This window comes from Pieris rapae, chromosome Z (genome assembly GCF_905147795.1).
Source record: "Pieris rapae chromosome Z, ilPieRapa1.1, whole genome shotgun sequence".
NCBI classification, from domain to species: domain Eukaryota; kingdom Metazoa; phylum Arthropoda; class Insecta; order Lepidoptera; family Pieridae; genus Pieris; species Pieris rapae.
The window spans coordinates 1,805,953-1,878,041 of NC_059534.1; the positions used below are offsets into that span (position 1 = coordinate 1,805,953).

Below are 72,089 nucleotides of genomic sequence, written 5' to 3' on the forward strand. Positions count from 1 at the left end.
TAAGTACGGAGACTGAGTCCACACCTTTAACCTTTTCTTCTTTAAACTTGATTAAGAACTGTAGATTGTACTCAATGTTCTTAGGCATTGGAATCTGGTGAAGATTTCCCTAATTACCTTTTTGAACAATAACTTAACTAACTTAATAACTTAATTGTTTAAGTTTATACTTTAAGTATCTAAGTTGAACTAACTGAAATCCCCACAAGCTTTTTCATTGTTTGCCTAAAGGGTTTTTACGTATCAGCTCTGCCTGAAATCATCCATAATAATTTGCAAACACAATTCAGTTTATATGGCATCGTTCTGTCGCTACAAAAGCTTGCCTACCATTTTCTATTCGTTGCACATAACTGTCACGGAGTCATAATAACACGCGTCTATAGTCTATACGTTGGTAGGTCTACGGTCCATGTCTTTCATCTCTAGGGGCGCGCTAGGCACACACTCCTAGTTGAATTAGACCGCACGAAGGATTAATGCATAGGAACACTGTTTTTAATAACTTCGATAATTAAAAAAAATATGCGTACTTGTAATCTGTGGTGGATTTTCATAATTCATGTCGCGTCATGTAATATGTTTAGTCACTCATAAATCAATCAGTTTCTTATTGTATATTAATAAATGAAAATGTTTTAGAGTAAGGACGAATGGAGGAATAAATATATTGGATATAGTGTTTATAGTTAAATCCGATTTTTAAACATTTTAATAGTATGTCTTACGTACGTGGAAACATGATAGAAGGAGCACAGATATTGCAAGAGGTTTATTTAAAGCAATGGGTAGCAACATTATGTGGAACCAGCCGCCCACTGTATTTCCGAAAAAATACGACTTTGGGTCTTTCAAAGAGCGCATCAATCAAAAGGCCGGCAACGCACTCGCCCGGCAACCCTCTGACATTGAGAGTGTCCAGTGGCTGTAGGTATTTTCAAAACAATTCGACTCACGGTCCATCAAGATAAGAGCGTACCATATGCTAAAAGGCCGGCAACGCACTCGCACGGCAACCCTCTGACATTGAGAGTGTCCAGTGGCTGTAGGTATTTTCAAAACAATTCGACTCACGGTCCATCAAGATAAGAGCGTACCATATGCTAAAAGGCCGGCAACGCACTCGCACGGCAACCCTCTGACATTGAGAGTGTCCAGTGGCTGTAGGTATTTTCAAAACAATTCGACTCACGGTCCATCAAGATAAGAGCGTACCATATGCTAAAAGGCCGGCAACGCACTTGCGAGTCCTCCATCGGGTCAGCCTGTTTGCGTAAAAAAAGCAACGGCCCAATATCTGTGTTATTCCTTCTAAATGTTGATTCGGTCTTTTTAATATTTAATTTTCAATTTATCAATTTTTTTTAATTACTATGTAGGTTAAGAATAATATTACATATATTTGTGTGATATTAAAATAAGTTAAATTGTCAAACATCTCATTAAAACCTCGCTTGAAGCCCCATGACATCATGCCTTGCCATGCATGGGCTTGAACCAGCATTGTCAGATATATTGCCAAGTCGGATTTGGAACTTACGTTAAGAATAAATTTCATAAGATATGAAACATCTTTGTTTTGATTTTAGTTCGAATTACGTGACAATTGATAGCAAAAGTACCTAACCATATATTTTTTTAATAAAATGTATATTTGTTGATTTACCTATCTACCTACCTATCGTCGGTTGACTTTAACTGTCTTCTTAATAAAATAAAATAAAAAAGAAAACAACATAAAAAAAAATTGGCGCTGCAACCCTTTTTAGGCTGCAGATCTCCGTAGCTGTTTCATGATTGATCAATCCAATAGGCAATAGGCACATGGGCCTGACACACGTGGTCGACATGGGTCAAAGGCAAGCCGGTTCTGTTATGATGTTTCCTTCATACGAGCGATTGTAACGACTATTGGTGCACGGGGCTCGAACCAACAATCTCAGGGATTAGAGTTGCATTATGTTTAATGTTGGCAATTAAAATAAATAAAATGTAACACATATAGAACCTCATTGAAAGGGATATAATGATACTTCAAAAGCGAGGGGTTGAAATTGTCATGCCTTAGTAAATTTAAACTTATTTTACTCCTTTGAGCAGTGTTAGCCATGAGTGTCGCGCATTCAAACCCTGGCTTTGCAATTCAAGTACGCATTTAACTCCTCCGAAACGACGACGTGTGTCACAGGCTGATCACCCACTTGCCGATTGGACGGACAAATCATGAAACAGCTTGTATATCTGAGGTTTAGACCTAAAAAGGTTGTACCGCTAGGTCTCAGGACGTTAGAAACAAGACAGCAGGTGTTAAAACGCTCCATAATTGATACTTAGTATATTAATATCTCAGCTCTGGAATCACCCGGTAGTACCAGGCGGCAAATAAAATCTCTAACGTGCTGTGCACATGAACCCCACGGCTCAAGAGACTCCAAAGGGACAAAATCAAAGTTTCAGGAAATACTCATATAACTGTGCCTGTCTGAGTAAGACCGGGCTAACGTATCCAAACAAGCAGCATCCTATACCAAAACCCATCCCATTTTCCACAGGATGAACAACATCCCAGCCTGCTGCCTGCCTGCTCTAGCTATGCCTGTTGACTCCAAAATGGCTTGAACATTGTTGGAGGAAAGCGAGCGGCGTAAATTAAATACAGAAAAAATAATTACATTATAAAGAACTAAAGAAAAACGCGGAGAAATTTTGAAGGGTTCTCCTGCAAGTGCCATAAGTGTACTTAATATAACTGAGGGGATGACTCATTTCTGATGTGTATGATGATGCTATGTATTAATGGCTTTATAACGCTAAAACAGTTTGCCTATCGGCTTCAGTGCGACTCTCTTCTCTGAGGTCGTAGAACTACGTGGACCATTGGACTTTTTATCGCATTTAACACTCCCTCGTATTAAGGAAAACATCGTGAGGAAACCAGGCTTGCCTTAGACCCAACACGATGGCTTGTGGCGCAGGAGGCTGATCACCTACTTGCCTTTTAGATTGGCAAATAATATTTAATCCGCCTTAATATTTATAAAATATATATATTAAGGCGCCTTAATATTTATAAAATATATATATTAAGGCGAAGCGTTCGCGAAGGCAGCTAGTAAATTATATCATTCTAAATATGCTACTAGGCATATACAAAAAGACGGCAACTTAATTTAGATATATAAAACTATTTACAATATCTATATCTATATAGTGATAATACATAAGACGGAGTACTATTTTAGGGATTGGGGATTTAGGAGTTATACTTGATTGTAATTTATCGTTCATACCTCATTATAGTCAATAAAATAAAGCTTCATTATTTCATATGGCGGTCGACTAAGTGTTTTAAAAATGTAAAGCCTGAAATCATACAGAAATATGGTAGTATTGTTTACAATCCTCAATATTCTGTCCATGTTTACAGAATCGAAAGAAATAACCGCCACGTCTCCAAACATCTATGCCGATTAAATAATAACATTAGCTATCAATGCGAGTATGAAAAAAGACTAGCTCTCTTTCACTTGTAATACCGCGGGGTAGACGCCGCCTGATCCAAATTATATTTGTTTATGTGATATTAAATAACTTGGTAGATTTACCTAATGTTTTAAGTCAAGTGAATTTCCTCTTAAAGAGGAACACAAGAAAAATATCAATCCTTTTTTACGTTCGGGCAGTGAGGACCAACGTCGGTTCTCATGTTTCTCTACACAGATCTATATCGGAATTGAACAACGCTTGGCGAGGGGAAGCAAATCCATTTAATGACAGTCCCATGTCTTCAGGCGTAAGATGCTGCAGTGACCAACAGTGTCAATTACAAAGAAGAAACGTATTAGTTATTATTATTATTTTTATCAATTGCACATTTGTATTTTTTAATTTAGTTCGTCTTTTACTTTTAATGTTTAAGTTATTTTCTCTTAATCTTCTATCTTATATGTTTTTTGTATTGTTTACCTTTAATTGTTGTGAACGCTTGTCATTGATGCACATGCATGTATCTTGTTTTTGTATGTCATGTGTTCTCTGTAAATGTATGTTTCGTTACAAATAAAATAAAAATAATAATATAGTCATATACTAAATTCTATCCGTATTGCCTCGACGCCCACAACGGGCATAAGACGAATGTTAAATGTGTTAGAACGCATGGTAAAGCCTACTAGGCTAACAATGCTCTACTATGACACTATATGATTTAATTACCCTACCTTTTTAGAACAAATCTTATGGAACATTTTGCTATGCTACCTCGTGCACGCTTTTCCCGAACATTTTTTTTTTATAGAGCCCCCTGCAAACGGGCAAGAGGCTCACCTGATGTTAAGTGATACTGCCCATGGACACTCTCATTGCCAGTTTATAGTATTTCAAATTTTTCGTAAAAGCTTTCCTCAGAGTTCAAGGAAAAAAATAACACGAATTGGTGCAGTTCAAGTTTCCATCAACATATTACAGTTTTTCATTTATATAGAAGTAACATAGATAAATATGTTTTTGCTTGAAAATTAAACTAATTGTAAATAATGTATATTATTTAAACATGATTAAAATAGACATAGACATATTATTTATTACAAACAAAATACACATAAATACACAACATTTATAAATGTAATCAAAGAGAAAAAATTAAATAAAAGATATAATGAGAGGTATATTATTATTTTTCCTTTTCCCATTCGGTTCGTCGCAAGCATGTATTGCGTGTGTGCTGTGGTTGTAATTGGCCCTGGATCAGCATTATGCTGAGGAGCAGAGTGTTCCACAGCGCTGGTCATTCTGCCGGAGACCACATCAGCTAGTTTGCGCCTCAGTCGCAAAAAAATAATATATTAACACTAAGTAGGAAATGATAATAATATTAGTGAAAGTTAGCAATATCGGTAATTTGAATTTGAATGTTTAAATAACTAGTTATGTTATCTGCATCAAGAAAGATTTGTATATATTTGAAATAAGGAGATGCAGTCTTACCAGAGGGTTCAGATCAGTACGTTGAACAAAGAACAAATTCTCTGCTGAATTTTTATATAGCTTTAAGATGATAGACAGATAGATTCCAGAGAAAGGTTTCGGTATATAATAGGTATATATGAAATGGCGTTTTTCGTACTGGCCTTAATCACGATTTTCTCCTCTTTGGTAAGGAATTACAAATTCAAATTTGTACATCTATTTACTCATGTATTTGTATTCATGCACATGCTTCGATGCCGTGATTCATTTGTTTTTTTCTGTTTGCGTCAGTCATTTTACAAAATGGTAAACTTAAAGTACATCATTTTTTACGAGTACGAGTTCCGCCGTGGCACTAGTGCTGCGGAAACGACTGGAAGGGTGAATGATGTGTACGGCGGTCATGTTGCAAAAGAAAACACTGTTCATTTTTGGTTCCAACGTTTTCGTTCTGGAACTTTCGACATGCAGAACAAGGCCCGTGGACGGCCTGACACCCAAGTTGATAATGAAGTATTGAAGGCTACTGTGGAAGCGGATCCATCGCAAACCACGTCCGAGTTAGCTGCAGGCTGCGGTGTTAGTGATAAAACTGTTTTAATTCACTTGAAGCAAATTGGGAAGATTAAAAAGCTTGAAAGATGGGTACCTCACGAATTGACTGAAGCAAACCGGCAAACGCGCATCGACTGCTGCGTTACATTACTGAACCGGTACAATAATGTAGGTATTTTAAACCGAATCATTACCTGTGATGAAAAATGGTTTCTTTACGATAATCGAAAGCGCTCAGCGCAATGGTTGGATCCTGGCCAGCCAACCAAATCCTGCCCCAAGCGAAAATTAACCCCAAAAAAGTTTCATGTAAGCGTTTGGTGGACTAGTGCCGGTATTGTTCATTGCAGTTTTCTCAAATCTGGCTAGACTATTACGGCTATGGTCAGCAATTGCAAACCATGATGGAAAAGCTAGCGGCTAAACAACCTAGGCTGGTCAATCGCTTCACGCTACTGCTACTTCACGAAAACGCTAGACCACACACTGCACAACAGATGGCTACCAAATTAGAAGAGCTTCAATTGGAATGTCTAAGACATCCTCCGTACTCCCCGGACCTTGCTCCAACAGATTACCATTTTTTTCGAAATTTGAACTTCTTGCAAGGGAAAAAATTTAACTCTGATGGGGCAGTCCAAATCGCCTTCACAGATTTTATTGATTCCTGTGCGACTGGTTTTTTTAGGATGGATCAATGAACTACCTATGAGATGGGAAAAGTGCATAGAAAACAATGGTTCATACTTTAATTAAATATATTATATTTAAAAATTATCGACTTTTTGTTCCTCCCATACAAAACGCCAATTTCATATGTAAGGACCTAATAGTTTTATATAAATTGACTGAGATAAAACGGTTATTGAAGCTAAAATCTCGTCATAATACACGAAATGCAAAAAATACAAAAACTAATAAGGTCTCTAATCATTAGTGTTTATAGTTAAAACAATAGTCTAGACTTGTCTATGCCTGGTCACCTATTGTTTATGGTATACCCTAGGTAATTCAGAAGCAGCTGCGGCCACTGAGTTTCGAGTACTCTTTTAATTTGAATAGGCCTTATTTGTTACCAAGGGTTAACGTCCAGCGAATATGTCCATAGTGAATTTATGCAGAGCAAAATTTTTAATGACTTCAAAACATGACCTCTGTTACGTATCACGGATTTACGGCGGCCTATTTATACAATGCTTTATCTAACGAACATAACTTAGGCTTTAGGAAATCCAGTATTTTTAATCGGAGACGATCAAATTTATAATATTATTGTAACAGCTCACGCTTTCATTATTTTTTGTATAGAAATACCTATTTCACCATTAGATTTATTTATTATTTATAGCCTTATATCAGAATCAATATATACATTATAGCTATTGTTTTTGTTGTCTATGATAACTGGATTCTGTGTGCCCACTGGCAAAGGCCTGCCCCATTTTTTTAGTGTTAAAATTTAAATTTTAAAGGACATGACAATCTTCGAATCATATGGCACTGTTGGTAAGTATACAGTCGATCTCATTTTTAAAGCGCCAGTCAGGAGATGACCATGTCCATCTTTTTTTTTCATGTATAGTGAATTTAAGATGACTAAGTGTTGTTGGAAAGCTAAATCTATTAGTTTCTGTCCATTTCTTGATCAAGAAATCACCATTAGAATAATGCTGTCAACTTTCAGGATAGACTTTATTTTTCTTTTTACTTTTCTTCTGTTTTTCTATTATTTTCTTTAAGTTCTAAAAGTTTTATCGATTGTGACGTGTTTAATAACTTTAGTTATTTACTTTGTTATGTTAACTTAAGCCGGCAACTCACTCGCGAGCCCTATTTAAATGTCCATTGGTCATTTAATGTAAGCTGTTTTCTATACGTCAAATGTAAAAATTCATATTAAGGTATTTACGAATAAATTCGGGATCCTTGAGGAGCGAAATGGTTCTTTAAAGGTCGGTCACGCACTCGTGAGCCCTCTAGTTTTTAGAGTGCCCATGTGTTTCCGAACCAATTCGAGTATCCCTATGGTTGGTATCACTTAACAGTGAGCCTCGCCCATTTGTTCCTAGAAAAATACCAATAAAAAAATTATCAAAATAAATGGCTCACCTTAAATTTACTTAGAGGTCTTTACTATTGACCAAGTAGATAAATTTCGGACCTAATATTTTATTATATTATGCTATTAATATAGCATAGCATATTAAAGTACACTTAATTTTTTTAAATAGAACAAGGGGGCAAACGGGCAGGAGGCTCACCTGATGTTAAGTGATACCGCCACCCATGGACACTCTGAATGCCAGAGGCTCGCGAGTGCGTTGCCGGTCTTAAGAATTGGTATACATACATAAACAAGCATATTATTAATAAGAGGATTTTCAAGAATGCTCGGAAACATGCTGGTAGGACCAGCATGTTTCATAGGATAATCATCGAGCATTGACAAAATCAAATTGCTTGCTGATCAAATTTTACGTATTTTTTGATTTATAATACTACAAACTGTAATTATTTTATTATTTCACACCTTGTTTCATTGATTTTTATATTCCTCTTTAATGTATAACATTCTACAGTTTCGATATTTGTAAATATGTGATAATGTATACTAACAATAAAATAATAGACCTGTATAGTAGTTTGATTCTAGGAGTACATTGTCTTCACATATGTCATAACTAATATTTACAAATTGTATTGTAAATTATATTTTAAAAGAGTAAGTGTGGAGTTTCTTGCCGTTTCTTCTCCACCTTTAGGAAGGGGCAAATAGAATCATCTTTATATTTTATTTATTGTTCAAAAGTACCAGTTTAGGGGTTGTAATTGGAATAAATGTTACAGTTCATACCGACAGTTCGGAATGACCTGTAATGTAATTTGTGCAATGTTATTATGAAAAGGCCTTTCACCAAGGTCCAGAATCTGTTACACAGCGTCAACAAAGATGTTGCTACTGAATGCTGTCCCGAATCAATAAATTAATTAATAAAAGTTAAGTCTTACAAAAAATCCCCTTTAATATTTTTTTTGACATATAGGAGAAAGTTCTCTATTGTTTTCGCATTTGATTCAACTGGATAGGTTAATATCCCTTTGTGCAGTCGGTTAATGGGGTTGAGCTGTTGTTGGGAAACTGGTTCACACCTCTTTTGATAGATTTTTATTGAGTGTGTTTGTATAGAGATGTCACGACGCGTTAATTGACTTGATTTTTGCATTCAAAACTGTTCAATGATTGTCTCTATTGCAAAATTAAAGTAAACTTAATTCTATTATAATAAAAATAATTACACAAATTTTTATCAGTACAAAATTATATATTTATAAGTATTCTAACGTACAAATCGTATGGTTTAAACATTGCAATACCGGCATTAGAGCCAGTTAGCAGGAACATCAGGCTACCTGCTTGACAAAAAAAAGATAGAAATTTGAGAAAGGTTGCCAGTGATATTGTTCTTCATAGGCAAGTAGGGAAGTTGGCGATCAGCCTTCATCTGGGTCTAATGTTTTACGATGTTCACGCTACAATCTCTTAGGTCTGGCCTATGTTTCTGCTTCATGAGGCAAGTAGGTGATCAGCCTTTGGCTGATTGTGTCTAATGTTTTACGATCTTTTCTTGTACGAGCCAGTGTTAAATGCGTTCGAACTGTAACGCTGGTTTCCATCACCAATCATTGGTTATGACAGAGTTACCCTAGAGAAGTTAGAAGAGAAGAAGTAGGCGTACTCACCGATTAATCTCTGTAATAAATTAATCTGTAAAACCTTTTCACACCTATCTCTGTTCATCTGACACCTGTGAGAATTAATTAAATTTAAAAAAGCTATTCATCGCCATCTTTTGTTTAGAGGAATGTTTAAAGGAAGTGATCGTGTGTTTTAATTTCATTAACATACATTTATTTTAAAAGTATATATGCCTTAATATTTATTTATATACTGTTTCCACCGCTCGGTACATTGCTAAATAGATTTCAATGAGCTATGGATATTCAGACTTAGCTCGTGTATAAGAAAGATATCTGAATCTGTATCGGATAATCTGGATATCAGAGAGTTTTGGCTAAAACGCGTTTTTCAGGACTCATGGGATTATGGGAAGCTTAGGTAAACGGTATTGGGGCAATCAACCTGATTCTTAAATATCTTAAACGCAAACCATATATCAATTAATTTTTTACGATTCACCGATGACAACATCTTCGTGTGCTAGCCTGTTTTTGGATATTAGCAACAATTTTTTTATAGCAGGGTAACCTACGGAACGCCAACGGAAGTCATCGCAGCTCTCAAACACTCATTTTAGTGGGTGTGTTGGACCTTCAGGAGTCGAATGCACAGTTCACTAGTTCACAAAAGATCTCAAGAAGTCTGCAAGTAGACAGCGGAAGACTTCCAGACAACGTGATACGGTTTAAATTTGAAGTTAATATCGCTTATACGGTCTTAAGACCTGGTTTAAACCAGGACTGGAGGGTTCAACCCAAACTCTTCATAACACCACCACTTAGCACTTAAGAGTAACGAATACTGGGTACTCGTGGTCTTCATGTGTTGGTAGAGACTTTGCTACAGTACTTACTAATACTTTTGATACATTAATTGGTTTATTTTTAGATTTAAAAATTAGAACGGCAAATCCTCAAGAAGACGTCAACTTCGCTGAAAAGAAAACATGAGTTTTCGGCGCCCATAAAGAAAGCTCGTTTCTCTGTTTCGCAGTTTGGCACGGGAATATATTGCAAAGGACAGGGCAAATATAAAAGCCTGCCGCCAGCAAAACTTTCAAGTCTAGGTAAAAAATGCAGACTTTTTAAGAATTAATTTTCTAGTGGACAGATTTGTGTTTGCGCCATCTGCTGAGGCGAATTGGTATTAATATTTTTCTGGTGTTTTTAAATTCTTGAGCGTATTAAAAATATTTAATATGTAAAATTGTTTAAACTTAATTCAATTATATGTTTAATATTTTGTATGGTTTTGAAATAAATTTTCACAATTATACGCCCCGCTCTTTCTTAGCGCACAAGACAAAATGGCGTCCACTTGACACATTTATGTGCAAGGGAGCGACCCTCCTAGATCCAGGCGTTAGGGTCTATGTATATAACCTAGGTCTAGGATTTGGGTTCCGCGTTCTATAACGTTATATTTTTTATAGATTTTAAAAACATAAAGATTTTAAACAAAATTAAAATGAAGACATCGAAATCGTTTCACTGGCATTGATTTATGTACCTATTATATAATATAACTTTTCTGTAAGTTTATTATTATTAAATTAATTTTAAGAAGCCAAAAGGCATTACTAGAGCCGATGGCAAGTGGCCAGATGGGATGTCTTTGATCCCTTGAAGGATGGGATGGGCTCTTCTTCCTTGGAGAAGCACAAATAAAACAGTCTTGCCTCTAACTTTAATGTTGTTCCCTTTGCAGTAGAGAACTTGAGCCACGGGGTTCAAGTGCACAGCTGGAGACCCCAGATCTGGTGCTTCCCTCAACGAATAAGTTATAATAATATTATTATACGTTTTTACTTTGTATTTTTTATTTTCTAGTAGGTACTATGTGTTTACTATTTTTAAACCCAAACTTGTCATAAGTTTTTAAAGGAAATTAAGATAATTAGTATTATAACACAACAAACACCCGTTTGTTGTAATTCCATAATAATTAAAGTGCCTTTATTTATACAAATAAAAGATTTATAACTTAATAAGGCCTGGTCTGACTGAACCCACTAAATGATAGACAAAAAATCCCGCACGTTTCCGATGACAAGGGGACGCCATGTTAAATTTGTCGCCTCCCCTCGCATAGATCAAAATGCGTTTATTAATCTGCAATTTTTTTTCCTATTTATTTGAAAAACCCTTACAAAACTTAAGTTCTACTATTAGTTGCTTTAATAGTTATGAATTTTTGTTTGTGTGTATTTAGATTTATATATGTCTGGAGTATCTATCTGTATAGTGTATATATTAGTAAGCTGCACTAGATAACTAAATATATGAGAGGGGTGAGATATAGGAACATTACGACGACCCTAACACAAACAGTGAATATATAAATAAGTACGGGATGTCTGCACGAAGAGATCTAAGGTAACAAATGGAGTCCTGGTAGGATCAAAAGTTAAAGGTGTTATTTTTTTTTATAGAACAGGGGGCAAACGGGCAGGAAGCTCACCTGATGTTAAGGGATACCGCCGCCCATGGACCCTCTCAATGCCAGAGGGCTCGCGAGTGCGTTGCCGGCCTTTTAAGTATTGGTACGCTCTTTTCTTGAAAAGGACCCTAAGTCGAATTGGTTCGGAAATACTTAAATTACGATAACAAGGACTTGTTAATTGTTTGTTAATGTTTTTATGTAGAATACTAATTGGTGTGTATTATTTTTTATTATTTATATTTTATATTATTCTATCGAATTAGTAGTAACTGTTAAGGTACAATTGTGTAGTGGAAATAAATAAATAAGTATCGTCACTATGACAGGATGAGTGTCCATGGGCGGCGTTCTATAAAAAAAAAGAAATAAAAAGAAAAAGATGAATAACGCAGAGCAATCAAATTTAAAAAAAAAATCTACTCTCATTAGCTGTTGGTGTTCAGCTATTATTGGAACTACGTGAGCCGTGTCAGCAGTTGCCAATGATTAAGGGAAATCTAAACACTGAAATTAAAGTGCCTAAGATCGTAATTAACATATCAGTTAAGAACTTCGATCACTAATTGTGAGTTTAGAGTTTATTGCCAGTTCTTCTCTTCCGTTCTACGCCCTTGATTTCAGAACTGGCAGTAAATGTAAAATTAGAAGCATTTAATGTAATCTTATTTCTTTTTTTGACGTTCATAAGTGTCCATTATATTACCTTTGAATAAATGATTTTTGAAGTTTGAATTTAAACTTTCCTTAGTCCTCGTATGTAATTGTGATAATAGTTACAACATTAGACAACATTCACGGATATTAAATAATGCCATTTTAATTCCAAACTGTTATTAAGAATATCAAATGGATCTTGTGTTGTTATTATACTAATAGGTGTCTCAAAAGAAAGTTTACTTTTGTTTAGCTTACCATATGTGCAAAAGGGTAGACGACTACTAGTTTAGATGACTAACATGGTGTCTGGTTTCTTTTCATGGTTAAAAACCAAAGAACATGGTTCCGCAGGACTGAGCAACGTCACACACGTCCAATACATATTTGCTACGAGAAATTTTCTCAGTCAAATTGATCTCCAGGATAAGTGACACAAATTGGCCTCCATGAGTCCTGATTTAACCCCTATGGATTGTTTCTCATGTTATCTTAAATCGAAAGTCAATAAGTCGACTTCTATGGCGCAATTGAAAGAAAATATCCGAAATGGCAGCTACAACTGAGTCCACAAGCCGTCATATTTATTGTTTGATTACTGAGTGCCGCAAACGGGAGGACATTTGGACGGTATTTTTTTTCGTCCTGATGTGTTGACTCCGATTTTCGTGGATCTTTTTTGTTTTTAGACTGCTTACAACACTCGTTCACAAATATAAATACTTTCTTAAGTAAGTAAATATAATAAATAAAATGCTAATTAAAAAAAAAATTGTTTACAATCTTCACAAAGGTTTCATATTTCATATTTCTGTCATTCATCTATCAATCGAAATTCTTTTAGAACCAAAAAAATCATTAAAAATGCCGTAGTAAAACCAAGTTCCAAGAACAAAATTCCAGTTTAAGCCATAACAAAATCCGTATAAGCCATGAAGGACGACGACGGTAAGTGCCTCTGCTCTTGCCACTGCTCCTAAGCGCCCTAAGAACTTCTGATAATCCTCCTGAATATTACAGAGGAGGAGGAAAACACCTTCGGTGTCACCAGATACCCCTGCATGCCGTCTCTGGTGGCCCTTCAGCAGATGCGAAATCGTCTCCATTTGGCCTTCCTCGGACGGAAGCTTATGAAATGGACCATGACAGCCACCGGACGGGAGATGAGGCGAATTGCTGGAGAGATCGACGCGTTAGTTCTTATTTTCGAATAAAGTCTTATTTATTTAATACTTTATACATTTGTATACCAAAAACTATTTTGCTAAACATATTACCAAAACATATACGAAACGACGAAAAATATATTCAACTATGTATTCCATTATTCGGCTGTGTTATGTAGTATTAGTATTAGATAATTTAAATTAATTAATTAATTTTAATTATTTATAATTAATTTAATTAATTAATAATTATTAATCTTTATGTAATGTTGATCTATACGTGGTGTGCTCATGATGCAGTTTTAGCAATGGATATTTTTAATGCTTCTTTTTGAGTCTTCCTTTTAAGTATTTTGCAAAGTTGGTGTTAATGTGAAGAACGTGGAAAGTATAACGAGTCTATTAGGTTGCACATGAAATGGCAATTCTTCTAGAAGTCAGCTGATACGATGTTATATAAGCATCGCTTTCTTTGAGCCTTTATAGGTATTATAGTGGCATTTTTTTAGTTTGTGTACTGATGTTGACCAGGTAGAAATTATAATGAAAGTAGTAGTATTATAATGAAACTTCTTATTTAAGAATCTAGTAATTATTTAACGAGAAAAGCTTCATATTTTTTTAGAAAATCAGTTTCATAAAAAAAAAATTTGATGTCACCGCCCATGGGTATTGAAAAGCATTGTTTGAAAATTGACATTTCGTTTACAGAATATACAAAGGGTTTGACGCAGATTTACGTAACGCTTACATACTTTTGGCAAGAAGTCGCTATTTCCATCCGAGCCTCAATCAGATGGTTTTGGAGAACATACCCAATAAGGCAAGTGTTTGTTTGGATAATACCTCAGCTGAGTTTCGGAAGAGTCGACGCAGAATACGGAACCCGTATCAAATCGAGATAGGTCCACCGAAGTAGTTTTTGGGCAGCATTACTATGAGGAACCAGCTGCCCACTGCATTTCCGAACCAATTAGACTTTGGGTCCTTCGAAGGGCGTACCAATTCTTAAAGGGCCGGTAACGCACTCGCGAGCCCTAGAGCATTTAATGTATGCAATAGGTACTTCTGAATCAATTGAACTTGGAGTCCACTAATTTTGAGAACCCTGTGGTTTTTAAAGGGATACGTATTCCCGTACCAATTTGACTAATTTTGAGAAGGTCGGTAACCCACCCGCGAGCCCTCTAGCATTTAGAGCGTCCATGTGTCTCTTTACCCTCATATTTGATAATCACTATAAACCAAATAAAGTGAATAAAACTGTACAAATAATATTAGAATACACATATCTATGTTTAAAACATATCAAATAGCTTTTTAGTTATTTTAAAAACTAGTCTAAGTTAAAATCTTAAGATATTAGGATATTTTTTATATGTTACTTAGGATATTGGCACAGTTGAACTGTTATTTTCATACAAAGGTCTATCCACGTACACCGATCCGACCTACCATGGATAGCTTGTATCGACAGATAGCTATTACAATCCGTCGATTGGTTATTGGCACTCCTTTGTCAATTTTTTATTAAAATGTATATCTCGGGTGGTAAAAAATGGATTGAGATAGGTTATTTTGTTTGGGCGTGAATCAATCTTTACAATTAAAGACAGTTTATTTACCATATTAATAGTAAAAACATTTCCTGATAATAAGTAAATTTCTTCAAGCGTTGTTTACCGCTTTTATGTCATAAAACACAATTTCGACCAAGCTGACATCGCCTCCGTGGCGCAATTGGCTAGCGCGTTCGGCTGTTAACCGAAAGGTTGGTGGTTCGAGCCCACCCGGGGGCGCTTCTTTTTTTTAGTTTTTTTTACGTAACTATTTTCGTACTTTATAGATGGCAAGTATAAAATGAATATTTATTTATAATATATACTCCAAAATATATTAAAAGTATAAAATTTCCAACTCTCCAAGTGCGTATTAGAGATAAACCCAAAAACTAACTCAAAAGTTAGTTATAATCAGTAGTAGTAATCAGGTATTTACCAAGTTAGGTAACAGTCCAAATTCTTTCTGGACAATTTTTTTAAATATATATTTATATATTTTTTTATATAAGTGTCAGTGGGCGACTCGTATTAGAGAAAACACAGCTTTTCTCTGATACGAGTCGCGCAAAAAGGCTTACTATAAAGTTAGCGATTCTCTAGTTGATAAAAGGGCCTGGGACTAGTGCTGGACAGGCTACTTCTAATTAATTTGCTATATTTGTTTTAAAATAAGTGATAATAATTAATAAATAAATAAATAAGAGACTTTTTTACGGCGGCTTTTTCTCTCGGCCTACACCCTCTGGATTCTTTGCCGATGAGTAGAGTTGCCTACAGGTTCAAATTTAATGACGTGGAATAAGTGCTACCTGTCTATCTTATGTTCCATAATAAACGTATTTTATTTTTTATTTTGAAATAGTAGCATTCAAATAGTGAAATAATTTTTTAAAATCGGTACTGTAGTTTTTGAGACATCCGGCCCTTGGTACGACAACTATCCTTGGCCGTCGCACATATCCTCTGAAACAAATCTACCAAACATAAACTCACTCTGCAAACATATTTGTACGCCAGATGTATGAGGTCCTAACAGGGCTCTGTGATTCCTCAAACAACCGTGGCCTCGCGTATCCCCTATTTGTGGGATATAGGCGCCGAGAAACCTTCTTGAAGATCCTCGGGTTGCTAATTTTGTTTTATTTATCAAATTACTTTGTTCTTTAGGCTGCTGTCTTGGTAGTGCCATCTGCGAAGGCCGTCTCGGGTGTGAAGCTTATGAACTATAGTATTATAGAGGTAAGCCCTTGTTATATTTTAGATTAACACCCGCAGCTGAGTGTTATCGTCGGACGTCCGTCGTTTTAGAACTGAGCGTTTCATAAACCTGTTTTTGGTTTTGTGGAAAACCTGCCCACTGAAGTATTTCCGACCCATTCCACTTAGGCTTCTTCGAAGAGCGTACCAATTTTTGAAAGGTACTTGCGAGCCTAGTAGATTGTAATCCATGGATGGTATCACTGAACATCGTACGTTTGCCCCCTGTTATAATAAAAAATACATATAAGTATTGATTTCATACGGGATTTTTAGACAATTCCGTAATAGATTTTTTTATATAGAACGGCAAACGGGCAGGAGGCCCATCTATATATATATTATAAATATTGAAGATCATTTTGGTTACATGAAAATTAACTGAATTATTATCATTGTTATCATTATCATTGGCTGTATTTTTTAGACAAGCGCACAAAACTATGTTCATCTGGGCTTAGAAAAGGGTGGGCAGACTATATTAGAGACGAAAAAGGCGTGGCTGGAACTTCTCAAACGGCTCATTTTAATGCTGCAATTACGTACAAGTTTCCTAACAGTGGAGATTTCAAACAGAGCAGCTACCAAGTTAGTAATAAATTATTTGACCGTAGTATTTTTTTCATTTTGATTGGATTTTACAAGCCTGTATATTATAGCTGTTGACTTGGGCGATAGGGTAACGCGCTAGTGTGGTAAAAAATGACTCCTAAACAATGATAAAAAACAAATGAAGTAAATATTCGTTAGAAAAATTATATAATATAAATGTCAATTCAAAAGTAGGTTTTATCTGGGGTCCTCAGCCTTTGGTCTAACTTCCAATAGATAGAAGTGTCATAGATGTCTCTCTTCGACCACTTGACATAGTAGTAACGCATAACACCAACAATTGTAAATTTTATAATTAATTGTTATATGACATATTGGGTCGTTGCTGTGAATGTGTAAAGTTTAGTTTAAGAAAGTGATTAAATTTGAAAGAGTGGTCCCCATCTTAATGTCCCGAGATTCTAGAAAATATTAAGAGTCACAAATCCTTTTAATTAAAGTATACAGCTGTCTCTTTCTATCACAACGTTAACACCAGACAGAGTACTCCGTACCTTTAACTAAAGCTCTTTCATACGTAGTTGAAAAGGTCCAGTTAAGAAAGAAAGAAAGTGCCCTAGCCCCCCACAATAGGTTTCCCTGTGTCTACTGCCAGTCTCTGCCATTTGACATATTAATATAATTAAACGATTGTCGCACAGAAAGAATACATCTGAAAATTATTATAATAATTAAAACTAAACAAACAATTAACATAATTTTACATTATTTAAAAAAATGCGTGAGTACATTGTACACATGTCCGAAGTCATATATTCCTTTCCATAGGACAGAGTGTAAAATAGTCGAGAGCAACTTTTCACCTCAAACCAAGCTGTTCGCGTTCATCCTTGCCTCTGCTATCGACATTACCAAGGCAAAATTATTACTCGCTTAGCAAAGGAGAACATCGTAATACCAGCATAAAACCTAATTAAAAGGCCACACATGAGTCGTAGACCTAACAGCTTGCAGTTAAAACGTAACACCGATATGTCTTATGCAATAATCAGGCAAAGCTGATCTACTTGTCTCATGGAACGATACATAAGAGGCCGACCTAAGATAAACCTATTGGGTTGTCCTGAAACTTTGGAGTATTTTTTAAGTGATTTTTCTACCGTTGATTAGTATGCGCTTTACCACGATTGTAAACCCAAGTTCAACGTTATACAGACTATAAAAATAGTTTTTACAATAAATAACATCACTTATACTACATCTATTTAGACCATGAGGCAGAAGGAACATAGACAACTATATGAAAATATTTTATTAACGTGATTTTTTGTCTCATATCAGGCTTGTGTTATCATAGAATCTAAATTTAATTGCACCCTTCTAACAATAGTACTACTCTCGTCTCTTTCTAATAAGTTACGTTAACGATAAAATGAAGAAAGATAAGTGCTTTATTTAAAACGGTGAAATTAAATTGACTTATTGCGTAGTTGATTGATAGGATAACGAAAAACTAAATTTTACTATTAATTATACAAGAGTGATTCCAACCTTGGCTGATTAAAGGCATATTACACCAGGTTGGAATAATTATTATTTATACATACGCACATATTAAATGTAGCCAGCCTAGCCTTGTAGTTGTCGTAGTGTAGTTTGGTCTAAGACTGCCTCACCCTTCCGTCACTCTAAGGACTGGACCTGTCTCTTCGGCTCTTTTAATCATTATGCCTTGTAACCGGAAAAAATATATGTATATGTTTAAGCCGGGTATAAATTTTAAAACCCGTTAGTACTGACAACGTTCCGTTAGCATCATCTATAACTATTATCGTGTGTAGTAACTAATGTTGACACTATATTTAAGTGTCCCGAAATATCTTTATTACATATTTTCAGCGCGTATTTGAACTGTAAACCCGTTAGTAGGTACTAACAACGTCCCGTTGACAACGTTTATAACATTGTTGTCAACATATTAATACATGTTGAATCTGTATTGAATACCCTTTATTTTACATTAAATTAACAATACTTTTGTTTATTTAATTTTGCAGCGGGTAATTAAACTGTAAACCCAACCAAAGTACCAACAACGTTCCGTTAGCACTGTTTATAACTATTGTTGTTTGTATTAAGAAATGTTGAAACTGGTGATGTATAATGTATAAATGAAACTTGTAATTAAAAATTAATTTTTTATGGTATTTCGTGATCCCTTAGTGCGTTTGACATTGAAGTTTTAATTCCTCATTATCGATATTATTTATTTTTAATTAAATAAACTTGTGCCCATGTTTCTTTAGAAAATTTAATTGTTTCTAAGAGGCCAAAATCACTCATTTGATCTAAGGATGTGGTGCTTTAATTAAAAACAAAAAATATGTATTGATGTAATATCAATGGTTAATTCTAACTGAAAACACGATACAATATAAATTCCTCGATACAAAAAATACAAAGTCACCTCGTAATGTATTACCTAATTTAGTGTTTATTTAATTATGGAGTCCAAAATTAATTTAATTTCAGCACAATAGTTTAGCCAAGAGCTGCTATAAGTTTGACTAAATGTTGTGCATTTTAGAAGGTTTTTAAATATAAATCATCTGGTGTTTACCGGTGTAGTCGTTAGAGCGGGCGGAGGTGAAGTCACGAATTTTGCTAGCTTATTCGCTATAGCACACTCGTATTGTACCCTTAGATGTTTCTTGACCGTCAAAGTAATAATAATACATCCCGTTTATTTTAGATTTTTTTAACTTCCAAACACCGATCGGAATGCTTCACAAAATACAAAATTCCATCCGTATTACGTTCCGTCCGTCGGGCCAACACTGTTACGCGACATTCATTAACTGCGGTTCACCGGGTCAGTCAGTACACAATTAAAAAAAATATTACACTATATATATTAATTAAATAAAATATAATTACTATTTGAACAAATAATTATAGGTAACCTCTGTTGCGAGCACGGAAGAAATAAGAAATAATTTTTTTAATGGAATCTCTGTTTTGGTTGGAATTGGTATTTGCCCGCGACTAGCGCAAGGGCGTCTCCAGCTCCGGGGTGGTCAATCGCCTGAAGGACAGGACGAATGCTTACCGGAGTGAGCGAAGTAAAAATTTTGCTTCGACTTTAGGTCCAAAGGCCCAAAGGGCCTTCCCCGTTGAAGCCGGTTTTTGTTATCATTTTCTGTTGATTTTGACTCGGCCGCGCGGGGTTGCTTTGAATTTGACCTTAGAATGATCACACTACGCGCCCATTTTTAGCTGACCTCCAAATCCTACAGCTTACATAAATTATATATGACAATTAACAATTATAATAAAGATATAACCAAAGATGAGGAAAGAAACACATAAAAGGTTCAAACATTCAGGAAAGGAAAAAAATCAGTAAAAATTATTAAATACATTTATCTAAGTAATACCTAATTCGGCTGTGTTGTGTCATGGTATGTGATGATGATGATATGTGATGGTGTGTATGTGGGGAGTGTTCATGATGGAGGTTTAGCGCTACTCTTTTAAAGCTAAACAGCTAAATCACGTAAAGGCTAAAATAGTGGTCATTGTATGTCTAGGCGGTACGATACAAAATTGCTCCACTCAATACTCAATCAGTACTGTCTTGCGATCCCTGAACGCACTGTCCAATGTCACGATGGCGCCTCAACCCCACTCGGGGCATTTTTCTGATTAGTCGTTACAATACTTTTTGTGTAATGATTCCAAATTATGATTTTAAAAGTCATTGAAGGAATCTCAATTATTCCACCAACTAAAAACCAAAGAATCTCAATTATTTGCCAAAGCAACAATGAAAATAAACGGTTCAATCTGCATTCAGATAAACGCTGACATTTATATCACCACCTTGATAATAGTTCTCTTATGATAATAGTTTTGTATGTAATCTATTTTTTAACCACTTGTTAATTTTTTTTAAATATATAATAATTGATATTTATAGACTTATAAACGTGAGCGTGTTGTCCACAAATGATTATGACATGCCGATTCTTTTACTGTTCTTGTGTGTTAACAAAAAAGTTAACAAAAAGGTCTGGGTCTTAGATTAGGTTGTATCTTTACTTTTTTCTAATACTCAGCTACTTTGTGATCAATATTCTCATACACGACGTCGAATTTTTGCCAAGGCATGCCTATTCCCTAACGAAGTTTTCCTTCACCTTACAAGCGACTATTAATCTGCAGGCGTGGTTCTTTTTGAGGTTTAAAGTATCACCAGATCAATGCCAAGTTTATTTTTGGCTTACCTAATACATACCTTTACGTATCTGTATGAAGTTCAATATTAGTAATGCGAAAATTCTGATAAGGGTGTACCTCGAAGAAACATAACAACTTGACGACAGATGCTTATAAAATTTAAAGCCAAGGTTATTTGTACCTTTAAATTGTATAATATATCAATTGATTTCAAAAAGGAGGTTTTATTAACTGGACCACTATAGTTTATCGTCAGAAAGGCTTTAGAAGAATATATTATATAGACATGAAGAATACGTTCAGTCCTTACAGAGAGCAGTCACCGGTAGCATATATATGCAAAAATAAAAGAAAGTAATTTTCAACAGGAAAATGAACGTCCTGGGCAAAATTGTAATACCCAAGACAAATGTCACAATGGGTTATATCAATAATGAGTTGGAGGAGCTGGCGAGAGAGGAGTTTTTTAGACTGAAGAAAGTGTTAGATATAAAAAGAAAGTTGAAAGAGGCCAAGGAGGATAAGGTGGAAAAGAAGACGGTAGAGGATAAGCCAAGAAAGCGAAAACCCAAGGTAACACCACCAGAAGAAATAGAAAAAGGGATATGTATTATCTGTGGAGGTATAATACAAGAATTAACAGTAGAAGAGAAGGAAGGACAAGTGGAGAAACTAGAAGAGCTAAAGGCACAGATTAAGGAAATCATGGACATGACAAAGGGTTTGAATCAAGAAGGAATTTTGCGTATTAATGTAAACGAATTTCTACGAACCGCTGAAGAGTTGAAAGAGAATATTGACGAAGAAGATAGTTTAGATTTTGAACAAATATCACTAGATTTAAACCTAGATGAGATGTGTGAGGTGTGTCGAACTAAATATTTAGAACAACATAAGAAAGTTAAAATACAGGAAGAACTTATTGAAGATGCTTTATCGGAACAAACAGAAATGCCGAGTCGTGATGTAAGTCGACTTACGGGTATTATAATGAAAGATTCTTCTAAAGAGACTGTAAAGTCAATAAAACCTCTTGAGGTCAAAACACCGAGAGAGCCATCTAGAGAAACTGTCAAGTCCTCACCTCAGCCCGACACTCCAGGATTTTCGGGCGTTCAGTCAGATATAGCGTTAGGTACATTTGAAACTGAAGAAAAAGAAATCATCAAGATAAAACGAATAAGAAATGAAGATGGTACTTACTCGGAAGAAAAGAAGGTTATTAAAATTAAAAGAGAAGTTAAAATACCCGTTAAAACGAAGTCTACATCGTCTAATGGGGCACAACCTTCGGAAAGTTCCGGAAAGCCGCCACCATATTCTGGTTCTAAAACTATAGGTATGGTTCAAGTACATACCAGGGCCTTTAATGCTTTTGATAAGGCAGAGAGCGCCCTACCCGTTATTTACACACAATCTGCAGGGTCTTTAAAACGCATTTCTACGTCTTGCGTAACTTTCTTAAGTTTACATAGTGACCAATTTATAGCAAAAATTAACAATTCACATAAAATATACAAAAAAATCTATGTTACACCAACGTTATCAAATTCAGAAGAAGAACTCTTGCTGCAGATCAATGACAGGCCCTGTAATGTAGGGTCAAGCTTAGAAAATATAAAGCCACATTGTAAAATTAACAAAAGCATTTCTTATTACTATTAGTTACTTCTATATTTATTTGTACTTGATACCATTTTGAATATGATTGAAAAGTCCTTAGAAGAGACTGAAGGGTGAATATAAATCGACATCAAACATTGAAATTACCTATTTGTCTACAGGCGCATGAACGTATTGAAAAAAATTGTAATACCAAGATCAAATGTGACTGTTGGGTATATTCTGTCTGAGTTAGAAGAAATGGCTCGAGAGGAATTTCATAGATTAAAAAAAGTAAAGGAAAAGAAGGCAAAAGGGAAATACAAAGGCAAGACTGCAAAACCAGATCACGAAGGCCTATGTCCAGTCTGTATAGAAGATTTAAATAGAGAAGAGTTTAATACTAAAGTTAAGCCTAAGCTAATGCCAACACCAGCTCAAGAGGTTAAAAAATCAAGTACCCCTGTAGAGTTAAGCGCAGCTAGTTCATGGGAAACTGGTGCTGTGCATGTCGAACAACTACCAGAAGGTAATTTAAAGCTCGAATATATAAAAAACCACATAAATGGACTAATAACATTAGGAAAAAGTTTTTTGGATTCTGGCGTAGATTACATTAATGTAGAAGAATTTTTATGTATTTGTGAAGGTGCTAAAGCTAAATTAGAAGAGGTATTATTTGTTAATGATGAAAGTACGAGTCAATATAAAGGAGATTATGATACAAGACTCGAAGACTTTAAAGGTCATTTGCGAGGTGTAATAGAAATGGCGAAGGGCTTAGAATCTGTTGTTGAACCAAGCTTTTGTGATTTTTTACAAGCATGTGAGAATATTGACGAAAAGCTTAACACACATGATAAAGAAAATAAATCTCGATTGCAAAAATTAGACAGCCATATTGATGATGTAGTCAAAATTACCGGTCAATATAAAAAACAAGGTATGCTATCACCCAGCGTTGAAGAATTTATGAAATCTTGTAAACAAATAAAGTTGAAAATAAAGGAATATTCCGAACAAGAAACTAGACTGGATAAGATTAATCACCTTAAACAACATGTTGGTGACTTGGAGGTTTTAACAGGTGAGATGAAAAAGAAAGGATTACAATCGAGAAGTATTGATAACTTCTCGAAATCGTGTAAAAAGTTTAAAGACAAATTAGATAGTTATGCAAGACCAGATAGAAACGCGGAGCTAAACAGTTTGATCGAACAAATTGATAAAACTATTGGCTTGAGTATGGAAGCAAAAGATATAGGTATTGTAGGTGATAGCATTGAAGACTTGGTGAAATCATCAGAGAAGCTTAAGAAAAAGATTACACCTGTTCAGGATACGAAGTCAAAAATCTTACACAGTTTAAAAATCAATATTGACGACGTTATGAAATTGGTAGATTCGTATAAAGACGAAGGGTTAGTGACAGACAGCGTAGAAGACTTTTTAAGAACATGTGAAGTGGCGAGAAAGAGAATCGAAGGATATGAAGTTCTGCCCCCACAAACTAAAACAGAAGACAAACCGCCATGCTTAGGAAAGTGTGACAGTTGTAGCGAATCCTTCCAGACCGAAGTTATTATGCCAGAAGGAGCTGACGTTTGCAAGTCATGTCATAAAATATACCAAAAAGATATACCAATACCATGCGAGTCATGCGCTGCTGAAATGAAGGAATTCAAACTACCTTCTGATTTAAGTATTTGCGAAACCTGTTCTAAAGTAAATGAACCACTAGAAATATCTGAAAGCATCTCAGACACCTCTGAACACTTGGAGGTTTATTGCGATATTTGTAAGAAAGCGATGAAAGAAGACCACGAACATGAACCTATTCCAGTAGACAGTAAGGCACGGTATTACGAAAGGAAAATACGTAAAATAACTAAAGTCAAAAGATCTCAGAACCCCGATGGAACGATTCGAGAAGAAACAGAAACAATTTCAATTCGGAAAATTAAAAGAGAACCAACTAAAACGTCTCTAGAAGATGATGATGATGTCGATGAAGATTCTTCCGATGATGAAGCATGTGTTGCTCTATGTATTTTACATGATCATAACCAACGTGGTTTTCACGCACGGTTGATAAAGTCGGAATCGTTGTTGAAAACTAATCTATCACAAAATTCAGTCTTACGGATTTTTAATTCTAACAGTACTTTGTAAAAAGATTATTCCTACTTTACAATTTGAAAGATTTTGAAGAATAATTAATTAATAATTAATCTTGATTAAATATCTCTTAGATATCAAAACATTCAATAACATGTCTCTTTCTTTATAAGATATTCGATCGGATATTGTTTTAGTAATATTATAATCGAAATTTGGTTCAAGTAAATGACTTGAACTAAATACAATCCAGAAATATATTACATATACATACATAAAGGATTTAAAATTGCCTAATGAAGATTGAACGAATTCGTTATTTCTTTTAATGAACCAAATTAACAGAAGACGGAAGGTGGGTGGCTATAAAGTAGTTTGTGTTACAAGAAAATTAAATTTATAATTTCACCCACAGGAAATATAACGTTCTATCGAAAATGGTTGTACCACGTGTCAAACTGAGTGAGAAATATATCGTATCGGAAATGGAAGAAATGGAACGAGAAGACAACTTTCGTTTAAAACGATTCAAAGAACTTAAGACGAAGAAGAATCAAACAAGTAAAGAACAAAAGTGTACCTGTGAAAAGCCTTTAGAAGTACAAAGCATAGTAAATCTATCCTGTGATGATCATACTGAACCTAAAGATCAAGAATGTGTTTGTGTTCATAAAGAAGAAGAACAAATTATACAACCAGTCTCTAAAGCTAGCTCTACATTATACAAAAATGTATGTACGTTTGATGAATCTGTGGGTGACGTTTTGAGGGAAGTATGTTCATGTCCCGTAATCACAAAAGAAGATAAGCAACCAGTCCAAATAATAAAAGAGGCTACAGTTACACCAGAAAAATCTTGTACTTGTATCGACAATTCAGTAGACTGGAATAACCTTTGCAAAATTATTGGTACAGAGAAGTTAAAAGAATTAAAGGATATATATACAGCAAAAAGTAGACAAAGTCAGAATGAATGCCCGTGTGAACCGATAGATTCTAAAAGTTTGACAAAAACTTCAGAAAAGTCGTGTATGTGCATGCCTAAGCCTGTAAACTTAGAAGACCTTTGTAAAAAAGTTGATGTAGAAGAATCGCAACGCATTAAAGAGGTCTACATGCAAAAAGCAGTTAATCCTGATCAAAGCCGATACGAATGTAGCTGCGAACCAATTAAAGACAAATCAAATTTAAGCGCAGGTAAAAGTAACACGAAATCAGTACAAGTACCATCAAACACACATAAATGTTTGGAATGCCAAAAGATCAAAAGTATAGAATCTAAACCAATTTCTGTAAACATTAATGAAAACAAAGACAAAGACAAAACTACAACTGTCAAACCCCAACAGGACAAAGATATTGTAGGTGATTCTCAAGAGCTCGGCATAACTGTTACTGAGTTTAAGGAAGTTGTAACGATTAAAAGATTTAAAAAAGAAGATGGTACGATTGGTGAGGAGAGACAAGTTATAACTGTAAAGAGTGAAGCCAAACATCCGCCGAATACTGACACACAGACCTGTTTATCCTGTAAAAGTTTGAAACAGAAAAACTCGTCATCTACACCAACAAAAGTTAAAATAACATTACCGGTTGAAAAGAAATCCAGCCAGACATCTAACGTTTCAGTCAAGTCCTGTACAACTTGTAAATTAAAAGCAAGTGGAAGTAACATTTCTGTGGATTCAAGAGTACCTTTTAAAGAGATAGAGTGTGCTAGTAAAGGAGCCCAGACTGGTGATAAATCTAAAGGGACATGCTGTAAGCTGAGTAAAGAAGACAAATCAACTTCAGTTACTAGCTCTATGGACGGTAAATCATCTCCTACGTGTTTGAAGCATTCGTCCAGTAGCAATACTAATCGCGCCAAAAGTTGCTGTAAAATCAAAATTGTCTCCAAACCTAAGGAACACCAAAATAAAAATGATAAACTCATAGCTGACAACTGTTTCGAATTAATAAAACGTCTCTTGCTAGAATCGAATAAATCTAATGCGTCTAAACCTAGCGTTTGTTCGTGCCAATCAAAAAAAGAAGTGAACTGGTCAACAAGTCAAACATCTCAAAAAACATGTGACTTTACAAAATCTTCACAATCATTGAAATCTGAGAAATCGTCTCAACGTTCGTCTGAATCTTTTGTTTCCTGTAAAGATTCGACATTTAAAAAGATGGAGTCAGAATCATCTTGCAAGTGTAAATCAGAAACGAAGAAGGATACCTGCCCTACGTGTGGTATTAAAGTTGCACCAACAGAACTTGTTAATAAACCGAGCAAATGTTCTTGTGGTAAACCTGCCAAATTTGAATCCAACCCATCTATATCGTCCTATGGTTCATTTCATAAGTCTACAGGCACTGAAACTGACTGTCCCAAATGTGTCAAGGCGCAATGTGCAGCACAGAACAAGGCTTGCCAACAAGCAAAGCCTGAATGTTCACTTTGTTCCAAAAACTCAGAAAGCTTCAGATCAAAGTCAGAATCAAGTATACAACAAACAAAATGCTGTATAAAACCGAAAATAGAACCTATACAATCAAAATGTCTAACTTGCGCGCAAAAGAATGCTTGCTCTTGCAACTCTGCAAAACAGAACAGCCAATGTTCCCAAGACTCCAATAAAACTTCAGTACATTCCAAATCTAGTGAACAGTCTATGGATTGTAAAATTTGTTGCAAGAGAGAGAAAAAAGAGGTTCAACAAAAAAAATGCTGTGTACAACCGAAAATAGAATCTAAACAATCGAAATGTCCGATTTGCGCGCAAAAGAATACTTGCTCCTGCAATTCTGCGAAACCCAACAGACAATGTTCCCAAGACTCCAAAAAATCTTCAGAACATTCCAAATCTAGTGAACAGTTTGCGGAATGTGAAATTTGCAGCGAACCAAAGTTTAAAGAGGTTGGCACCAACACGAAAAGGGCTGATAGATACGACGTAAGAAATATAGACATGCTTAAGGCCACTAAACAGTTGACTTGCAACTGCTCGTCTGCCAGTTATGTAGCTGTCGATAAATGGTGTAAGCCACCCCCAAAATCAAGCTCATATCATGGTAGATGCTTTCATTAAAAGATGAATGTTTTGATAACTTTGATTCCTAATTGACATGACAGTATAAATTTAAATTATATTTTAATACTTACGTTTGAAACTAAAAAATTTCATAGTCCGACAAATTTTGTATTGCACAATTCGACAAATTTTAAAAACTATACGTCTTCGCAAATCACTTACCCCGAGGTGGAAAATCGTAATGCACTATTCCGATTGTTTTAATGTTTTCCCCTTTTTAACTTCATTGTGTAATGAATAACTGTTTTTTTTAGAATTTATTCAATACATTATTATGAAACAAAACACTAGGATGTCTATATTCTGTTTACCTAATTTTACTTTCCTGAAATAGATATAATCATAAAAGTTGCGACAGTTTAAAAACAAGTAAAGATTGGTGATTATATATAGAGTTTCACCAAGGCCCGCGAAGAGAGTGGTAATAAATGATTACGTAATAGACGTTAGTCAAAATTCCATAGGTAATATATTTAAACAATCATAAAACGCTTTTGCTCTTTAGTCTAATTAGATAAATTACTGTTTAGTTATTTTTAACCATTTACACTAAATACATAACCATGATCAAATCGTAGAATAGGAAAAGGAATCAGCTATCATTTGATATATATCTCAGTATTCTAGTAAGAATAGCATTATTATATTTGCATTTACCCGGGGCAAACGATATGAATATTTACGCACGTATTTTACGAATCTCAAGCGCCGCCGACTATTTGTCACTGACACAAATGCCATGAAGACCTATGCAAGACTTTTCACAGTAGCTTTTGTCCGACTATGAACGAGACAAGTCTAAAACTGTAGTACAGTTTTCTGAAATTGTCACTGCCATTATTTATCTGTCATAGTCATGTATATACCTTTACTACTTATCTTTCATTTAACGGATATTTGCATATATTTTTGAATACGGTCTGAATATTTATTTATATAATAGAAATAAACAAATGAATATGCACTGATTTTATTTATTTTTATATACTATCGCAAGAATTATTATAGGGACAACATCATCTTAGAATTTTGACGTTTGCCTTAGCTTGTTAAATGCCCACGAAGAAAGTCCATTGTTGCACCGCCGGGAATCGAACCTACAACCTCGGGCATGAGAGCCGCACGCTAAATCCAATATACCAACATTACTTCTGACCATATTATAGTTGTAAAATCCAGCGTGTCCCTGGACTATTTTATCCCTCCACTTTTTTTGCTTTACAAAATTGTTTAATTTAATTTGTCGTTAGTGACGGCTCGCTACGCATAGTAACGAAGTTATCTAAGGTATGTGTGACGGCGTGTCTGCGTACTATAGGGTTTGGATGAACGCCAAGAATCAGGGCTGGCGCCTGTTGATAGCGAAGTGATAAAAACCTGTTTGTGTATTAGACAGTTCTTCGATGTTCTTGGTACCACCTTTGTCTGGGTCCTATGTATCTGTTTCATGAGGCAAGTAGGTGTTCAGCCTTCTATGCCCTGAACCCGTTTGACCTTGGCTGACGAGAAGAGGCAACTAGCCTTGGCCTGATTGAGTTTAATGCCATTGTTACGATGTTCTCGCTACTGCCTTTTAGGTCTGGGCCTGACGAGGCAAAGAGAGTCGGAAAGACATGGAGAGTTTCTCTCTGTCTCATCTAGTGGTTACAGAACATTAAGTAAAGTTTCCTCTGCAAAAGTACGACGTCAGGTTTGATAAGGACGGTCTTTATTCCACTTTCCTTCCGGGTTCCAATTAAGTGCCTTTAGAAATATAATTGGTATCTTTTCGGAGTGTGGCTTGTCTTATCTCTCCAATCGGCAGCCCATGTCAGAGCATCCGTGGTCAACAAGGAAGCATCTAGAGAGGAGTATCTGTTTCCACCGGTTTCCGTCCAGCGCCTCTCTTCTGACAGTGTGCAGTTTTCAGGACTTGTTCGGTACATGAACGGGCGTATGAACGACCATCAGTTTCTCCAAGTTCTGTTTGCCTCTGCGTATTATATGGCCGACTTTTCAATTCAGACAGGCGAGTCCATATGCGGGAGTTGGATCAGGATCGATATATTGGTGCAGCCCTCAGTATTGTGAGAATTCACTACCAGAACCACATCAATATGCATCGAATCCTTTGCCAAGTGTGGCCTAGTATGGTCTATCCAGTTCCAATTTGGGAACACAAATTCCTGATCTTTCCATGTTTACAAACATGGTGACAGGTTCTAATGCGACGACGACATATTGCCCAGGCGTTTTTTAAAGCCAATAAGAGAAATAAATAACTTCTATAATCACTCATCAATCTTAAATGATTTTTTAATAATTAATAATATAATAGAAGATTTTAAATTAGCAACCCTAGAATAAAAAAGTCTAGCAAAAGACGACGTCTGTCGGTCAGCTTAGCTAATTATCCGAGATCCGAATTTGAAGTATGCCGAATTGGAAGTCTTGTTTTCCGTCTAGACATACTGGGAGGTAGAAAATGCAAATAGATTCGAAATGCCAAATGCTTTAAAGGTTTTAATTTCTAACGAATATATAAAAAACCACTGCAACCTTTTATGTGTGGGTCCTATGTATATTGTATATGCTTCTTGAGGCAAGTAGATGATCAGCCTTTACTTAATTGGGTCTAATCTATGCGAGCAAACGCTTCTAGTGCTGCATGGCAGACGATGGAATCTCAGAATTGAATCTCACTTTGATTATTGATTAGAGCAGGTGATTAGGAGAAAACAATTGTGGACTGCGACTGAATAGGGCTGGTTGTCTGAGTAGCAAAGAGTGAATGAGTGAGTGAGTCATTTTGACGCGCTTCTGCGATGAATTTACTTATCAGAGCCACTAAACAAGAATTGGACTCTACTTGTACTACACACCTGCACATCAGCCTCAATTACTAATCACTTGCAATCGAACTTATCAAAGTGAATACAACCCTTAAACACAACTGCTATTACCAAGAATTTATTAGGTTATATGATCTTTGGCGAAGGTTTTATTTATTTATTTAATTATAAGTAATCTAACAGCTACTTAATACATATTATTATACAAAATACAAATACAATACACAAAGCCAAAACAGATTACACAGATTAAATAAAAAACAGAAAACAAGCATTAAAAGACCAAGTTACATTTAAAAGAAAAAGAAAAGAATAAAATCAAAACTGCAAAATTTAAGAAAAAGCAACAAATAATACTAAGAATTTATTAATATCTACTACTTAAAAATAACTACTACTTAAAAAAATCGGAGTCTTCCCGCTTCTCCAAGTACTTCTTGACATCTCTCTTTTTGTGGTAGAGTAGAGAGTATAGTTTTCATTGGTTTAATTCAATTCTATTCATGAATTGATTATTTCAAAGTTCTGTGTATTTTTCATTTTATCTTAAATATTCATTAAACCCAAACATCACGATTTTGATGTACATATATAATGTCGGAGATATATCGTCAGTCCATTGATATGGACATCATCATTAGCGGGTTTATTGCGTCAAGTGGGTAAAATGCGAGCACTAACACGATTAATTATCGCACAGTATTTAATTTTGAGAGCAGTGTAAGCCTAGTGGCTTTATCGGGCGACTCTCATCTCTGAGGTCGGGTTCGGTCCCCGGCTGTGTACCAATGAAGTTTCCATGTGCGCATTAAACATTTACTCGAACGGTGAAGGAAAACATCGCGAGGAAACCGACATGTTTTAGACCCAAAAAGTCGACGACGTATATCAGGCGCAAGGGGCTGATCACCTATTTGCCTATTAGGCTGAAAAATGATCATGTCATTCGTTCAGAAATCTGAGGCCTAGACTTAAAAAGGTGCCTAGCGCTACTGAAAATAATAAGTTTTTATTTTGTATGATTCCTTTTAACGTTGCAAATACTTTTTTAAATATAACGACTCTTCATCACGATGTTGGACTGAATTCTCTAGCAGTACTGGCTTGCGTTCTCTTATCACACCGTCCAGTGATGGCGCTAACAAGATGGCGCCTCTGATGTAATTTTTCTGATTGGTCGTACAATATTCGTTAAGACTGAAAATTATGAAACAAAAAGTTATAAAATATTCTTAAAAGCAAAAGAAAGATTTAGACAGTTATGTAAACAGTTAAAAGGCCGGCAACGCACTCGCGAGGTTTCTGGCATTGAGTGTCCATGGGCGGCAGTATCACTTAGTCCGTTTGCCCCCGTTTTATAAAAAAAACAATAAATGGTCAATCAGAACAACTTCCAACCATTAAACGGAGAAAAAGAAACGGCGAAATCACGACGGCATTCTTTTATAATTTTTAAGTGTTGTTTGATTCGGCACTAATGGCCCTAATAGGTTAGCTCTTACAGTAATAATTTTAACGATATTTTCCTCAAAAGTCTCCACCAAATCCCAGATTTTCTGTCTTTTTTTTTATAATACAGTCACCAAACGGCAGGTTGCTCACCTTATGTGAAGTAATACCGCCCATGGACATGTCACAAGACTCAGAATTGGTACGCTCTTTGTAGGACCATATGTCGAATGGGTTCGGAAATAACTACTGCCCATGGACACTCAATCTCTTAAAATTCTTGGATCAATTCCATCACCATCAGTGCTTGTTGGTGTCAATATTTGATGTGGTTTCTGCTACATATTCCGTTCGAAATGCATTTTTTTTATGTACCCAGTACAAATTCTATCATAATTCATATGATATATATATGTACTATGAGATATATATAAGGAAAATGTGTTATATATATTTTAAACATGACCACTCTTGTTTTTATAAGCGAAGCCGCAAATTCATAGTATTAGGTATCTCCGCAGGGTGGTCTGTCAATCAAACTAGAAATTCGCGTGACAATACAGTGAAGTCAAGTAGAAAATGCTATTATTTTACACATATAGGTTACATTATTTAAATATTGTTTTATCTTTAACGAGTAAACAAGAAAACTGTGGCGCCACAATATTTTAGACTATGTATCTGTTTCACGCATGGCATGTAGGTGATCGGCCATTGCCTGATTGAGTCTAATGCAGATATTACGATGTTCTCGCTATAACCATTTAGGTCTTAGTCCTATGTATCTGTTTCAAATAAATAATAAAATACGTTAATTTTGGAACATAAGATCATCATGGTATCACTTATTCCACGTCATTAAATTCGAGCCTGTTGGCATCCCTTCTCATCGGCAAAGAAGACAGAGAGTGTTGGCCGAGAGAAACCATTTCATGAGCCAGTTTGGTGATCTTTGCCTGATTTTTGGTTACGATTTCTTTCATATGGGCGAGTTTGTGTCACAGAGTTAATTTATTTATTTGGAAATAAAACAGGTATATTATAAAATTTAAAAATTAAAACAAACACATTGGATGTATCCATAAAGTTTCACTAATAAAAATATTATAAAGAGCAAAGCAAACAAAACAGACACATAATGACCACTATACTTGTAGCTACAATAAAGAAAGATACAAGGATTATTACATTAACAGTTGTTTTTAAATGAAGCAATAGAGGAGTGCGAAAAAAGGAACGTGATTAGGTTCACACATGTACGATATATTCTCGTGATCTGTTATTAGAATAGCCACCTTAACCACGTCAGCAGTTGGTGAAGTGAAGTGAACTGAAAAAATATTGTTTCTTCAAGACTAGTGTTTTAAAGATAAAAATATCATAATTATTTATTATTCCCTACATAATACATACATTAATCATAGAAAATATAGTTAAGATATAAATCTTTAAAAAACATCAAGCTGTGTAAAGTTTGTAGTAAATCAAACATAACATAACAACTATATATTTAGTTTGGGTTTAAGATGTTTATGAATCAGGTTCAGGTTGATTGCCTCTATTTTAAACTAGATTCAAATTTCTCTCAATAAACCCATTTGTCACTTTTAGAAGAACGAAAACTTACCTATATACAATTTTACAATTTATAATGGATTGCTGTATTTTCTACCGCATTTACCACGGAGTGTTCAGGAGAGTTCCGATTAATCTGCAGTTGAGTTTCATCAGACATTGAGGCAGAATACCACCTGTATCTCGATGTTCTGACAACTGAGCTCAAGGCAGTCTTTGGGCATCACCACTATGTGGAACCAGCTGCCCGCGTATTTCACCAATTATTAAAATACCGTAAACGCTCGCCGCTGCCGTCGCGAGATCTCTGGCGTTGTCCATGGACGGTAGGTATTTCTGAACCAATTCGACTTAGAGTACTTCAAGTACCAATTCTTAAAAAGCTCTTGCGCTATAAAAGCCTTCCGGCATTGTCCATGGCCCCATGGGTAGAACTTCAGTTGAACCTGCTGTCTGTTACTTACTTAACTTCCTTTTTTCTAAACGTTTTGCATTTTTGCCTATAAGTTTCGTAAGTCCGTTGGCAGGTTTTTGTAAATAAATAAATTACCATATGAAAATCTTATTTTATTGACTTGAAGACCCATCAGATATAATATCATACTTGAATGAAGATGGGTTAATCGTGCGTCGTGTTCTTTGCATGTTTGAGCGTATCGGGTAACTGTAACACGAGAAGCACGCAAACGCGAGAACGATGTGTGGGGTGTTGGTACACACCTATATGTTGGCTTGTATTAAATAATAAATAAATCAGGGGCGAATAAAATTCGGTGGCGGTTTTACTATGGAGATGTTCAAATTTAACACTTGGAAGCTGGGTAGCAACTCATATTAATGGTTTAAAATATTAGCTTTTAACTAACACAAAATTAGGGGTAAAGGACTTGCGATGCTAACAAAAACAAACTTGGCTTATGGGTAGATATAAATGTAACACCTATGAACATTATCGGAAACGAAAATTTTAAAATATAATTTATTAGCGTGGTAAAAAATAAAGGGCTGAATAATGGCTTCAAGTGTACGATGATTGTTTAGATTAGGTGTACGCTTCTTTACCTAAAATATTTATATGTAACTTAACTAAAGTTAGGTTACATAGCTGCGCTACCACCTTTTTGGTTTAGGTCTGAGATTTCTGTATCTGTTTCATCATTTTTCAAATAGCCATCAGCCTTCTCTGTCACACGCCGTCGTGTTGGTTCTAAGACAAGTCGGTACTCACGATGTCTCATTTACGAGCGAATGTTAAATGTGTTAGAAAGTCTATTGGTGCACGGTTTCTACGACATCGGGGATGACAGTCGCACACTGTGGACAATAGGCCATCACTGCCAATTAATGAAATAGGCATGCAAATGTATTAATTATAAAGGACGAGATGAGCCTCCCGTTAGCCACTATAGAAAAACGTCTACAAAAACACATTGTACTACAATATTTTAGGGACTTCCAAGCAATGTCCTTTTCCAACTCTCACTTTCCTTTACCAACTTCACCCACAGCGTAGGAGAAAACTTTTGAAAAATTGAAACAAGATTTTTGACGATTCGAACAAGATAGTGTGGTGTGTACCAGAAGTTTTCCTGCATTTTTTATTTAAGTTCAAATAACAACGCGTTGCCCATAGGTTGTAAGAATCATTTAGAAGATTTTCGACTTTCGTATCTAGCATTAGGGTTGAATATAGAATGTGGTTATATTTAGTGGGGTTAGGTTTTAATTATGCGTAGGGAATGGGGCATCTCTAGGATAGTCTTAATTTTATGTCACTACTAGTCTGTAGGCTTTGGGATTGGGGTCGCTCTAAAAGCCTTTTAATTTATTTTGACAAGCAATAAGTTTTTAAATCAAAATATTACATGGGTCAATAATATAAGTTTTTACAATATGCTTAACCTACATAGTAATTATAATAAAATTGATAGATAGAATTTAAACATATTTAAAAAGTTTGATCCCTTCGCTAGACCTTTACGCTGACATTTCCTCGCTGTATTGTGATTATTCGTTGAAATCACCAGCTCTGGGGTAACCTACCAGGCGCCAACATAAATATTTAATAAGCTGTGCAAGTCAACCCCACGGCCCATCAATCTACATCCAAGGGAACAAAATAAATTAAAAAATGTACTAATTTTTGGTCAGTAAAATTACTATGTATATATTCAAAGCCAGTTCATTAATCAAGAGAATATCTAGAACTCTCTTTTGTATCGCAACTTATTCTTTATGTTATTTAATAGTTTTTCTATGCATAGAACTGTGTAGAAGTCGTAGGTTCAATTGCATTACAAAATCTTCCATATGTTGGATATACCAAAAAGGGGGCTAAGCAAATCATATTCAATGTTTATTTCTTTTGACGTTTATAAGTGTTCATTATGTTACCTACATGAATAGATTATTTTTGATTTTGATTTCATATTAAAATGATGGGGGAGTTAGTACATTACAATGGTCAGGATTCATTGTGTTAGGCTTTAAATAAATTAGCGACTATATTATGATACGTAAATAAATAACGTTCAACGTTCCACAACACAGCTGTCCACTAAAGTATCCGAACCAATTCGACTGAGGTCAAAGAGCGTACCAATTCTCGAAATACACTAGCGAGCCCTCCACCCAAGGGAGGTATCATTTTATGTCAAAACATTTGATTTTCCTCCTGTATAGTATTTTGTATATAATATTCCTATGTTATGTACCTACGAAATAACTAAATGATCGGAGCTCAAACCTCGCCGTATAAACGTGTATAAAATTGACTGCCATGGTCTAAGTTAAAAGATTTAACTTTTAAATAATTGTGTATTTTAAAAATAATAATAAAAGCCCGTTTAATTTTTAATCATCACCGACACAAAAGTAATGAAAATGTGTATTTTTTGAACATTGACCAACTGCTGCAACGGTACAATCAGTCCAAATAACATCTGAACAGCAACAGACGACGACAGTATTATTTTACAACAATAAATCAGATTTGAATATTTCTCTTATTAATTTCTCACTTCCTCTCAAAGAGGCGAAAACTACTTATATTAATTTAAACATATTTTACAGGCTGGCGAGCTACAAGAAAAGTAGAATACAATTGCTAAATTTTTTTTCTAGTTATCCTAATATCTTAGAACCGTTGATTGGTACCCCTTTAGGGATATGTTTCTAGTATCTTTTTCGAACTGTTTTTGTCCATAACTTCCTTTTTCCATCCGCTTGCTGCTACCTTTCTATTTCTTCTTCCACCTTCGTTTTGATCGCAATGATTTTTCATCGGTTGTGGATGTCGCTACATACTTCTCCTTCTCCATTTATCTCTCCTCCTAAAAACTCCTTCATTAGATTGTTACTAAAAATTATTTCATTAGAATGCTGCTAAAAATATTCAGCCGGGACAGCATACAACAAAATCGCGGAAAACATTGCATTCATTGGGACTAAAAATACGAAATGATTAATCAAAATTATGCCATTTTTTTAAATTAAACAAAATCAGGGTCTAAAAATCGATAAGTTATCGGCATGGACAATCGCTTCTTACATGCACCAATCATATAACACGGTAACATGAGCTGGGGGCGTTGATGCGAAAATATTGGTAGCTAGAACCATACTCCTCGTGTTATCTAAATTATATCTTCATGTGGTTTTAATACATCTTCATATATCACTGCGGGACAAACTGGCAGGAGGCTCATGTTAGTTATACCGCCCATGGACATCCAGAATACTCACTAGTGCGATGATAGTCTTAGTAAGGCTTTTACTTGTAGGACCCAAGTCGAATGGGTTGGAAAGTACTTCAATGGGCAGCTGTTTAAAAATATTGGTGGTTAGTTAGGTTTTCACTCTTCAGGTTTTCACAACAGGCGGGGTCACCTGATGTTAACTTGCTTAGGCTGGCTTTTTCTAGAAGAAACCTAAGTCCAATTGGTTCGGAAATACTTTGGCGGTTGGTTAAACGTAGAAACGGTTAATTGAGATGAGCACGTCTGATAATGAAATTCGGCTTCTTCTACGAAGACTTTTCAGGTCTAAAGGAAGTGAGAGATCTGTAAGCACACAGGAGGAAGCACAGTGCGCAAAGATAACGCTAGCGTAGGTCCTGCCTAGTCATATACATGCGCGCAGCCGATAGAAGCTTGGTAGTTTATGTCGAGATATATATTGGTCCGAAATACTTCGATAGCGCGTTACAGGATATGTGGTCTTTGTAGCTGTGGATTGTAGATGTCGCTACATAACTGTATTTCTTTGCATTGTTCCAGTTATCGATTGTAAATATGTCACTAAAGATCCACCGCTATCGCATCATAAATTGGAAATTGAGGTCAGAGAAATATGAAATTTTTCCACTCCGTTTGTGCTTTCCGATATTCCGGAATTTTTACCTTTCTTTATGGTGACCTAATGTTTCGCGTTACAGCTAAATTCACAATTGTAGCCAGCCAGTGGACTGTGAAATGTGTGTTTTAATGTACATATATGTATTAGCATGCTGCACTAGATCACTAAATATATGGGAGGAAGACCTAAGAAGCTACGGATAAATAGTAAATAAGGACGGGATATCTGCACCAATAGATCTGCGACACCAGACGGAGTCCTGGTAGGATCAAAGGTTTAAAGTGGTGGGACTATCACCCATCTATCGGGCTTACGATAATTAGAACTTGAAGTTTTGCAACTTTAAGAGGAAGCGAGAAATTAATAAGATTCAATCAAACCTAATTTGTTGTTAATAAATATCTTAAATACTGAGTACACGTATTCACACATACGCGGATCGGCCACGTGATATAGTAACTATACATATATATATATATATATATATATATATATTTAAATACACATTAAAACTGAAGGTTAATTTGCCTGATTTCTGAATTTATTTATTAACTACACGCTACGCTGTTATCATTTGTTTGAGTTTCAGTTACACCTAGTGTTAGTAATGAAAATACAATACACAACTGACATAGGTATTAAGTTGCGAGTTTACCAGAATTAACAAAAAGCTATGATAAGTGTAAAACTTTTGGTCCATGTGCTATAGACACATGTATATGTTCTACAGATGTGGAGTACAATATACTGTATTGCTATACCATTGAGCTAAAAAAGCACCAGTTCTGGGGTCACCTGTAAATCTTTAATCAGCCCCAACTTGAACCTCACCCCACCCACAGCCCAAAATTCTATTCCTTTTAAAGACTAGACCCTAATTAAGTGAGACTTGTTTTTTTTTAATCGGAGTAGATTTATGAAATAGAAATGAGAAATAATGTAAAGAGAGACAGACTATATGTCCAATTGTTTTATAATTGAAATGATTTTATGCAAAAATTCATTTTTCTGTTTACACCTGATTTTAAGGGCGTTTTCACAATAAGGGAAATGAGAATTACTATTTGGGATTCCGAGCGTTATTTTACTTGGAACTGTAGTATCAGACTGTTTACGTCCACTGCTGGACTGTGTACTTCCAATATGGCCAGTTGGCACATGGACACGCTCTGCTTCCAACTTCCCTACAACCTTACCAGGTCTCCTCTAACATCTGTACATCTAGTAGTTCCGTCCAACGCTTCCACTAGTCTTCGACCTGGAGGACTTTACTTAAAGTTCAGTTGAGCCTCAACGTTTGTTTGTTGTATATCTATTTAATTATTTAAAAATATATTAAATATAAAACTGCATTGTCTTCTCTAGAAGTATTTCACGGTACGCATTCAGACTTTTTAAGCCTCCTGCTGGTTAGCCCCCTACTCTATAAAACAATCACACATTACCTTTTTCTTTAAAATCTAAACTTTTAATGATACCAAAACCAGCCAGATACAAATAGTCAAAGAGATTAGATTACAAGTTCATATATACTATAGTGCGAAAAGAAATTTTCCCCAACTTAATATTATAATAAAACCGTGTAGTGTGGCGACACCCGCAAGTCAAACAATTGCTACACAAGCCGCCGTCGCGTCAGGAAATTGAATTTGTGAGTTTTGCATTGTCCCTTTTCCATCGGTGTTACAACTACATATAGCAAATATGACTTCCTTTAATGTTTGTACAATGCATAAAAGACGATGGATTATTTCTTTTAACAATTATACTATATATATTGCCAAATATGGAATACATAATATTCAACATACAAAATCAATTAGTAACTAGTTGATAAAAGGGCCTGGGACTAGTGCTGGGCAGGCTGCCTCTAATTAATTTGATATATTTGTTTTAAATATTGTTTGATGATTTGCTTTTTTAAAAAGAGTACCGAGAGTTTTTTACGCCGGCTTTTTCTCTCGGCCTACACGCTTTGTCTTCTTTGCCGATGAGTAGGGATGCCAACAGGTTCGAATTTAATGGCGTGGAATAAGTGTTACCATGATGATCTTATGTTCCAAAATAAACGTATTTTATTTTATTTTATTTTAATTATTAAATACATTTAACTATGTAACACCTAATTCGGCTGTTGTGGTGATAATGTGGTGATATTATACATGATGGCGTGTATGTATGATGCAGGCTGAGCGCTATGAATATTCTTATCTTCTTAACTTCTTTTAACACATAGAATGCTTAAACAATGCGTGCAAATTAAAAGCCGGAAATCAAAACTTTCTATGGCTAGTCTTGATTAATTAAATATGAATGTTTGAAAATATGTATGGATATTATTTTTATTTAAAAAAAAACATGTTTCGGATCCGAGTGGTCGGCATACAGAACTTTGGGTGCTGAATACTTGGATCCGAAAGCTAGGGATGGCAATGGTTTAAAAAAAAGAACGTGACGCTTGCACGGATCCGAGTGGACGGCACCGCGCTTTCGGATCCGAGAAAGAGCACTTATTGTGTTAGGATTCCGATGAAACAAGTCAAGGCTTAGTTGCTGTTTTGCATAGTTGGTGTTGATGTGAAGAAAACTTAGGTCAACTTTTGGTTTAACTTAGGTCAAACAATAAGTAGTCAAAGAAAAACACACTTTTGTAAATTTATTTATTGTATGGGAATGTAAGTTGGCTTAAAATTTATGAATCACAAAATATAAGCTGCCACAATATAAGAACTAATTTGTTTTAATATGACTGGTGACAATATTAACAATGAAACTCTTGGCAAGTTTTTTTATATTCTGTTGCTTAGATTTTCGCGCGGTTTCTCTAAACGGGACAGTTTAGCGTCCCACAGTTAATTTTGGGGACAATGGGACGCTTAATTGGAAAAGGGGATAGTCCCGTTCAAAACGAGACTTAAGAATTGATACACTCTTTGAAGGACTCTACGTCAAATTAGAAAATACTTCAGTGGACACCTGGTTATATGTTGCCAACTGCCTAAAATAACGCTCAGTTGGAACGTACGTGATAATAAATCTCAGCAGGCATTAATCCGAACATCTTTGAACAGTCTGCATGTTAAATGCGAAGGTTATATAGAAAAAGGGTAATTTATTGTTCGTAACATGGTGAATTCGCATGCAATATCGATTTTGACATTGGTGATTCATTTAAGTACACGGCGCTTATAAATTATTTCTAAAGAAATTGATGGCATTACTTCAAAATGGCCGTAATTGCGCGGCCATCTTGTTACGATGACAATTTCCGATCAATTTGTAATCTATAATTATGTTTGAACCTATATTTATTTTTAAAGATTTCGTTATCAATTGGTTTAAAGGTTTCAATAGTGTATAATTATCATTAGATACCCTAATGATAATTATACACTATATAGAACACTATACGAGAAGCTGTGTTGCTGATCTAATTTTACATATTTTTGTTATTTTTGGTTTTATAATACTACAAACTGTAATTATTTTATTTTTATCTCAGTCTGTTTTTATTTGTTTTTTTTATTACTCTTCAATGAATAATATTCTACGTATTAGATATTTGTAAATGTATGTGAGGAACAAGTACATTTAACATATAACTATTTAACTAATGTATACAAATATTGTAAATTCTATTTTAAAAGAGTTTCTTTCATTTTCATTTTGGAAGTTTTACTCTATTTTTAATATGTTTATTAAAAACTTATGACAGGCACTCTGAGGTTTATATAGAGAAAATCTCACAGAACATTCTAAAAAGTTTTCATACCGGAAAACCGAACAGTCTCTGGGGTAGTATAGCAAAATATTTCATTTCAGTATGTACTAAAAAGGTAGGCTAGGCATTAAAGAGATACAAAGTTCGTGGAGGCAGCTAGTAATAGGTAATATAAATAAAACAGCATTTATTTCCTTAAGTTAATTATATAATTTGAGTCTCATTGATTTTGAATTGATTTTTTTTTCCTTTAGGAAAACTTATATGCTTGTCAGGGTTTGGTTTGTCTACCGTTGGACATAGGCCTCCTTGATCCGTTTCCACTCCTGTCTGTAGTGGGCCAGGCGCGGCCGGGTAAATCTGGTGACTGCGGTGATTTCATCCGCCCAACGACGCAGCATATAATATCTTTATTGAGTCTTCATTATTTTTTTGTAAATTTGTTTTAATCACTCTATAAACTTTTTTTGTGAAGCCTTTGAAAAATGGCTGGGCTTCTTTAAAAAAAATTTTCACTCAAGCATAATAAATTAAATTTTTAAAATAATAAAAAAACTAAATACCTCAAATTTTCGAATAGCACTCCTTAACAATCAAATTGCCCCCTACGGGGCGTGTGCCCCACATTGGACACTATAGACTTTATCAGGGATAACGTAGGGTTCAAATGGTGAAAGTATTTTTAAATCCAGTTTTGGAGCCTTATCAATTAGTGAGTATATCTGGTATATCAGATTTACTCACTCACACTATGATTACAGTATGTATATCGAGTAATTAGTACCAGTATTCAAAATTTATTAGTGTAAATTTAGGCAGTTTTTATCAGTCAGTCATTGGTTCCTATCTTTCCTTATCCCAGAGTGAAGGATATATCTTATGTATTCAGGGATTACTATTTAAAAATCAATTTTATCTTTATTAACAAAACAAACAGTACTAAACCAATACGATAATGTTGAAAAATATTTAATATTGAATACATTATGTACAATATCGCTACTGTCTCTGCGAACATATAGAAAAGTCGTGGAGACAGCATTCAGTAGCAATAATTGGTACAACAGATTCTGGCCGTTATCACAAACAAAAGCATTGAGAGTGTCCATGGGTGGCGGTATCACTTAACATCATCAAAAAAAGCAGACTTCTTAGAGAACTTGGGTGGCTCACCAGCAGGATTTTAAGATAATCTTTCTAATTAAGTACCCCACCATACCCAAGACAAATTCGGTACAAGAAGTGATGCCATATTTCTCTTTCTATTCTGTAATAAAGAATACGTTCACACTTATTCTAGCTAGAATTATTCTAACCGTTGTATTAACGAAATTAATTTTTTAATTGAAATTCAAAGACTTTATTGAAAGTAGGTTGCAAATGTCAAATTCCCATCGCAATTAAGCCGGTATAATTACAATATTGTTTAGTGGTAATATCGTTGCCATGGCGACAATTGTGTGCCAATTAAAATAATCTATGATAAATTTAATCAATCAAATCTAAATATGTTTAGTCAGTTTAGATGCGTCTTAAGGCATGCCTATGAAATAAAATCGTTTAGAAAATTCGCGAAAGAGCAAGACTACGCCACCCGTTCGCAAAACTACCTGGAGGCCCTGTTCTGAGAAGAACGGGCAAGAAATTCAGCAAGTGTTACCTTACCTCTACATTACAATTTTTCAAAGGCAAATGTTATAATATTTGGCGTAGAGGCTAATTCTTTTTCGTTAAACATTTAAATTTAAAAGGGCTTGTCTATGTAAATGCAGACAAAATATATTTCACACCACGCCTACCTAATGACTCAGGATCCTTGACCAGGCTTCGGAACTGGTTCAGAGGTGAATGACCTCACCTAAAACGGTGTTAACTTATGGTCTAGTGTCTTAAATTAAATTAACATTATATAGAATCTAATTGCGTAGGGTTGACTTTTGATTGGTGTATTTTATCCCTGAGGTTTGATGGCTCTATCTATGGACTTTCTATGTCTATGGACGCTCTTATGCATACCGACATTAGATCTACTAGTCAATAGACTGGATGGAACAAACTTCTTTTCCTAAGACATTATTTTCATTAGACATACAAAAACAAAATCAAAAATCATTTATTCATATAGGTAACATAATGTACACTTATGAACGTCAAAAGAAGAAATATACATTAAATACTTCTAATTTACATCTAGGTTACAGCTGCATGCATCAGTTTTTTAGACAGGTTTTCAGTTTTGGAGTGGACATGTCGTTTCGGTGTTCTCTTCAACTTTGCTCCAGCAGCCCTAGCTGAGTGGTGAAAGCCAGCGAGATTCCATTCCGAGATAGGTTTGACAGGTCCAGGATCCTTTAGGTGGAGCAGCACCTTCCCAACAGTTTATTGATATAAAAGGGGTATGAATAAGTGACAAAATAGGATCGAGTTTTTTCGCCGGACATTTTAGTTTATAGCCTAAAATCTATAAGTCTGACTACAAAAGCCTGTGGGATCTGGTCCCTGCAAACGTCAATCACCACCTTGATCATCAAGATCCGTCCACGGATGGAGGAGCTATGCTTGAACATAGACTCGTCAGCAGTTTGCTTTTTAAGGCTGGTAAAATGACGTAAATTCTAACTAAAACTGATGCCTGTAATATAAGAATTATTCAAATATGAAAGTCTAGAATACTATTAGCCAATGCTTTTAGTCGGGTCTAGACTTTGCTGAAAAAGTTTGGTATTAGGGTTGGCAATGGCATTTGGTGCGGAAATCGTTATTTTGCTATCGAGAAATTTGATATGAAAACTGTTATTCAGAGTACTTTGTATAAAACATAGATTTAAGTGTTTAATAAAGTGAAATAACAACAAATAGCATAGCAGCAATAGCAAAACATTAGTTATAATATTAAAGGACTATTCACCATGACCATGGGCATGTCGTACTATATAATATATGGCCGTGTCAGGAAAGAACAAAGTTTCATAATAAGTATTTAATAAAATTAAACCGGCTTCAACACCTTTATGAAGGCTGCAGCGCGAGCAGACAACGAATCGCAAAGACTTCTAATATACAAATAAAAAAACTATTTACTAACTTAGTGTTTAACTAGTTACCGCGTTTTAGTATTAGATTCATAAGGTGCCATCTATTGAATTTTTGACGTTGTCTCAAAAAAATCTCTTACATATTTTGTTCTTAGCACAGCCCTGTCGAACAAAAGTTTATGGTGGTAGTGTCAGTTTCCATGTCAATTAACAAATGCTATTTTCGTATGCAATGAATATTTAATTTGAAACGGAAGTTCAAACTGATTTTAATTAATTCAATTAGGTTTTATCCCCCATGTACTAGAAAACTATAAGCCCACCACACGACATGTAAATAAAAAAGTGCCTTATTTAGAAAGGGGGATTTCCCTGACGCTTCTCGGCCAAAGATTTGCCTGATCTGGTACAAATGCCAATCAGCTTGATAAGCTGTATATATAGAAAACGTATAGCAGAAAGAGCGCGGTCACACGATGCGGTAACTGTGCGGTGCGGCGCCGGAGCGGTGCCGCAACGTCATCCTACATACAAATTACTATACCATGCCACACGACGCGTTGCGACGCCGCGACGCACCGCAAGCGCGCCGGACAAGGCTGGGAGGGGTAAAATATATTGCCACACCGAAACGCCCGTGTGGCACCCTATAGTCCGAAATAATTGCGCGCATCGTGTGGCCCGGCTCTAATAATTTAAAGCCATCACATGAGGCATATAAAGTTCTTAAAAATAGATAAATCTAAAAAATCCTATTTCTCTTTTCAGAAAAGGCAATGTGCTGTCAAAAATAGTTGTACCAAGGATAAATTTGACGTCGAAATATATTGTCTCCGAGTTGGACGAGAAAGAGAGAGAGGAGACGTTTCGTCTGAAACGTGTTAAACAAAAGAAGGTTGCGGATAGGAAGAAAGAAGAGTTAAAGATGATTCAAGAGGAGAAAGAAGTAGATATGACAAACGAAGGGAATGTTTTGGCATTTCAACCCAGTTAGATGGTGGGCTGTCTTTGTCTTCATTTTGACGCATCATCGCCTCTCAGAAGTCTGATGGCTGGAAGTCTTTTCCAATCCATTTTAGTAGGCATTCACCTTCAAACTGTAGAATCGGCTCTCTGGCTCTTCATTAGCAGAGCAGGTATTTAAAAAAATATCGTAAACTAAAAGTCGCCAATTCTTTTAACCACAAATATCGTAACATATTATATAGTATTTTTAATATATGTGAATATTATTTTATAGTATATGTTAACATGCTGTTAGTGCCTTTCTGATTGCATGTTATATTTTTCTACTGACAATTTACATATTAAGTGTTTTTATTGGCATTATAAAATTGTAGTATTCTATGTTATGACCGAATAAAATTGCCTTATATCAAAGACAGTTTTTTTTATTATTTACTAAAGTACTTTTTTTTAATATTTCAGCCAGCTTAGGCCAGCTTAGGCCAGCGGTTTGTGGTGGAATATACTCTTACTCAAACCTAGAGGCTAGGGAGTTCTTTGACCCCTGTAAGTGAATTATTGTTTTGCTTGAACTTATCCGCTCCCCTTCTGGGGCGGACATCGGTCAATTCGGGGAGAGCTGGCCGTGTGGTTGTTGCGTCTGCTAGACGGGGGCAGGCAATGGCACCCTTGGTGATGTCTTCAGTAGTCATGTCTTACTCTCTTACTCTCAACCTACTGCCAGTGATTTTCTGATCTGGCAATCTGGCTGTTGGAAGAAGGATTTGGTCCTCGGCTTGGACCGTCGTCAGTAAAGTTTTATTAAAAAATATACTCAGCAAGTAATACTTCGATAGCGCGTTTTAGTGTATGACGTCATCGTAGTAATTCTAGCCGTAGACTAAAGGGACAAGTATGGGTCATTCTCCTTTATAAACATCCCTTTGTCCTTGACGCGACAGACAGTCCCTTCACGGTCTCTGACACTCACGTAGACTTGGAATGCATTGTAGCTTGTGGCTTGGAAGCCTCCAGCAGCAATTCGCCGTGAAGCCTGCGAAGTGACCACAATACTTCTAAACTTATGGTAGGCGCTAAGGTGACTTAATTCAGAATACTTTTTAGTCTCTAAATTCTAGAATTTATATAAATTGTTATTGAATATATGTTTTAAATAGTTAAAATTAAACCGCATAAGTAAATATTAAAACTAGTAATTAGAAAATGTACGTTTAAATCTCGAGGGACCACAGTTATGGTTCCAACAGTATTTTATATTTTAATATTTTACCAGCGTTCACACGATCAGAAGACAAGGTTGGCGTAGTCTTTTCAGCGACTGTCATTCCTGAGTCGTAGAACCAGGTTAATGCGCATAAAAAGTGCACCAATGGACTTACAACAAACGGTGATGGAAACATGAGGAAACAAGCTTGCCTAAGACCACGACGGCGTGTGTACACTGATCACCGTGTCAAATTGACATTGACAACACATGATACAGATACAGAAATCTGAGGGACATGCCTATAAAGGTTGTACAGTAACTGGCTTTTGTTTTATTTTTATACATTTACAAGATAGCGGATGGATGTCATTTGTCAGTCTAAACTGCCGTCTAGCGCAGGACGCAGCGCGTCTAGGTTTCTTATTAATATTAAGATTTCGTGAATGTTTACTTATATCTTATTTAAGGTTATTGTGAATAATAATAATTATAAAACCCCTTTAATTTCTAATATTCACAAAAGTAGTATTTATACAACTTAGATTTGTTGTAGTGAAGTGTATATCACTTTATATAAAAAGTCTGAGCTGAATAGTAGTATATATATATATAATCGTTTTTAGGAGGAACATTTATTTAGGGCTATTTTTCTTAATATTTTATATTTTTCTTATATATATTATTTATTATTTTTCTTTATATTCAATTATCCCATCTTAACGATTAAAATAATAAAACATTTAAGTTTAATCCCACTGTTCAAATCATTCTGTATTCGTTAAAAATGTACGTGACTTATTTTATTTGCATCTAAATATTTTAACCTCCTGGGACATGTTGAACAGATCGAGACTTAGTTATTTTATTAATCAAAATACAGAATTTTTATGTGTCTTATAGACAATTTAAAAAAATGAGTTCAAAATTGTAAACCGATTCTTAAAAGGCTGGCAGCGCACTCGCGAGCCCTTTTACATTTAGTGTCCATGGGTGGTATCACTTAACATCAGCTGCCAGTTTGTTCGATAAAAATTTACTCAAGTATGTTTGACCACAAATAAAGAACGAAATAGAGAAATAAAAAGAGAAGAGACAGTTTCGAGAGAGGGTATACTGATATAAATGTTTTCATTATGTATAAGAAATTCTCGCTTCAAGAAATTCGGAAGTTTTCTTTCATAGTGATGTACTAAATGTTCGATAATATACTAGTTCTTCTGTATCTACCTCATCTTACCTAGGTCTAATTGACCAATAATAATTGAAAATCAGACACGGATCAACAATATAATAATTATAAACTAAAATAAATTTAAAGTTCCCTGTGCTTCCCTTTAATGCTGGCATTTCTCTTGCGATATCGTTAGGTTATTTAAATCTTAAATAAGCTATGCAAATCCAAGGCCTATGAATCTCTACTCCAAAGGGACTGAATGTAATATTTTCCTCCTGCCACCGGTGCGCCACCTTTTATGTTTGTCGGAGGAGGTGATTCTCTCACAAAAGTAGCATCCCATACAAAAGCCCATCCAAGGAGCCATTCAAAATATTTACCTAATGACGCCCAGAAAGTGTCCCACCGTGGTATAACCAATCCTCATACATATATATTTTAAGCCAATCTCAATACATGCCTTGTATAGTAGGTTTAGACTAGGGCCTCTTACGAATCTGTTACATGAGGCAAGTCGGTGATCAGCCTTTTCTTGACGGGGTCTAATGTATTACGATCTTTTCTTGTACGAGCAAGTGTTAAATACGTCCTTGCATTCGAGCTGCCACGCTATAGATTCCATCGCCAATTATTGTTTATGACAGAGTCAGGACGTCTAGTCACCGATTAATTTCTGTAATAAATTAATCTATAAAACCTTTTTACATCTATCATCTATGTTCACCTGACATCTATGAGAATTAATTAAACAAATTTATTAATAGCGGGTTTGAGTCTCGGGAATGTAAGTCACGCTAATGCAACTGCTGCTCACGATTAAATATAATTGTGAAAACTGTGTTTATATATAATTAATATATTAGATCACATCACTAGGCCATTATCACCCTGCATCAATCATAATCTGGGCATCAAATAAAAACTCCGCCATTCTTGTCAATCAATAGAAAATGTTTAACCTGGAATGATTTATGTAATTTTAAATATCGAATGGAACTCACAATACAGACGCAATAGGGCGTTGCAAGTCGACTGTTGTGAGTGTTAAGGGGGGAGGGGTGCGCCCTAAAGTACCTAACCCCCTTTTAGTTGTAAAGAGAATGGAAAGAACTGCATAGAGCAAGTGAATATCTAAAATCAAAATATTTTTAAAATATATACAAAATATTAATAAAAAAATCTTTTCTGCTTAAAATGGAGTTAGCTGTGTCTACTTGCCCCATGCCTAACTCTTTATAAAATATTTGTGTCATGATTTATTCGTAGCAATCATACAAAATAGGCATAAAGCTGCCCCTGTCCACGGACACCAGGTTAGTTCAGAAGAATACTAAGAATTTATGGTTATTCCGAAGTTTGGAAGCATCCACTGCCATTTCGATAGCAGAATAGTTCGCGAAATCGAGAAGAGAGACTGGAGAAGCGGATTTCGGAAGTCTTCCAGCTTTCCAGGATACGCGTAAGAGTAAGCTACACTGAGTGTTTATACCAGGGATGTTATGGAGCTTCGAAACCGTAACCGAATCCGTTTCACAACTTTCGGATAGTTTCGGATAAGAACGGAGTCTAAAATCTAGATAATACTACATGTTCCGATAGGTTTTTGTTAATGGTTTCGTTACTCTCAAAAATAATAAAGAAAACATTTAATATATTAAACATAGGTTATAAGTTAATGTGTGCAATGTATAAAGTTATATGTTTTTGCAAAGCTATTACATTTATAGCACTTTTATTTTAATAGATAAAACTGAGAAGGTTTAAAATTACTTACCTATAATATGTACTACTTGTGTTTATATTTTACTTCAATCTAATAACCATAACCGAAACTATCCGAACTAACGGATAATCCGAAATAATTACATATCCGTAACCGAAACTGATATAATTTTATTCCTATATCCATATCCGTATCCAGATCCGAAATATCATACCCATAACATATCTAGTTTATAGTTGATATTATACCGAGTGAACAGTGTTGGCCTATTGGCTTCAGCTTTCGACTCTCATCCCCTTAGTCGTAGGTTCAATCCCCCGCTATGCCCTTGGACTTATTAACACTCGTCCTTACGAAAACATAAGGAAACCGGCTTGGCTTAATCCCAAAAATTCTGGTGTGTCAGGCACAGAAGGCGGATTACCGACTGATCCACCTGCTGTGATATTATACCGACAAATCACGAAGCAAATTTGAGGCCTAGACATAAAAAGGTTATATAATAACACCACTGATGTATTTTTATTTTTTATTTTGGTATAAGAATAGTATGGGTCTACTGTCTTGAACGCCCCCTTGAACGACACTCACTGGTTGTGCAGCAATTGACTTTCTATGCATTTAATACTCTCTTGAACGAAGGAAAACATCGCGTGGAAACCGGCTTGCCTTAGACCCAACACGACGACGTGTGACACAGAAGTCTGATAACCTACTAGCCTATTAGATTGACAATCATGAAACAGATACAGAAATCTGAGGCCAAGACCTATAAGAGAGGCTCTCCTGGCTTGATCGCCTCAGGTCGTGGGTTCAGTCACCGGCTGTGCGACCAGTCCATGGATGGAGGAGCTAGGCTTGAATACAAACAAAATGAATCTTATAGTTGGAAGCGGTTAAAGCGTTCTCGTACCGATTCTCACAACAAAAATAGTAATAGCGGTTCAAATACAAACATTTTCTTACGCATTTTTACTATGACCATAAAATAAATAAAAATAAAAAAGCCTTTTAATTCTTACAGCTAATAAACAAGAAGTTGGATTAAGTTAGTTTACTAACATACAATTGTTAGTTTTGTTAGTAATTAAATTTGTATCCTAAATTTAATTGTGTTAGTTTTTCCTTAACCCTACTTTTAAACTATTATTCTTCACTCTATAAAAACTCCTCCAAAGATAGCCAGTCCTCTCTCGATTGGGCTACTTGAATCCAGTTGAAGCCAGCTGTATTTTTGATGTCGTCCTCCCAACTAGCCACAGATCTACCTCTCTTTGTTTTTTTGGATTTCATAATCCACAGGGAAAAACCGTATTTATCCAATGGTCATCCATTGGATAAGTACGGTTTTTGTGCCTGTAATGCCGGATCTAAGCGATCCCTGGAACAGGATCTCGTTCTTTTAATTCAAATCGTAACAAATTTTATTTAGTCAACAGCGGTACCATTCAAAAGGGACCTGTAATCAGATCTGTGGAGAATCCTTTCTTTGGGTTGGAGACTAGCACCTTCCTCTCTGTGTTCATCAGTTATAAGACCGAAATCCCAAATTTAAATTAATATATATTTATTAAAATTTAATTTAATCCCGTAAAACCTAAAACCATGGTGATATTATCAACAAAAGCGGATTGTGTTAGTCAATAATATTTTACAACTTGCAACAATGCAAATTGTTTATGGCCTGACGCATTCGTCTTTTTTTATATAGAACAAGGGGCAAACGGGTAAGAGGCTGGTCTGAAGTGAGACTACTCATGGTTGTCCATGAGTAAGCCAGAAAGCTCACAAGTGATTTTTAAGAATTGGGACGTTCTTTGCAGGACTCTAAGTCAAATTGGTTCGGAAACTTCAGTGGGAAGCTGGTTCCACATAATGCTACCCATTTAATTAAATGATACCTACTAGTCTGGAGGTGATACGGATGACATCGAACTTACCTCGTTTTAAAATATTATTTTAATTGTTATTGTTTTATGATTCACCAATAAGTCTTAACGGGGTAACTAACGGTGTAATAGAAAGTAGTTTATTTTGTCCTTTTGTTTGCGTAACAATTGTTTGAGTGTATTGTTTAGAAAAACTTACCGTTTATGATAGCTTTTTGGAGAAATTAAGCTAAAATATGTATATGTTTATATAAAGAAACTAGTGACCCGCCCCAGCTTCGCACGGGTGCAATGCTGATGAAAAGCAGGTTTTTATTATGTATTGTTATTTCCGTCGCTGGAAAGCTCCGATAATATACGCGACATATACCATATAGACATTACATGATTTTGATAAAACTCGTAGGGTTCAGCCTGCGTTTGCAATGTACCTAAGCGGAAAAATATTTAATTATTTACGACATCACATTAGAAACCTCAAAAATAACAGTGCTTCTCTACTATGTAATGGATGTTATTATACATATAAACCTTCCTCTTGAATCACTCTATCTATTTAAAAATCCGCATCCGTTGCGTAGTTTCAAAGATTTAAGCATACATAAGGGACATACCTATGTCCCTTATAGGGACAGAGAAAGAGACTTTGTTTTATACTATGTAGTGATTTACAAGGGAGAGAAAAATAACTATTTTATATTTCCAGCAGAGCAGGCTTTACTCCAACTTTGATTTTGTTATTGTGTTCAGGTGCACAGCTAATTAAAGATTAAGGTTGGCACCTGATAGATAGTATCGGTGACCAGACTATTAATGCCAGCATTAATAGTCACACAGGGACCTCAATTGTTAAATTTGTTTTAGATATGAGTCCTTTATTATACTCTCCATTATTCATGCGATAGAAGATGTAGAGACAGTTTCTGATTATTTTTAATAGTTAAATCTTTAAAAGCTGCGCTTAGATCGAGAAAATGAAAGTTTGATACGTAGTTTAAATAGTTATGTTAGCTGTCATGTCACGATAAACTAAACAAATAGACAAATACTTCTATCTTGTATTTGTAATCTTAATAGACACGACGATATTTACCGAATTGAAGTAAAAAAAGTAATTTCAAAAAAAAATAAGTCAGCTCAAATGATTCAAGTTACAATAGACTCAGGTTTGCAGCGAATAGGTACCTGAGAAAGTATTAAGTATGTAAGTATATAAGTGTATAAGGTGTATGATAGTATATGCTCAACCTACATATAATACGTTTATTGCCAGTTCTTCTCCTCCGTTCTACGTCCTTGATTTGAGAACTGGCAGCAAATGTAAAAATAAAAGCATTCAATGTTTATTTATTTTTTGGCGATGATAAGTGTACATTGTGTTACCTACATGAATATTTGATTTTTGATTTGATTTGATTTACATAGTAATAATAACAAATTTAAAAATTGTTCCTAATACACCTTTAATGCTGGCATTACCTTGCTGTATTCTTTATTCTTTGTCGTGGTCTTCGTCTTCGTTGAAGAAAGCACCAGCTCTGGGGTCACCGATAATATTAACAATTATGTCAAAGTCAAAATATTTAAAGGCCGGCAACGCACTCGCGAGCCCTCTGGCATTGAGAGTGTCCATGGGCGGCGGTATCACTTAACATCAGGTGAGCCTCCTGCCCGTTTGCCCCTGTTCTATAAAAAAAAAATAACTTCATTGGATTTTAATGCACATGTAACACCCGCTTGTACGAAGGGAGACATCGTGAGGATACCTGCTTGCCTTAGATCCAACACGACGGCTTGTGGCACAGGAGGCCGATCACCAACTTGCTTATTGAGAGTAATGAAACAGATACAGAAATCAGATGACCCAGACCTCAACGGGTTAAAATGCCACTCAAATACAATGGTCATATATTTCATAAAAGATAGCTTGTAACATATACTGTAGGTACATTATATATAATGTAGTCAATTTTAATTTATGAAAATGTTATAAAGGTTAAAATAACTTAACGATAGTTATATGATTTATTTAGCCTACCTTTTTAGTACTTACTTACGTATAAAGCGCAAATTCGGCTTCACGTGAAGTACTGTTCTCACCTCTGGGTGGGAGCTTCCCATTACCATTTCCATCCGCTTGACCGTATTCAACGAAAAGCGATTCGCATGATCTTGATCCCATGATTGCCTCCGAACCAACAATATACCAATTCTTGAAAGGCCGGCTTTGTGAGCCTTCTGGATTCTGTCTATTGTCGGCGGTATCACTTCACATCAGATGATGAGCCTTTCATGTCATATTCTTCTAATAGAAGACGGAAAAATATGGATATTGCTATATTACTCCACTTTTCACCCAATAAAAGTCTTCCACAGAATTCCAGAAATAATTTTCGAATTAGTCTAGTTTCGAGTTGCGAAACATATTCTGCGATTTTTACTTTTAAATAAAGAATTGTGCTCATTTGAAAATTCGTAAATTGGATTTTAATGTATTAACCGCAATTCCTTTTCATCCTCACGAATTAAACAGATTTAACTGCAGATGATGTTGTGTAAGCATGCCAGAATGCCATAGCCTTAATACTACAAGATATAAGACCAGCTCAGTCTTTTAATACGAAGTGGTTTTTTGACATAGGCTAGATGTGACCAGGGGAGAAGACTAATGTCTGCAGAAAGCTTTTGTTTGCTGTAGATATTTAAAAAAAAACATGTTTAATCACAATAAATTATAAGGTTTATTGCGATAGATTTATGTTTTAAACAACTATAAAATTGATAAAATTATTTCTAACACACAAATTACAATTTTCTAAAACTACTTATAATTTACTTACATTGTAAGTATTAAGAATAAATTAACGATAGTTTTGAAAGAATAAAAAGTAAACAATATAATTAATACTTTAATATGTATTGTTGTTGTTGTATTGTACAATATATATTAATGGAGTTAAAGTTTATTTAGGAATTATTATTTAGTTAAAAAATTAAACAGACACCAGAAGCCACTAAGCAAAATAATATAATTAATACTATTATAAAATATATATAAGTAGATAATAATTAATACGAACTTATTATATACCTGGTAGGTACATAACTTATATGTTTTGTATATTTACATAATAATACATATTCGTTTGCAAAGCATTTATTATATACATAGGTAATATTTAGTATTAAATAGGTATGCTTTAATCGCAGCATTAGAAACTCTGGGCGGGTCTTTGTATCATAACAATATACTAAATATGGAGTCCTGAATTCTACTAAAATAATATTTAAAAACCAAATCTTTTATATCATTAGAGTCAGATTTTAATGAATTAATGTTTTATCTGCGTTGTTAAATGAACAGTATTGTTAGGAAACTATAAATATAGAGCGGGTCATTCACTATTTTACCATCAAAGCCTATTAAAATATCTCCCTATTTCATCGTCATACACGTCGTAAAAGCTCCCAGCTCAAAAGCCCGTGTTTTTTCTTATTGTATGCGTTCACAAAACACAATTCCAACGATAAATTATAAAACGCTGCTTATAAGTCAAAATGCAAATAGACAATTATAAAAATACATTCTAATTTCGAATTTACAGTAAAAATATAATAATAGTTAAGAAAATAGTCATATATTTAATATTGTAAAAGAAACAAATCGACTAAAGCATTTTTAAGGTGTTTAGGTGTTCGTTCAAAACACAAACAGGCGTCCCTCAATACTCAAAGCTATGAACGCAGCTTAAAGCGCGGGCTCAAGGGTGAGGGGCAGGGTGTCGCATGCGTAGAGCGGGGACAGCATTCCATTAGTTCGTCCGGCCCCCGCGCGGCGTTACGTTCACAGCTCCGCGTCTATACAAAGAACGCCTCCATGTTAAAAATCTGTGATGTATTGATTAATTCCAACGTTATTCAAACATAAAAGACTTTCCTGTGCGAAATCTAACGCGTTCCGTCTATAACAAAAACAGTTTCAGTGAACATTGTGCGTTTTAGAAGGGGCCACGTCCCGTGAAATTCCACTTTTATCGACACATAGAATCTTGTGTGCGAGTCGAACATGGTGGACTGCGGCGCGAGTGAAATCGTCTTAGTTGTGTTATAAATTCGTGAATGTAAAATACTAAATATGGATTGGTATATGAGTGTTTAGATAGTGTTCGGATAAATTGTACTGCAACAATGGTATCCTACGGTTACTTCGGGCTGCGCCAGACACCTTGGACGCTCCTCGTTTTAATTTTCATCGTCGAAAGCGTCATGGGGAACTTCGCCAAATCATTCTACATACATTGGAACACCACAAACAGCATATTTAGAATAGACAACACAGATCACGTATTCGACTTAAATAAAGGAAACGCTCAGTTTGAATATGACCAAGTGAACATAATATGTCCTTTCTACACTCCCGGAACGTTTGAGGACGACACGGAAAAATATATTATCTATAATGTAAGCAAAGAAGAATATGATACGTGTAGAATTACTAACCCAAACCCACGAATCATAGCGATATGCGATAAACCGCACAAATTAATGTATTTTACAATTACATTTCGACCGTTTACACCTCAGCCTGGGGGGCTAGAGTTTCTTCCAGGCAAGGACTATTACTTTATATCCACGTCCAGTAAGGACGATCTGCATAGGCGCATCGGAGGGAGGTGCCTTAGCCATAACATGAAGCTAGTCTTCCGAGTGTGCTGCAAGCCTGAGGAGGGGCAGGCTCCAGCTCCACAGACGCCTCCCCCTCCGCCGTTGCCACCCACTTTCCCCCCGACCACTACCACGACCACGACCGTGAAGCCAGTTACGAAAAAGACGCACAAGTATGACAAATCTCCAAACGAAGTTGTGAAAAGCGAGGAGCTCTCCTACTCTCGCGGGGCGGCCCTGGCATCTTCTATCGCGTTGGCTCTGGCTGCTATCTTTGTACTGGCGCCACTGGTCCGGTGAATGTGTGTTAAAGCGGCCCGGCGACCGCAACGCGAGGCAAAGCCCGACACACAGACTTTGCATTATCTGCGACCTGACTCTATTATCTATGCGTGAATCTGTGGGTGATTAGTGACTTTCCTAGTATCCAGTTCCGTGACGTTTACGTTTTAGTGTAAGCCTAATGTAAGGCCTATAATCGAAGATCTTAGAAGGTACTGTAGTTGCATTAAAGGTTTTCGAATCGTTAGGATTAAATTTTTTATATTTTCACTAACGCAATGAAGGATATTTGATTAAGGATACAGTTAGGTCATTTAGGTTTCAAAAGACTTTCCACCTAACGCTTAATTTAACGAAATTCGCGGCGAAATTCGTCGCCATACTGTGATTTTTGGTTTTATTTAGAATGTAATTTTCTATTCTTTGTGATATCGAATATGTGCATTTTTTTCTCGACTGATTTTGAAGCTTTTTTTATTGATTTAACGCTATTTTTTCGTGACTCACGTCATTCACTCGTTTTGAGTTGGCATTCAAATCTTGCCATAGTCTAATTACCATCTTGCATTCATCTGTTCTTGATTTTATCTGTATCGGATCATCAATCACATAAATACAAAAGAATTCCACGAAAGAGGTTTTACACCACACGTACCTTTATGAATGCTGGCCGAAAAAAAAAGAAACATTCCAAGAGGGCTGTCAAGCCACAGATAATAGATGATTTCTGATACAGATAATCGTTCTTCAGCACATCAGTGCCATTACAATTAATAGTAAAATAGTCAAGTAGTTGAAATAGTCCGGTTTTCTTTTAGACATACTCATTTAGTGGCAGTCTATATTTTTAAATAGCACTTAAGGTTTTCAAACGTTTGAGTTTCATATTGTATTAACGGTAATGCCAATAAACATAATCTTCTTAGAAGCCCTGTGTAATCTACGTAATTATGAAGTGGGTGAAAAATATCTTATTTAACGTCGACTGAAGGTTGAATATGTATATCTGAAATAACCAGAACTATATACGCAACATTCATTTTAACTCGGTGAATTAAAACAGGAACATATTTTAAATCCGTTCTAAATTAAAATGCGTCTTCGTAATAAGTAATAGAATAAAGTTAAGCACGTAATAATCTAAAATGAAAGCTAATGCGTATACAATAATAATTAATTGACCAAATTCTCTTTGGCAAATAAATAAAAACGCTAACATATCTTATTCGTTCTAAATTTCAATTATCGTTTAAAAAGAACTAGAGACTGCAATAATTATTTGTTACAATCTTAAATTACTATACAAAGTCAGAGTTTCGTAAACTAAAACGCGATTAGCAACACTTTCTATATTTAAACGATTGAACTTAGAACAAAAAACAATGAATCATAAATACGTTCTAAATTTAAATTATGACAGGCTATAGGTAGAATATTTGCTAGGCCCATATCCGGTTACTATCCGCCCCGTTTTTCGTAAGGTTTCTTTGTCTAATTTCCGTTATTGAGATGTTACGTTTACAAAAACAATCAAGAAAAGGGCACAGGCTATAAACTTTTTTTTATTATTATGCACTATACAATATATTTTCAATCTATGGTCGTTTTCCTGAGTTACTTTACTAACGTAAAAACCAAATGCTTGTAAAATAAATAACATAATCTATCATGCGTTATATTGGAACGAGAACACATTTGGTGAGAAATACATTTGGGGTAAGTATAAGACATTTTTGAATTGATTTTTTTTTGGGAAAGTCTAGCCCCTTCTGTGATCCTTTTTTTTTATAGAACAGGATATTAAAATAGGAATTAAACCGTTGATTTGTGTTCATATATTGAATAATCCAGATTATGGTCTCGACCTCGTATTTATATCTGTATCTTTTCTTTTAATAGGCAGGTAGGTGATCAGGCCTAGCTGACCCGGGATTAGACTTACCTCACTATGTTTTCTTTCCGTTGGAGCGAGTTTTAAATGCACGTATCGCTGGGGTTTTAATGATTCAACCTTAGGATCCTATGTCCTCCAGCTGGGGCAGAAGACATCCAAGTATACCAAGCCTGTTCGATTCTTAGGTATGTATTTTTTTTAATTTCGCTTCAAGTCATTCCAATTCGAATAAACTCGTAGCTAAGTGTATTCAACCACGTTTCCTTTGAGAGCTTGCTTGGCAATGTCTACATCTTTAAGCGTGACACAACCTATAAACTGTGTTTAAAATAAATAAATTGTATCATAGGACAATCATTAGTTATTTAATATTTCAAATCCATTAATTAATCAAAGCCATACAACAAAAAAGCTGATCTTTGTCCGCCATTTTGTCTATAGGTTTCAAAGTTGAAATATTAATACTGTTAATTGATTAATATATTAAACTGCAACTTAAGAGGTTTTTCAGGTTAAATTTAACAGCTTACAAAAATGTTTTTAAGCCTAGTCCTTTTTATTATTGTTGTCTCTTTTCATTAGAGCTTAAACGCGCTTTGTCAGAAAGAGACGGATGATGTTTGTCTGTTAGATGTTATTAGTGGCAGCTTCTCACTTCGTCTTAGATATTTTTAAAGGAAATGTGAAATATCAGAGACTTTTTTTACATTTACGGATAACAGAGTCCAATGTGCTTTAAATCGATTTTAGTAAAATGAAACATACGTTTCTGAGATTATTCCTTATTTAAAATGGACTTCAAATGGCTGTCAAAGTAAAAATTAGTCCCTTCCATCTGGAACGCATATCTATGCGTGAACTAAAAACTACTTAATAGATTTTAATGAAACTTTTTCTGTTAACTTATTTATTATGACATTAACGAAATATTTAAAAATATGGATTTTTTTTTGTCACGGAAACAAAAAAACGGTCAGACTATTCACAGAGCGTGCTTGCATTTACTTTGCACCTAATTCGGATTTCAATTTGTTTTTGATATAAATAATATATGTATGGTATTTAAAAATCAAAATTACCACGTAGCAAACCTCAAATGCGACGCCATCTTGTCTAGAGACGCGCTTTGGCGGGTTATTGAAGTTATGATTTTTACTTTTTAAAGTCGCATAATTAAAAACATTTGTATCGGTTCTTTAGTTACTAATAAATTTGTTATTTAAATCATTTCGATTAGTCTATATTTTAAATCATTCAATTCATGAAGTGAACATAATGTCCTGGTTAGAAAGTTATTTGAAATTTAAGGTTTTTGAAACGATTCACAGTTTATATAACAATGGTTTATGCTTGAGATATGACAGTTGTCAAAAAGCATCTTTTATACTAGTATAGACTATGAATGCTCTTCTATGAATTATCCATAAAATCGATTCAATTAATCCAAATAGACTTCTGAAAAAAGAAACTTTCAGCGAACCCTGTCCCGTGCTGGCTTTCATCTGCAGCAGGCCCTCCTGCACTCTGTCCAATGAGTACCTAGGCTGACCTATTGGTCTCACTAGGCCGGCCGGCCGGTAAGCTTCCTTCGCCGCCCGATCTTGGCCTAAGCTAAGTTAATATTCTTAAACTAGTAATTTACCTTCTGTAATACGTCGCACGACATTTTTAAGGAGGTTTTGCCACGCAAGATCCTTGCGGAACAATTTTCCCAAAAAAAAAATTTTTTTTCTGTAATCCGATGAATACATACGGTTATGATTTGAAACCTTCAACTTCATACAATTAAACGTCCATCATCCATGCACAAATGAATGCATTAATTAACTTATATAATAACAAATATACGGAAATATACTTATATAAATCATTATGAAAACCGGGGCTAGTAACTCCCAATAGCAGTAGTGATCCTTTCAAACTTAGTCTGCAAAATCATGCATGATTTGACAGCTATTGAAGCTAGTTTAACTGACGTTTAAAAGTAACGGTCTTAGGGTCTGTTTAACAATGTCCGAATAAGTTCCAAATAAGCTATTTATTACTTATTTGTAGGATAAACTGTATTTTTGCGTTTCACGACTGTCAGATAGCGCTATTCGTCATGAAATGCCAAGTATCTTATTCGGAACTTTTATCTTTCGATTAATTTATATTATGTTGCATAGCTATTTGGCACTTTATCCATACATTGTGAAACAGGCCCTAAGACTGTTTGCTAAGTTTTCGATAAATGGGAAGTCATCACAGCCCATGGTCACCCATTTATTGTGGGTGTGTCTGCCTGCCTTTGAGGGAGGAGTACACTGTAACTTTGAATAGTTGGTGGTTGTATCTCTCTCACTCACCGGGAGTCGATTCCAAATTCCAAAGTTGGAATAGATTAAAAACGCAATATCTGAGTAATATGCAACCAACACCAAGATATCTCAAAATTCAAATGTAGGCATGTAGACCTAGAACGTTTTAGTTAAAGTATTCTTGGCAGTGCAGTGCAGCATAAAACCATGATCCTTTGAATGGAGGAACTATTCATCTATGTTTTGGGATTTCACTAATGCTATTGGTATAACCGAAATGGCATATACAATATGAAACTCTTCGTATCAGTTAGTTTTTAGTTGTGCTGTGTAATTAGTGTAATTTTCTGTAACTCAGGTTTTAGTGGGATTTTGAGATACGATTTGCAATTTCAACCTTATAGTATATTAAACAATATATTATGTTATAATACAATTAGACATTTACAAGTCTTTGTGTCGAGAGTATTTGACAGTTTAGGTGAGATATATATTGTGAAATTATATATAAGATATTTACTTAGTGTTCACAGACAGTAGCAATTTTGCAGTGTCAGTTTATGAATTTGTTTAAAATTGTGATTATAATTTATATATTGTATGAAATATTGTTTAATCACATTAAACTTGTGGCAGAGTCTAATTGACTCTGTGTAATAAATTTTAGGTATTTTGATTTCAGTTATAACTTGCATTAAACAATTATTTCTGCATAGTAAATAAAATGCTATAAACTTGAAAATTAAATGTCTAATTGTCTTTATTTTTTCATACAAGAACTTAAGAATGGTGGCTAAGCTAAGATTTAAAGAGTTCTTAAAAACATAATTTCTTAAGTAATTAAGATTAAATACTAAGATGTTGCTAAAACTTAAAAAAATATCAAAGTACTTAATATTTGTACTTATACCTAAACTTTTAGACCATAATTTGTAAAGTCATGAAAAGCTTAAAGCAGTATCCATTGTCAATTCTTTTTTGATCTTTATTGTCTATTTTATTTAAAGAATAGGGACTAGCCATGATCTACGGTTTGAATACTATAATTTTGCCTAATTTAAATATTTTATTTATTTGGCAGCTTTGAGGTTGTGCATTAATATTCCAGAGTTATAAAACCAATGGTTGCCTGCCAATGGGTTTCTCTATTACTACTAAATATCATCTGTTTAGACAAATTTATAGAAAGTTTAAGTTTCTTACTACTGTTTAGCATGTAACATTCTCATAAGTGTATGTTGTATCTCAAATCCCATGAATTATTGCTAAGTGAAAATGAATTTCTTTTACTATGGTATAGTTAAAATTATTAACCGTTATATTGAGACAAGGTTGAAATTATCAAAAGGTGCCTGATTCGTTGGTTTTTGTTAAGCATTTTTTTAATATTCGAACACAAAGGTCCATGATATCTAATAGGTGAATGACCCTAAATATGACTTTTGATCTTTTTGTTCTAAGGGAAATGTTAAATTGGATTGAATTAATATTGTGTATTGCATATAATGTAGAGATAAAGATTTAAGCGACATGCTTATAGCGCCATCTAGTGACAAAACGTATTTAATGAAATGATTAAAACTAAAAAACCAAGTTTTGAAATGATCCATTGAATTTTGTGCATAAATTTAAAAAAATGCTAAACGAATTCCGACGAATCATTTTGTTGCTCAGTGGGGGTTGTAACTTTTTTAAAATTAGTGTTTTCTTTTTAATATTTTATTTATTTTCGTCCAAAAGTGAATCTTTGTGTGTTAGTCAATGAGCCCTATTGTCAGATGACGTTTGATAAATTGCAAAATACATTGGCGTAATGCAGCGTTTTTAAATTTAAAATCAGTTATAAAATAGGAGGTCCTAGACGTGTTTGTGGAGTACGTGACCTCTACTTCAAACCCCTGACCCGAATCAAGCCTTAAAAACAAGAGAACGCTATCCTTGAATTTCAGCTATATTTGCGCAGATACTTTACAGCTATATCGACAATATTAAGATTATATACTGACAGCCTAATCGGTCCTCAACCGCTCTATCAATTTGTCTCCACTTCATCTGCAATGATGCTTCATGCCAGCTCTGTTTTGGGCGGCCACGTTTCCTTTTGGCGTCAGAGATTCGGGCCAGTAGTTTTGGTATCATGCGATTTTTGATTGATTGGAAATTGCAGCTGGTTTTATTGCTTCAAAGATTCACTTATTTAAAAATTCATATTGGTGCTAATTAAGATTACTACGAAATTGTTTTATTTGCAGTGCGCGAAAGTGTCAGTCAGCTTCTTATTTAAAAATGAAAATTATTAATTGAGACGACTATAAATACAGAGTGAGTGATAGAAGTCTCGCATTGGTAGCTTCGAAAGGTCTTTACTCACCATCATTCACAGTTAAGGCAGCTATTCCCTGGTCTGAATGCCTATTCAATTACTTGTCAGCGATTCTTTAATTTTGAGTTGTGGAACCAATTATCGGGTAACACTGTTGGCGGCATTAATGTAAGACAATGCTTAACGTCTTCTGGTGGCGTTACAATTTGAACGTCATGACAGACCTCCTTGGTGGATGTTAAACGGTTATACACTGGTGACACTTTCGCCGGAAATCTTTGAAGAGACTGAAATTATTTGTACTTAATTTATTAGTATTAAAAAATCTACCTCTTTTAAAAAGATATTTTTCTATACATTTAAATTCGCCTTGTCTCAGACGGTTTTATTTCCTATGGCGTCGCCAGATCCTAAAACAATTGTTGAAATTTTTCCTAGATTTAAGCGGCAATATTGTTTTACGAGCAGAGTTAATGAGGAAAAGTGTACATATTTTATTTATAGATCGAAATTTCGATTGAAACGTGAGACGAAAACTATCGTTAATCGAATGGCTGAATGAGGTTCTTATTAAAAGCGCGAATAATTAAATTACTTTGCTGTTTGCAAAGCAAATGTTCAGCCACAACACGGCGATGTAATTCGTGTTTAGTTAAGTTTAAAAATTTTTTTTAATCGACATGTCTGTTGTACTTAAGCCCTTGATTTTTCACTGATAGAAAAATGATTTTTGAAGATTGATGAAGGTCAAGATAATGGAAACAAAACTGATGCACTAATTGAATGTGAAATTCAAACTTATAATATTAGGAGGGTAGTTTTCGTTTCAATGTATTTATGTCATTAATATCAGTATTGTATGGTTTAGTGGATGTTTTGTAAAATGAATTTGTATATTTTGAATTATTACGGAACTATAATGTAAGTTTCTATATAAATTTGTACTAAATTGTAATCTTAACATAAACGTAGTAACTAGAACTTTCATGGCTACTTCTGGTACCGAATTGATTGTTTTTAAATTAATTTAAGCAAAATTGATATGATGTAGAAGTTCCATAAATACGCTCTATTTTGAGTAAAGTAATCAAAGATGAATATTCCGAGTGTTATCCAAGTCGGAATTTCTCAGCCCTAAATTGTTTTCCTTGGCTAAACAATGGATAACAACCTATAGCTGGTCACCTATGCTTAAAAAATTTACAAATCTGTGGCAGACCCAGACGGGGTCTAGCACCACTGGAATTGTTACAACTCATAATAAAGAGAGGGCCCTGCTGTAACCTGGAGTTATGTCCATATCCTGCAGTTTACGAGATAGGAGGTATAACAGAGGTAGTTGTTCTGGTTTCTACTGTATTTGGTTTGTAAAGCAAATTTACGGATAGAAAATATTTTACCGGATTCCAAAGCCTTTTCATTCGGCTATCCCAATGGTTATAAGATAGTCACGATTTAACACAACTGGCAATTTGAGAAAATTTGTGAGGGTAGATACAAATTTTGTAAAGTACCCACATTCAGAAACCATGACATGTAAAGCGAATCCGGTAGCAATTTTATTCAGCCGTACTTAGTTGTTCATTTATCTAAGACTTAAGAAGGTGTTAACAACTTTAATGTTTCTAACCTTAGCTATTATAATAAATGAGTCTAAGTATGGTTGCTTATGTATGGCCTATAACTATGAAATTAACTCGGCCTATGTCGGCCTATGTATATATAATTGTATACCTTTTCCTCAGTAAATTTTTTTATTGATTGCTTTATGAAACCGGCCATTACAATAATGTTTTGTCAACTAAGACTGTCTTGATAGCTACTTAGATTTTCGTGGAGGTATATCTTGTAAATAAATACTATGTTAAGATAAATTTTAAATTATTGTATCGCATTTTTTTGCATACTTTTTTATTGTAAAGACTATCTAAAAATTTATTTGCGACTCTGTCAAACGCCTAACTTAGATTTTTATCGGCAAATGGTTTGGTAATTTTATTTATGGCTTGCTATTTGGTGTTTTAATAGTATATATATATAGATATATATATAGATAGTATTACTGAAAAGGAAAGTCTGCCTACTATGATTGTATTACTCAAATTTATCAGTCTCGCTCTTGCTTAGCAGAAGATGTTATTGTTCAGTGACTGAAAGAACTGCAACTGTAACGCGGTTGAGAATGTTAATGAAGAGACAGGGATTTGTTTGATTCCAATTGGTGGTCTTTAGTATTACATTCTTACCCTAGAGAATATCGATCAACTGCAGGCAGACGGCCTTGTTAAAGTAGACTAAAATTTGTAACATCTGTTGCCATGGTTACACTCTAACACGGTAACCATGGTAACAAGCGATGGTGGCTTAGACGGTCTTAGTAATCTCTGCTCTAATAAAATGTTTGGTAAGGTGTACAAATAGTTTCGAAAGTTGTACCTAATGTACATAATCGAATTAATATAAGCGTAGTCTCCTGTAGGCGTATTGATTAAGTATTCGGGCCTCTGTTGAATTCCCAAAGTTTTTTAATTTATTTTTCGACCAATAAATGTTGGAGAGAAATATATTGTGTTTTATTTGTGTCCATAGAATAGAACTGCAAAGCGAATAATGCATTTTTATGTGGCAACTGCATTTGTGTATTTTTTTAAAGAATATAATGCTGGCGCTTAAATCCATTTTTTGTTTTTTGCCTTTTTAACAGGGTCAATGCGTGTTCTAATGCTTTTTCCATTCCTTTTTAGAAATACGCCGTTAAAAACAAATCAGTGGCGTGACAACCTTTTAAGGCCTGGGCCTCAGATTTCTGTATCTGTTTCTTGATCATTTATCAATTAGGACATACCTGACATGCCGTCAACTTTTTGGATCTAAAGCAGGCCGGTTTCCTCATGTATTTTCCGTTAAAGCGAATGTTAAAAGCGGACACAGAAAGAGATGAGAGATGCACGCTGAAGCCGTACATTTAAGGTTACCTGGGACCTGTTTACAGAGTCCTAGGTAACCTGTAGATTCCATGGACACTCACATAGACAAAGGGTTTGCAAGCGCGTTCCTTTGAAAAAGGGCAGGCTATTTTCTGGATTTAGTCGGATGGGTTCGGAAAAACAACGGTGGGCAGCTGGTTCCATATAGTGATGCTGCCCACTGCCTGAAAAAGTGCATTTTTTTTAAAGGAAGTTAATGGAAGTCCATGTACCTTTAACCCTTATGCTGTATTTTAGTTAAATGAAATGTTAATATCGCTAATGCAGTAAGTAAAGACAAACAATTACGCTAATGAGGCATAGATAATGAGCTACTGTATCTATAATTTATGCTTATGTACTGCACATATACATTATGTTTATATAATAGATATGAAGGCAGTATTGACCTACTGGCTGCTGTGCGTGACTCTTATATCCATCAGTTTGTCCTTTCTATGTGCGCTAATACTCGTGACACAAGAGACTGATCACCTCAAATCATGAATACAGCGATCTGAGGCCAAGACTGATTTACTTATGATATTTAAGCTTTATCAGTGCATAGGTCAATCTTCTCTTCTTCTTCTCTATTCAATCATGGGTCTATCCAATGTTTAATGCCAAGCGAATGAATTTCATGTTCTTTATTTTGTAATACAGCTAACATCAATTATACAAACCTAGTCAAAAATTGAATAATATTATATTATAACAAAAAGGTTAACACATTTACCAAAGGAAAAATCAATAAAAATGGTTACATACATTTCACTAAGTTATACCTGATTCGGCTGTTGTGTGATGGTGTGATAGTGAGGGTGTGTGTGGCGTGTGAGGTGTGATGCAGGTTTAGTGCTATGGATATTCTTAATACTTAAGCATATTCTGCGATAGCTGTAACAAGTCAAGGCTTAGCGTGCGTTGTATTATGTATAGCCGGGCTGCGCGTTTGTTTTGCATAGTCGGTGTTGATGTCAGGAACGTGAAACGACGGATGATTGCGAGTAAGCTAGAAGTCTGGTAAGCTGCATCAACGGGCAATATTTCGAGAAATAAGCTGCATTAAATTTTATTCGATATAATAATGTAGCATTATTCTCGTCAACTATCTATTTAAAAATATATGATTTAATACCTTTCATGAACCAGTCTTTCTTAAAAGGCCGGCAATGCACTCGCGAGCCCTCTGGCACCGAGAGTGTCCATGGTATCACTTAACATGAGGTGAGCCTCCTGCCCGTTTGCCCCCTGTTCTATTTTAAAAAAAAACCTTGGATGAGGTTATCGTCGGTGACGAGTCACTTTCCATTATGATCCCCTGCCGTTGCCGATCGAGTACGGAATACCTGCAGCGGAGTTTCATCATCGGACTTCAACAACTGAGCGTTTTCTAAGACTGGGCACCACTACTATCGCCCAAACCCAATAACCTATCTCAATCCATTTTTGACCATCTGAAATAGACATCATAATCCGAATATTAATAAAGGGTTTCAAAAATCAATCGACATATTTTAATAACCATCTGTCGATACAAAGTATCCATTTTAGGTCGTATCTGTGTATGTGGATAGACCTTTAAATGTCTAAAATGTCAGTTCAACTGTGCCCATATCCTATCTTAGATTGTAACTTACACCAGTTTTTAAAAATGTGTATAGAGCAAATATGAGTGTATAAAGCGAAGATTTTGCATTATATCCGTTGTCAAAAATGGATTATCTTGGTAGGGTTTGGTTGTTGGGATGCAGATAGGAGATTGACCGACTGTCACGGTCTGATTTGATTATTTTCAATCTGAGCTTGTGGATCAATTATTGGGTTCGGGCTTTAGTGAATCTAGCATCACCAGCTGCCCACTGAAGTATTTCCAAACTAATTCGACTTAGAGCGTCCTTCTAAGAGCGTACTACTTCTTAAAAGGACGGCATTACAGTCGTGACCCTCTGGTATTGAGTGTCCATGAGCGGTAGGTATTTCTGAATAAATACGATAGTCCATGGCAACTTATCACTTGGCTCCAGGTGAGCGTCTTGTCCGATTGACCCCGTTCTATAAAAAAAACAAAAATGAAATATGCATATATTTGAATATATCGACTTTATATTAATTTAAGAATACTCAGGAGTATCTTGTCTTGACTGAGTTAGTTTCAGAAACTACTTGTTCTGTAGATATAGGATCGTGCCACTACTAAGCGGGACGGGACGACGAGAGCATCGCTTCGTGGAGATTACAAAACCAAGAAAAATATAGCTTACTAAAATATCTTATGCGCAGTTTTTTCTCTTGAAATACCCTAAAACACTAATGTTTCATTGACTAAGATTTTTTGTGGCAAGCAAATTGCTAAAAAATTAATAGAAATATTTTCTACTTGAAAAGCATATATATAAGCTATTCATCATAATTTTTTAATTACGAATACTACTGCCCCTGACACTATTTCATTTTGATATATACATACATATCTTAGAAAATATAGAAAGAACAAATTCAAATGTCGTTTCAATTAATTTCAGCGCCCTCTAGTGATTGCAAACAGTACTAACAAGAGATACACAAACTAAAACAAAATGGTGGCTTTATGAGTATGTCCTCAAAATACATATTAAAACTTAAATTTATTACTCTTTGTAGCGTAAATTAATAGAAGTAATTATTTAGCAAAATTCATATTTAAAATAGATAATATTAAGTCCTATAAAAATGTTTGTGTGTTCAGAATCTCGCTTGCACTTAGTGTTAGCGTATTGTACTAGCTCGTATGAATATATCAGGTCTTTATTTATCAAATTGGCGTTTTGTATGGGAATAATAAAAAGTATTTTTTTTAAATATAATTAATCAATTATATTTAAAAAAATATTATTCTATACACTTGCTCTTATAGGTAGTTTATTGATCCCTTTACAAAGGCGGTATCGACTGCCGCATCAGACTTGATTTTTTTTAACTTACAAATAGTTATCCAACTAAAAAAAATGTTTGGAGCAAGTACGGCGGATGTCTTAGACATTTCAATAGAAGCTCTATTTGTTAGCAGTCAGTTGTGCAATGTACCACACATTAGCGTCGTCATGAAGCAGGGCCTAGAGCCATTGACCAGGCACCGTTGCTTAGTAGCTAGCATCATGGTTTGCAGCTGACAAATGGCATCTGCCATAATCTAGCCAGTTTAAAGAAAGCTCAGCCAAACCGCTCACCATTTATTCGGATTCAATTTTCGCTTGGAGAACAATTTGACTAGTTCAGCCATTGCGATGAGCGCTTCCGATTATCGATTTTCATTTCATTACTTGCCGGTTGAGTAATGTACGTCGGTCGGCCAGTCGACGCGCATTAATCGATTTGCTTCACTTAATTCGTGAGCCTTCCAAGCTTTTTCGCCTTCTCAATTTCTAGTGGATTAATACAGTATTATTGCTAACACCGCAGCCTGCAGCTTACTCAGACGTAGTTCGTGAGGGGTGTGCTTCCACAATAGCCTTCAATTCTTCGTTATCAACGTTGGTGTCCGACTGTCCTCGGGGCTTGTTCCAGAGCGAAAACGTTAGAACCACAAAGAGCAGTGTTTTCTTTTGCCGTCGCCATACACATAATTAATCCTTCCAGCATGCAATGGCGCCACGGTGAATCATGGTTTAAAAAATGTACAAGTAACTAGCAGCAAGGCACATTGCTTTGCCTAACCAAGGCCCTTCTTGTAATAAATTATAACGTGTGTGTAAATATTAACATGAGGAATTCAATACAGTTGAGTTAAAAAAAATTGTATGCAATTTCTAACCAAAGAGGAGTTATTAGAGGTCAAAGTGGCAAATACCACTAAGTGGTAAATAACCGTACAAATACGACAAAAAGTCAGTTTCATATTATGCCTTGGACCCGAAAAGTTAAGGCGTGTCAGGCACAATATATTTAATATATTATTAATAAATATTATTTTAGTGGAGTAAAATGTATAATGATTTTAAATGTCACCGCCGAGCCATAGATATAGGCACCTACCTGGCATTTAATGAGATATATTATTATTAATAAAAACTAAGAAATAATTTTACGTCTATAAAATATAATTTGAAAAATCTGTGAACTGCTGTCGATATTTGCTCAATTTTGCTAGTTTTGCTTACGTGTATTACGACCTCTACGATATAATCATTGTACGAATAAGTATCTCAATACAACGAGGAAATCCTGCCAGCGTTTAAGGTACACTGCCACAACCAATGTATTTAAATTTGTTATGATTTTATTTTAAATAAATTTTTAATTATTCCTATTATTGCTTTGTTTTTTTTATAGACCGGGGGGCAAACGGGCAGGAGGCTCACCTGATGTTAAGTGATACCGCCGCCATGGACACTCAATGCCAGAGGGCTCGCGAGTGAGTTGCCGGCCTTTTAAGAATTGGTACGCTCTTTTCTTTGTAGGTTAAGAAACTTGTAAATACGTTAATTAAATAAATTTTATTGACGTTATTTACATAAAAACATATTCAATTATCATTTGATATCAATTTAACATTTGATATATCTCAGGAATCAAACTATCTATTGGTTAGATTCAGTTCAGGGCCTCAGATTTTTGTTCCTGTTTCATCATATTCATACACAAGTGTAGGTGATCAGCCTGACACAGGCCGTCGTGTTGGTGGGTCTAAGGCAAGCCGGATTCCTCACGATGTTTCCTCCACCGTTCAAGCGAATGTTCGACTTACCAGACATATTATAAAATTAAGATTTTTATACAATTTACTGTACAGTGTTGGCTCACGCCCGAAACCAATATTTATTCCACAATCTAAGATTGTTTTCAATCAGACCGTGACAGTCAATCGATCTACTATCTGCATCCCAATAACCAAACGAAGACAATCCATTTTTGCAACGGTTAGAATGCAATCTATTCGCTCTTTACACTCATATTTGATAATCAATATAAACCGAATAAAGTAAATAAAACCATACAAATAATATTAAAATATATATTATGTCTATGTTGAAATATATCAAATAGCTTTTTAATTATTGTAAAAACTGGTGGCTAATCCACATACACCAATCCGATCTACCATAGATATTGTATCGACAGATGGGTATTACAATCCGACGATTGGGTATTAGCACACTTTTATCAATATTGGGATTAAGATGTCTATCTCAGATGGCCAATAATGAGATAAGATACGTAATTAGGTTTGTGCGTTAGTGCTTCAGCGGAAATCTTATCTCTGAGTTCTTAGAACCGCGGCTGTGCAACAATGGATTTTTAATTATATATATAAATAAATAATAAATATATTATAAATAAATAATGCACATTTATAACTTGCTTGCACGAAAGAAAACGTCGTGAGGAATCGTGTAATAGCGCGCGAAACCATGCGGTAACGGTGCGGTGCGGCGCCGCACCGCAATTATTTCAAGCTATAGGGTGCCACACGGGGTTCTCGCAGGTCACAAGTCCGGCGCGTTTGCCGTGCGACACGTCGAGTCATGCTGCATGCAGTCATTGTATAGTAATTTATATGTTGGGTAACGTTGCGGCATCGCTCTGGAGCCGACGATGGACAATAACAGAAGGCAAGTGCGTTGCCGGCCTTTTTATTGATACGCTCTTTGAGGGATCCTAAGTGGAATTGGTTCGGACTCGTGCCTTACACACAAAAGTCGACAGCGTCTGTCAGGCACAGGAGGTCACCAACTTGCCCATTAGATTGACAGTTAGGACGCTGATACAGAAATTTGAGGTCCAGTAAAAATGTTGTATCGCCACTGATTTATATTTAACAAG

At 35.2% G+C, this 72,089-nt stretch overlaps 2 protein-coding genes and 1 non-coding gene across 3 annotated transcripts; all 3 read left to right on the forward strand.

The window, feature by feature from the left end:
* The first annotated feature begins 13,194 nt into the window (after positions 1–13,194).
* On the forward strand, positions 13,195–46,071 carry LOC110992663 (V-type proton ATPase subunit D 1-like). The gene is made up of 6 exons (XM_045634147.1): positions 13,195–13,306; positions 13,379–13,550; positions 14,236–14,347; positions 16,254–16,325; positions 16,771–16,931; positions 45,667–46,071. Exons 1-6 carry the CDS (start codon positions 13,291–13,293, stop codon positions 45,890–45,892), a joined length of 759 nt encoding a protein of 252 aa, XP_045490103.1. The 5' UTR covers positions 13,195–13,290; the 3' UTR covers positions 45,893–46,071.
* Positions 15,250–15,323, forward strand: Trnan-guu. The gene has a single exon. It is a non-coding gene; the product is annotated as a tRNA-Asn (tRNA).
* A 9,575-nt stretch (positions 46,072–55,646) lies between the features above and the next one.
* On the forward strand, positions 55,647–60,629 carry LOC110992669 (ephrin-A4). Its single transcript, XM_022258583.2, has one exon. It carries the CDS (start codon positions 56,046–56,048, stop codon positions 56,820–56,822), a length of 777 nt encoding a protein of 258 aa, XP_022114275.1. The 5' UTR covers positions 55,647–56,045; the 3' UTR covers positions 56,823–60,629.
* Positions 60,630–72,089: the final 11,460 nt, after the last annotated feature.

Excerpts from the sequence above, each read along its gene's own strand:
- LOC110992663 (XM_045634147.1), top strand. Across the intron at positions 14,348-16,253 it reads TGGAGAACATACCCAATAAG|GCTGCTGTCTTGGTAGTGCC; the intron begins GCAAGTGTTTGT and ends TTTGTTCTTTAG. Across the intron at positions 16,326-16,770 it reads TGAACTATAGTATTATAGAG|ACAAGCGCACAAAACTATGT; the intron begins GTAAGCCCTTGT and ends TGTATTTTTTAG.
- LOC110992669 (XM_022258583.2), top strand. The coding sequence starts at position 56,046 with ATGGTATCCTACGGTTACTTCGGGCTGCGCCAGACACCTTGGACGCTC.